At 36.3% G+C, this 72089-nt stretch overlaps 1 protein-coding gene, 1 long non-coding RNA gene and 2 other non-coding genes across 4 annotated transcripts; 3 read left to right on the top strand and 1 right to left on the bottom strand.

Moving 5' to 3' along the window:
• Nucleotides 1–2130: 2130 nt before the first annotated feature.
• Nucleotides 2131–5067, top strand: LOC140180805 (uncharacterized). Its single transcript, XR_011874778.1, has 2 exons — nt 2131–2967; nt 4872–5067. It is a non-coding gene; the product is annotated as an uncharacterized lncRNA (long non-coding RNA).
• A 21671-nt stretch (nt 5068–26738) lies between these two features.
• LOC112767489 (small nucleolar RNA R71) lies at nt 26739–26846 on the bottom strand. The gene has a single exon (XR_003184932.1). It is a non-coding gene; the product is annotated as a small nucleolar RNA R71 (small nucleolar RNA).
• A 13214-nt stretch (nt 26847–40060) lies between these two features.
• Nucleotides 40061–40168, top strand: LOC112768176 (small nucleolar RNA R71). Its single transcript, XR_003185613.1, has one exon. It is a non-coding gene; the product is annotated as a small nucleolar RNA R71 (small nucleolar RNA).
• A 20781-nt stretch (nt 40169–60949) lies between these two features.
• LOC140180615 (uncharacterized) lies at nt 60950–63568 on the top strand. Its single transcript, XM_072221867.1, has 6 exons — nt 60950–61164; nt 61387–61784; nt 61974–62563; nt 62796–62864; nt 62950–63079; nt 63381–63568. The coding sequence occupies exons 1-6, from the start codon at nt 60950–60952 to the stop codon at nt 63566–63568; spliced, it is 1590 nt and encodes a 529-aa protein (XP_072077968.1).
• The last annotated feature ends 8521 nt before the right edge of the window (nt 63569–72089 follow it).

Below are 72089 nucleotides of genomic sequence, written 5' to 3'. Positions count from 1 at the left end.
TGGAAAAAGCTATAGCAATAATACAAGTATAATGTCTAAAATTACTTTTAGTATTTAAAGTATATAACTATAAGTTCCAGAATCAATTTGGGAATAAAGAAGTTTATTACAGTGCACAATATGAGTTAAATAAACATTATTATTAGAAAACTGTCTCTTTTATATAGGATTAAAGGTTTTTTTCTTATTATCTTTGTGTAATTTCTTTTTTCTTAGTAATCTGATATTGTGAATTATGAGTATTCTTCTATTGATTTTTTAAAATTTGTTCATCATACTTTGCTTTATTTTTTTGTATTTATTTATTTTCTTTAAAATTTTAGTTCCTGTGATAAATGAATAGAGTGGTAAAGAAATCTGAACTGAAAAATCTACAGTTAGCCAATGACATAAATTACTTCAACCTAATCCAAGCTTGATAAAATATGACATGTAAAAAATGGTTACGTAAACAATAATTATAATTAATGAGATTAAAAAAGTAAGAAAACTATTGGTACATAATGACTTATAAATGAGTACCATTATTTCATGAATCTTATGTTAATATATCTTTTATTTGATTCCGAAGAATTTATTCAAAACAACTACATAAAAAGTTATATAAAAACTACTAAAATAATGAAATTATTAAGAATTATTTTTTGTTGAGTTGGGTTAAATATCAACTATTATTTTGATGGGTATTTATTTTTAATTAATTAAAATCATTTTTGTTTGTCAATATCTCTACAAAGCAAAGTATGATGAACAAAAAATAAAAAGATAAAAACTTAAAAAAATAGGGGCCTTTCTAACCAATAGGCATGCGGAAAAATACAAATAAGAAGCAATGGCTGAATTCAGATATAGCACAAGAATAAATTCACAAACTACATACATTTAGATGTCAACACTATTAATATTTCAATAATTCAATATTTATCTGATAGTATAATACCAGAAATTTCATATTGAAACAACTAAAGTAAAATTATAGCCTCTGTTAATTCAGAATTGAAATTTATTGCAAAGTTATTTTCAATTTCTTTACACAAAATGCTATTATTATAAACAAAGTAGCTAAATTTAATATATTTAAAATAATATTGAAGAAGCTAACTTTAATATATTTAAAATAATATTTTAGAATTCAAAACTTAGTCCATGAAGGTGATTTTTTTTAAAGGAAAATTTAGCTAATTTACTAACCAACCATGGTTAGTAAAGTAACCTCTTAATTACTGCTGTAATGGAAACCATCATTTCATAATTCATCTTTTAAAGTAGCCTCATTTGTTAACACAGATACTTAATCCACAGAAAATATAGTTTACAACTATCTATTGTTTTGCTACTTAGAATTCAAAACTTAGTCCATGAAGGTGATTTTTTTTAAAGGAAAATTTAGCTAATTTACTAACCAACCATGGTTAGTAAAGTAACCTCTTGATTACTACTGTAATGGAAACCATCATTTCATAATTCATCTTTTAAAGTAGCCTCATTTGTTAACACAGATACTTAATCCACAGGAAATATAGTTTACAACTATCTATTGTTTTGCTACTTAGAGTTAATAATAGTCCAAAAGAAAAAATTAATGACATTGTCAACCATTAATGTTTGTTTTCCAAGGAAACATGTAAATTGTATGGCTTCTAGATAGCAAAGTCATAGAGTTGGTATTGTCCTTGCGATTGATGTGGTTCCATCTGTAAGACCCAAATTTTTAGAAAATAAATAATGAGTTATTTATATTTATATATATGATTTTATTTTTAGAAAGATTATGAGACTTCAAGTTTTAAATTAATTTGGTTTTATATAAATTTCAATTATAATTAGATATTTTTGATTTACTGAGATTAATGGTTCTTGTTTAATTAAAATTCAAAGTTCTAGTAATTAAAGATAAAAGAGTTTTATATATAATTTAAATTACATAATTGAAGGTTTTGATTAATTTTATGAACTAAAAAAAATTTATTTATTTATCTTTAAAATTGTAAATTAGAGTATTTAATTAAAAATGATTTGTAATTTGAAAAATAAATAATAAATAAGTATTCTTAAAATTAATTATATTGAATTAAATCTTGTTTTGAATTAAAACTCTACTCAAACCCTGAATACCCAATTCCAGACCCTAATTTCACTAACCCTAACCTCTCTTACCCAACTTACATACACATGTAATCTCCCTTTCACACCTGTTTGCTACTCAATAAGCCACGTTACTAACTCCTCACCGCTACTCACTCACCATCACCATTCCTTTTTCCTTTTATCCCACCCACACCCACGCAGAAAGAAAGGAAGAAATCAGAAGGAAGAAACGAGGAGGGATTGAGAGTGAGGAACCAGAGCCGCGGGAAGAGAGGGGAGGAGAGGAAGGGTGACGCCGGAGGAGAGAGCGAGTTTGCAGAGGAGAGCCAGAGGAAAGACGCGCCGTTGCTGTGCGAAGACCATCGTCACTATCGAGCTCGCCATTCCATCGTGGAGCCGTGACGCTGTCGCATCGCCATCGTGCTTTCCCGCCGCCGCTGCCGTCGATGGAACCATTATCGTCGGAGGAGCCATTGCTGGGAGAAGCCCTAGCCATCACCATCGTGGATGAACAGGGGAGAAAGAGAAGGAGTGACGTGACGGGAGAGAAGGGGGACCTCTGCCACTGCAATGGCCGCTGGCGAGTTGCACGCCACCATGGAGTCACCATTCTTGCCACCGTTTAGCTGCTGCCACTATTTCTCGATTTGACGAACATGCTCCTTGTTCTGATTCCAGTTTTTTCGATTTCCGAAACCTTCATTGCTAATGCATCTCCGAGACAATCATAGTTGGTGCGGTTGTCGCTGTTGCTGCCTTGAAGGAGTTGAGGCTACTGCCGCTGCTCTGGCTGCATTGAGGGTTGCTGCCGCTGTTGAAAATTAAGGGATAAAGAAAGGGGATTATCGCGGTTAGTTCCTACGGGTTCGACAAATCAAGGTAGGGGGTTTGTTTTAAAAATAAAGGTTTTAAAGTATGAATGCCAATAACATTAAATGAGTAATTGCAAATAGTTTATGGCTTCTTTGTGTGAATAATTGTTGGAATTGAGTTGAATCATAGCTGTGATTGGTGATTGGTTTAATGATTTCATGTAGTAATTATAGATGATGTTGTGTGTTTTGAAGTGATACATGATGTTAGTACTTGTTGATGATGGTTTTGAGTATGGAATATTGAGATGGCTACTGGAAATTTATTTGATGAATCATAACTTGAAATATGTTGTGATAGATGAGATGCTAAAGAATGGATGCTGTGATAATATGATTACGTTGCACCTATAATGTGAAGTGGTGATATATTGAATTAAGCATTCTTGGGCAAATTTTGTTAGTTTAAAGAAAGTTAGAATTATGGTTTTAGAGGAATTTTAGGCTTGAATATAAAATATGGTATGAAGGGTTGTTAAAATTACTTAATGCAGAATTTTCTGCATAATTGGCAGCAGCTTAAAATAAAAACTGGGAGCAATCTAGAAATAATTCTTTATCCAAATTATTTTTCTGTCAAAATTCAAGAAGTCAAGATTACTCCATAAAAATTTCAGGGAATTTGGCCAAGTGGTTTGGAAGATATGAATTTTTGAAGTTTAGTGGTTGCTGCAGAATTTTCTGGTTTTCTGGTTCTGCAGTACCAACTTCCAGACGCTATAACTTTTGATTTATTTGGAATTTTGAGTTGCTTCTAAAAGGATTTTAAAGATATATCAGTCTATTTTAAGTGAGTATAAATTTCACATCCATTTCTATTTTGTAGAGTTAGTTATGTCTCATGGAAGTTGGACTGTTTGCAGGAAATTCAGAACTAATTTAAAGAAACAGGGCAGCACTTCCAACTGACTTTTAATTAACCAAACGAGATGCTATGGATCTGAAATTTATTTGTCCTAAAACTTATGAGTGTTAAGTATATCCTCACCAAAATTTAGAAGTAATGGATTAGAATTGAATTTATTACAGATTTATTAAAAACAGAACTACTTGCTGTATTTTTTTCTAAATTCCCTTTAGTGCAGCAACATATTTTATTAAGTTGGCTATCTAATTCAATTCTAATCTAAACGTGGTGAAACTTGGCTTAGACCTAAAGGATATGTCCAAATTTAGCAGAATGTATGAACTTAGTTAAACAAAGGTGTGTAAGTTATCCCTAGGAAACGTTTAAAGTTAAATGGTGATGCGGAGGTACGCCTAGTTTCATGGTGATGTGGAGGTACTTTTAGCTACTTGGTGATGCGGAGGTGTGTTTAGTTGTAAGACGATGCGGAGGCATAATGGAAAGGAAAGAAAGTAAGAAATAAATGATGGAAAGGATACTTAAAGGAAAAGAAAAAGAATGAGGAACAAGGAATGAAATAAAAGTTGAGAATTATATTGAATGGGCTTTTGTGCCAAACTGCTAATGCGAAAGGGCCCGCCTAACTGATAGCTTGAGATTGCTAATGCGGGAATGTTCGCCTAATTGATAGCATTGTTCCTTACTGTGATACACATTGAACTGTTATTATAATGAGGCCTAATTGACACGGGTAACCGTGATGCCAAGGTGTCTAATTGACACAGTAAAGGGACCATATTCGGGGTTCACTCCGAGTAACGTCGGGTTGCGGGTAGACAACCGACGCATGAGCTCATGGCCTGCGCTAGGAACAGGCATGCATCATCTTGTTTGCGCATTTACATTTGATTGCGTTTGCTTTATTGTTCATTTGTGATTGAACTGTTGTTTTTGTGATATGAACTAGCTATTTGTATTTACTCTGTTTATTGTGGCATTCACGTTCCCTACTGAGAACGTGTGGCTTTGTTCTCACCCCAAAGTTTTTAAAAAAACATTTTCAGAGGTACAGACAGGATGGCTAATTGAAAAGCTACGGACGAATAGAAGGCTTGTTTGGCTAGTTGCTTTTGGGTTTATTTCCCTCGCCCTTGATGTTGTAAAGTGTTGTATTTTTACAGAGGGGTAGGTTTGTATTTAAGTCTTGTATGAATAATTATTATGTATTAATATTAATTATGTGAGTATATGTTTATCTGATGAAGGATTACCATGTGTTCATAACACGCAGCGGAAGAAAAAAGGTAATCCTAAAGATCTATTTTGTGTTTAAACTTTATTCCAATAATATACAATATATAGATCAGATCTAAATACCTTTAGACGCTTTAGTAAAAATCACTTTCTCCTTCGATGGTACGAAGGCGCTATGCGTATCCACACCGAGACCAACCTTTGCTGTCAACTCCTTGACCAATGGACATCTGATCTAAATTGAGAAATCTCTTGCAACTCTTTGCACGCCGTTAAATTCTTCTCCAAGAATCAGGCTCACATACATTTATGTGTGTAGAGGTAAAGGAATAAAACCCTTGTGTTTTATTCTCGTCTCTTTCACATTCCTCTACTCTTGGCATACATATATATAGTATGAGATTTGTTACTGATTTTAAATTTTGATTCTCAATTCAAATTTAAATCATATCTTGTTATTTTAAACTTGAATCTTTCAAATTTATGAATCATATCATAACTCAATTTGAAACAGAATCAGTTAGGATCTCATCCAAATTTAGAATTCAAGTTTAGAAATAGAATAACTAATTATTCTCAAATCTCATATAATATTCTCAATTATCATACTATTATTATATTCTTGGTGCTAGAAAAAAATATAATAATATTCTATTTGAATTAATATAATTATTTATTTGATCAAATCAAATTAATAATTAAATAATTCTACAGCAAAGATTAGAACACTCGTTAGTGTGTGACCCCATAGGTTCAATACTAAGCGGGTAGTAAATTAGTCATACTAAATTTACTAATCAAGGTTGGCGTCTAGCAACACTCCTCAACGACCCGATAGTACGAAGTAACATATTTTTACTAAGAACCTTAGAAGAACAAAGTATAATTCCTTCCATCTTTCCAGCTCTTGGTTAACCTTTAGAGTATGGTTTAATTGTCAAACTCTAACTTGTTACCATTATTATAATGAACTGTGAATGACCTAAGAAACTCATTTCTTCATTCATTCAATCCCCTTGGCCAAGGTTTTATTCATTTCAGTCATTATAATCATAGAGCTCAAACTCTTTACCGAGAGTTGACGGATTCCTTATTGACTAATCATTAATTCTACAAGTATTTAAATCATACCCAATATCCATTCAACTAGCACCCTAGGGTATTAGGTGTCCGAAATCAAAGTATAATAAATACATTGTTAATTACTATGACAGTCGCAGGTCAAAGGAAACTCTATTACTGTGTTCATCTTGAGAATATCCTATTGACAAATATACGGTAATTATAACCATTAAGAATTCTCAAAATGAGTCAGTTCAATGGTCATATCTCTATATGCACCATCTATATATATAATTTAATAAATGAGATCTATTAATCTTCATCCAATGAAGACCATTATATATATATATATTGATCTTTCCGAATTATTAATATCCTTTTTAATAATCCTCTGACCAAGAACAATTTAGATTAAATTATAAAAGATTTATCTCTCAATATTGTGATCACTATCACAATGATAAATCTCTAAATTTAATCAAGGACGTTATTATATTAACATTTTAATATAATAATAATAACAAATTATTTGACACGTGATTGATTAGATTGTGGTCATACTACTTATTCCCAACATCTGACATAGTTGAGCTGAAGTATATACAATTTAAAAGGAATTTTTTTTTTCTTAAAATCTATCGGTCAGTTAACGTGTAGAGGCTCAATATTAAATAGCTAATAAAAGGAAACTAGAGTCGTAACGCCTTACCCTTAGTACGATCATGACGTGTTAGAAGTTAAGGTGTTACACCATCCATTCTATTAATTATACCAAGTTCTTAATAACAACATACATTTACAATAGATAACATGAATCCTAATTTAAAAACCTATTGAATAACGTTGGATTAATTTTTGGTTTGATCGCATACTCTAAACATAGACACTTTAACAATTTGACAAAAGTATCATCATTTTTTAAAAATAGAAGTCTTTTGAAAAAAAATCTCATTTGAACACCATGTTTATGAAAATCATTAACTTACTTCATTATTATTATTATTATTATTATTATTTAGATCTGTCTTATGTCCAACAATTGATATAGTATAGTAGAACAAAATTATAAAAAAAATTGCCAAAAATGTTTTTCAAAGGGACATTTGTTCGAAATTAAAATAATAATATAATCACATCATATGAAAATTATGAAAAATGATTAAAAATTCTAATTATACTTCTATTTTTTAAATATATAATAATTTAATGATTAATATTTGACTAAATTAGCTTATACCATATATTTTTTATCTTAATTCTTAGTTATCACAGCTATTTTAAGAAACATTTAAATCATTATGAAGAGTTATTTAAAAAAAAATTGTCTAATTATATATTGGAAATAATTAAATAAATAACAAAGATAAGATTAAAAAAATTTGTACAATAGTTACATTTTTTACCTTTCAATAATAGTTAAAAGTTTTTAAAATATTCATCAAGGTTTATTTTGTTTCAATTTTGTTCTAGGAGAAATTTTCACTTTCAATTAAATGTACTCTTTCTGAGTATTTTTTACACAATTTTACAATTCTTTATTTATAGTTTTGTTCTTCTATACTATATAAATTGTTGGACACAACATAGCTTTGAATAATAATAATAATAATAATGATGATGATGATGATGATGATGATGATGATGATGATGATGACGACGATGATGAAGTAAGTTAATGATTTTCATAAACATGATGTTCAAATGTTTACGAAAGGAACATTTGATTGATATAAAGATCATAATATAATCACATCATATGCAACTTATGAAAAATGATTAAAAATTTTAAATATACTCCTATTTTTTAAATATAAAATTGGTTTACATTATATAATAATTTAATGATTAATATTTGCATAAATTATCTTTTTTACAACTTTATTGTCAACGATATATTTAAGTCAAATTTAAAAATTTTTAGGATAAAATTAAAACAAAATAAAACTTAGAGTATTCCTTAAATTTTAAACAAATTTCAGAGACAAAAAATATACTTTACCCAAATTTGTAATTATCATCTACTTACGATTTTAAACTATTCTTGAGGAGTCTTGTAAAAAGAATTATGAAACTACGATTTTATTGTAAACAATTAACATAGTAAGTTGACTTTTGCTCCTTAAAAGCTCAGCTTTATTTATCCATCCTAACTCTTTCACTATTTAGTATTTTACAAGGTCATTTTGCACTATGTTAGCTAAACCATGCAAGACCTAAAACTTGTGAAATATATTGCATACTAGGAAGGTAGGTGGCTTTCAATGACCTATTAACATTCTATAAATGGAGTTCAGCAAGCATTGATCACTAGAAGGTATTGTTTGGAGTTTGTCAAATACTCCATCTTACACTTTATATTTCTCCTTTTAAATTTTTCTTACAGCTTGTGATCAAGTATGAGTGATATACCTCCCACAGAAGTAGAGATTCCATAACTCCCTGATGAGGTTATAAGTGAAATCCTCTATTTATGTGACGCTCTAACCATTGTCAGTTTCAGTGCTACTTGCCGTTATTGGAGGCAACGGATAACTTCGTTTGAATCCTCAGTCAAATCTCAAAGATAAGGAAAAGGCGTGGATGCTCATTGTTCATTCACTTTGGGTTTGCATCTCCTGTGATCATGTCAGTGGATTGGATCATGAAGATTAATGCTATTACCGGAGAAAACGGCTACCTGAACTTGCCTTTTCTTTTCACCTAACACGGTTGGTTTCAGTTCATTGGAGTCGAGGTGGGAGTCTTCTGTATCCGTTACTCCTCCCTTGGAAGAAGAAGCCACTTGGTGATTTGGAATCCTTTTATTCAAATGCCTCGGGTACTAGATGATCTTTTGCAACGTAGTTCTTGTGAGGATTCCTTTACTTATTCCTTTGCGCACTTTCCGAATAGTGTTCATTATGCAATTTTGCATGTTCTTACAGATGAACCCGAAAGCACTACTTACACTTTATCTATGTATACAAGTTTCACTAGGAACTGGCATGTTAGGATTTCTTGTCCTTCGTATGTGCAAAGGTTGGATCCTTCGTATGTTGCAGCCAGTGGTGTTGTGTATTGGCTTGCTGACCGTGAAGATGGTGATCAACCATATATTGTATCTTTCTCATTGATGACATTGACTTTTGGCCAAATTTATGTCCCTCCTGAAGCTATGTCTCGTTGTGGTTGCCTTTTGGTTAAAGATGGATGTCTATGTTTGGCATCAAATAATCACATATTCTATTCATACAATTCAGTTATATGGCAGGTAAATGACACCGATGAAGGTGTTAACTGGTCACAACTATTTACATATAATAGAATAGGTACTTTGTAGGTGCCAGCTGTTATGGTTGATCATGATATTATCCAAGTTATGGAGAGGCACCTACAACTGGTTGGGACTCAAGTCATTGCGTACTCTCAATTTTTCTTTGTTCGATATAACCACATTGAAGGCACAAGAAACAGGCTTCATCGGGTTTTTTATGATAATCATGTTAAAATTATATCTATCCATGCATATGAAGAAACTTTATTTCCCATGTGATGAATTATCTAGAAAGTTGTAATAGTGATGCTTTGCTACAAATTATGCTTGCTAGGACTTAGGATTTAAAGTTTTAGGGGTTGTGTTCTATTTAGAGTTGGTTTTAGTGGAACACTGTGTATTTGCTTATTGTGGTTTGTTTAGTGTGTATGAGTGTTACCAACAATGTCAGATATTAGTTTGACTTGCATTGCTCAAGGAAGACCATGCATGGCATTGTAGGTTTGTTTGTAGTATTTATCCTTTATTTTTAAGTTCATCTGCCTTATTTGTGCTGTAAGGGTTTTTATTTAACTTGGTGCAAAATATTTTATTCATTATGCTACGTTTTTATGGTTATATACTTCGATGGGTTTGAAAAGAAATTGTTCGATCTCTTTCTCTTAAAAAGACATAACACATAGTGGGTGTTTGCCAAATGGTTTCCAGTTGTATACCGTATTTGATGAGCAAGTTATATTTTAAATATAAAATATTAAAGCTTTGAATGACTCAGAGAGTTTGATTTTGCTATGAAACAAGTTTGGATAAATGTGAAAAAAAAGGATGGTAACACTAAACATAGCATCTGACTTCAATTTTAATGAAATTGTTTGAAAAAAAAAGGTAAAAAATAATATTATTTACATAAAATTCTCCTAGCATTTACTACCATAATAAAAAAGTTCTTTGAAGAAAGAAAATAAATGATTTTATCATACATACAATTCTAATAAGAGTAAAAAATGTTTGAAAAAACTAAAATAATATTGCTATGCATGCACCCCTAGCATTATCACAAACATTATAACACATTACATGTTAAAGTACCATTTGGTTAGTGTATTAACGAAAATAGTTACATTTAATATTTGTTTATGTCCATGCTACTTGAGTTATAATGAACTATGCTAAATGGGTCTTGACTTTCTCAAGATATTAAAGGATAGGTGTAATCATTACTTAACAATTTACTTTTACCTATATGTATATTTATTAATTTGCATCTTTTAAGACTTCACTCACTTATTATTATCAAGTGGTTCAAGATAAAAAATTAAATGAAGATGGGACATGAAATATTGCTTCAGGAGTTCAAGTTATTCCTAAAATCTTTTATAACTTATTGTGGAGTACCTCAAGACAAAGAATTAAATGTATATGAGATACAAAAGATTTTTTCCTGTCATTTCAATCTTTCTTACATTGTCTTTAGTATACTTAAAACTTAATAGATGCTAGGTCAATAATGAATAATGACTTTAATGAAAGAAAAGATGGTTTAAGCATTACAATAATATTTGTGAAGTACTAATTCATAAGTACTAACACTTTGAAATAGAATTCTTACAGTGCAATACATATAAAAAAAGACATAAGTTTGATTTAATATAGTTATGAATGAATAGTTGGAATGGAATTAATGAAATGAGCATGCTAGTTATTAATATTTTGTGACAATAAAATATTTTATTTGACAAAATGTAAAGCAAGATTACTATTAATCCTTTGTGGCATTTCAAGTTCTTTGAGTTTATCAATTGTTGCACTAAGATCATTAGTTACAAAGTATTCTTCCATATTTACGGTTGCTTTTTCTTTGTAATCTACCAAATCAGGTGGTGGTGTTGAATTTTTGTTTTCATTTGAATGCTCATATTCCTATAAAACTCATATGCACTTGAATGCTCAATTTCTTTTGCAAACTTTACCTCAGTGTTGTCATAATTTAGGTCATTAGAATCAAAAGTGCTATTTTCATCTGTATCGAGCAATCTACTCCAAGTAACTCTCCCTTGAGCACAACCTGCACAATGATAGTATTATTTTAAAATGATCCACTTGATAAGGTATATGAACAATTTAAAACATATAAGACATAATTATCATTCAAACTCTTGAAATATAATGCATCATGTTGCCAACAACTCACTACATTATTAAAATATAGTGTATAATCATATCGACTAATTAAAATAACAATTAACTTTTGATAATATGTGTCTTTTTCTTTCACACAATTGAGTTGCTTCAATAGTTCAACTAAGAATATAACCACATCAATCATTGAAAAGAAAATTAAACTAAGATTACAATGTTTCAAGTTCAACTATTTATAAGAATAACTCACCCATGAGAACATTAACCACATAAGATAAAGATCAAAATAGGCAATATAACTGAACCTCGTGGCCTTTGAGTTCAATTTCAACTTTGATTTCCTAATAATTGATCCTCATATCTTTTAAGTCAAAATTAAATGTGAGCCATGTGATCATATAAGCCAATAGAGAAATCCATCAAATAAAACAGCACCTGAACAAATAAAAGGCTTTTCATAAGGGAGGGAAGGATTATCGAGGTGATTGGTTGGTTCATCAAGCAAGAGAATATTTGTTAAATCAATTATGAGGTAGTACAAATTAGTTCATTGCTAAAACACATGCAAGAGTGCTACCCATATTTAAAAGTGTTATGCATAACAAAAATGATAAACTATGCACATTCAGCATTAACATTTGTATCTTCAGCAATAAGGTGCTGATTAAGCTACAGAATAAAATGTAAAATAAAATAAGAGCCTATATTTTGCTGCAAAAGAGCATATCTAATTTTTACCAAATTATTCTAGAAATGTATAAGGAGATTATTGATCTTTGAAATCTTAATTTGCATTCAGATAATGAACACCCAATTGATTTTCCTTGAAAAAAAGTATCGTAAAAAAATTTGATTAGTTCTATCATTATGTAAAATTCAACCAAAAGAGCATATACATGATTGATTCTGTTGGGAATAAAACACCATTCCCCCTTGAGAAAACACCTTTGACAGAGAAATAAAATAGACACAATCACAACACAAGAATTTAACGTGGAAACTCCAATTACCGGAGAAAAACCACGGCCGTTGTCAAATGACAACCAGAGAATATCACTATGTGAAAATTGTTACAACACATAGACTTCTTTCTCTCACCGGCACCCCAGTACACCCACACTCTCTCAAAGCAAATATCTAACTACACCTCACAACACTCTCTAAACAAAGAGTACATAGGAAAAGAAAAATCAGATACAAGCTTAAAGTGTTTCTGACTGGTGCGAAAACAAATGGAGAACTTAGCCTCATATTTATAGCCTAGGCCACCCACTCCATTTGCTATCCTGAGCAATGTGGGACTAATTCAACCAAATCCTAACAATCTCCACCTTGATTGAAATAGTCACACATCTTCAGCTTCCATTGTCAACACCGACAATTCTTTGCTGCCATTGTCTATACCGACAATCATAGTTCAGAGAACTATCATACTCCACCATGAAAGTATACTCACTTGGAATTAGACCACTCCAAGCATTTCACCTTGGTACAGATCGAAACCTTGCTGAAAATTCATGGTGCAACTTCCAAATTGGCTTTTCCTGGAAGTTCTTCAGCCATCGACCTAACTCCGCCACACACCTTGCATCTCAACGCCAACCAATGCCCGTGTGCAATTGTGGACCCGATTGCCACAACTCATCCTTATCCATGGCAGTGCGGTAATACCATGAGGATACTTCTTGTCTTCTAGAGAACATCATCTTCTCTCATAGAGAGAGCAACCAGAGATCTTCTCCTTCAACGCCTTGTGCAAACCTGATTGTATCAACACATCCTTGACTTGTATTTGCCACAAGCCAAAATTGATTCTTCCATCAAATTTCTCTATTTCAAGCTTCACAGCACTTGAATATCCTGACATTGTTGCAACCGTATACTGGAATAGTATAACTCAACCGTGCACTAGGAAGGGTCCCCAGGAAAGAGAGGTGGGTCACAATGGACACACTTAAATACCAAGTCTTTCCTTAGCCAGAACCTTTCCAAACTGCACTCTCACAGTATCACACTGCCTTCCAGCAACAACAACAGCAACCAAAGATCAACCTCAAGCCACAGGACAAAATTCTTTTCTGATGTGGAAGGTCAGACTAGGCTGCAACCACAGAGCATACTAAGAATAAATCCCACCGAACCGAAGCTCTGATACCACTTGTTGGGAATAAAACACCATTCCCCCTTGAGAAAACACCTTTGACAGAGAAATAAAATAGACACAATCACAACACAAGAATTTAACGTGGAAACTCCAATTACCGGAGAAAAACCACGGCCGTTGTCAAATGACAACCAGAGAATATCACTATGTGAAAATTGTTACAACACATAGACTTCTTTCTCTCACCGGCACCCCAGTACACCCACACTCTCTCAAAGCAAATATCTAACTACACCTCACAACACTCTCTAAACAAAGAGTACATAGGAAAAGAAAAATCAGATACAAGCTTAAAGTGTTTCTGACTGGTGCGAAAACAAATGGAGAACTTAGCCTCATATTTATAGCCTAGGCCACCCACTCCATTTGCTATCCTGAGCAATGTGGGACTAATTCAACCAAATCCTAACAGATTCTATATACTCTCTTAATAAATAAAGCTTTCATTTTATTTTATCTTAATCAAATTTTATCTTTTACCCTAAACCTCAAACCCTAAACCCATGAGGATACATTATGCTTGCTTTTGTTGTTATGGTTTTCATTGCCACCTGTGCCTCCTGAATTCTTCTTCTAATTTTTTGAGGCCTCCTTTTCAACTTCCATAAGGTCGACTCACTTTAAAGAATGCAAAAACATTCGTTAACATCAGTTATTTTTTTTCCTAATTGCTGTTAGTGAAACCAAAAGAAACAGATCTATTGTTTCTTTGTCTCTTCTTATTTAAGATTTATGAAAGGAAGAAAATGGACGACATTATGACACTTGGGATGAAGTATACATCTAATTACCTGAACATCATTGTTCAGATCCACCTCTTCCAAAGCATAACGGCGGCACAAAGCATAACCATGATTGATTACAGTTCATCTCCAATTATATTTTCATCTAAAGATAGTCAAGAAATACAATTAGTACTTAAAACGATTAACAGATTAATGAAATTGATTGAAGTCCAAGGAGCTACGTGATGCAACGTAAGTCTCCAAATATGAAAAAAATGGTTATGTAATCTGCCACATTTTTTATAACAGTTCAACAGTTAGGAAAAGAAAATATTAACATGTTTTAACTTGTCTAATTCACATTGTATTCAAAGCATGAAAAGTATATCCAATTGAAATTGAAACCCAAGAATGCTTTTAATGTTTATCTATTCTATTGAACATATCAAACTCATTTAGCTTTGCAATGCCATTTGTCTTTGGTTGTAGCTTTTCCAAATTTGACAGCACTGACACTATCACATGGACCAACCTATGGATAGAAGAAACTTCTTATTTAACACAACTATCCAATCTATCAATCATTTGGAAAATACATCTCTTCTAAGCTCAAAGTGTGACAAATAATTAATTGTTATTATTATAAATTTTTAGTTCATTTTCATAGTATTGTTCTACCCTTTTCTTCTTCCTTCTTTCTCAGGAAAATCCTAAAGACTGATTTAAAAATGACTCAGAGATATAATTAAAGAATAAAGATAGAAAAGTCAGCTTTAAGATTGTGTCAGTAGTGTAGTGCTAGATAATACAAGTACACCTTTGATCTTAGCTTTAAGTTGAGGGTGAATCCCTGGAGGTGAAATCAATTAGATAGATCTTGGCTCCTTCCATAAACCACCAAATTCAAATAACAAAAATCAAAGATTACCTATATATTCATTATTTTGTTCTCTATTTTGATAGGTGTGGCCAAACTTGTCGTATACATCTCTTTCTCTCTCTGTAAATTGACATGAACTATTCACATTAAATAATGAGCTACAAAGTCATTAAAGCAAGTTAGAAAATCATATTGGTATTTCAACCCAAATATAGGATAGACAGACATTTCTATCTAACCTGATTTGGGACATTTGTATCTCAAGTTGTTCCATCTCATCATTATTCCATCCACTTTGGTCTTTTACGTCCATTCTTGGTGCTTTCCAAATCCATGAAGTGTCAATGAAGGTAAGTTGATTTAGGTTTACTCTTGGTTTTTATTAGTTTGCTAACATAATTAGATCAAATCTGAGGAAGTCCTACAATTAACTACATATCCAAGATGCTTACGAAACACATGCAAGAGTCCTGCAAAAGTCAACAAAATATTAGAACTTAAAACTATTCAAAGAGAACTTCTGAAGCCATTAAAGTGCTGCCTCAATAGATATCACTTAATATTAATATAACATAGAAAAAAATAGTTACTAATTTAATGTATTAAGTAATTACAGATAGACTTAGCAACCCTTTCTTTTAAATATTCATTGTTGAAAACTTACCATATCTTCCTCAACTTAACTTACTCTTTTTGTTGCAGAAATTTTTTTATTTGAAAAAGGAATGCCTTTTTCAAATCCTAATGCAACGGATTGTTATTATACTTTTTGGTTTGCATTTACAGTTAAAAAAATCTTGGAAATGACTTAACCTCATCAACACGTTCTATCTATCCACTTATTTTTTTCATCTCTAATCTCTTCCAACACCTAAATCAACAACAACAACCTGCCCCTACTCCAATCTGTCAGTCACTCCAAACTCATTCTTATTAGCTTCTGCAATTCTTTGCCCTAAATCATCCTCCTCTATTTGTGCAACGAACCACCCGGTGTACGTTAACAACACATACCATTGCATCACATACCAAAGTCACTCACATTCTTTTTATTTTTTCCAAGAAAGAAAACCTCTACTTGAAACAAAATATAAATAAATAAATGCAGAACAAAAGGAACTTTGACCTCATTAAATCACATGAAAAAAGAAGGAAAGAAGGAATCTTTTCCTGCTTTCAGGTGCATGATGTGCAGCAGATTCCATCGCCGTTCCACTTTTCCGACAACCACTTCTCAAATCTATGTTTCTTACTGCGGCGGCACGTTCATGAAGATCTTTGTTCTTCCCTATCGTGCTTCATCCATATCTGGCTTGCCCTTGCTTCTCTGGACTTCCAAAATCTCCCTTCCCCGTTTGTGCTACTTAGAAGTACACAATGTGTGCCACCACTATAAACCACCACAACCTGTTCAGCACCACCGCCGCCCCTACCACTCCTCACCCCAGCCTGAGCAAATAACCTGGGACTTTTAGTTTTCTTTTATCTTGTTACTTTTTTATTTTTTTATACAAAATATTATAATATTATTTAACAATTGCTGTCATTTTATTAGTGTAAACTAATGGAGCATTTTGTTAATTTACAACTTTTAAAGTTTTAAACTTTTAAACTAGGTTCTAAGTAATTTGATTATATTTTTTCATATCAGTTTTCAAAATTTTAATAATTCTTTTATATGTAATTAATTTGGTACTATTTTACGGTGTGTTAGTTTTTGAGTTAATTTTTTTTAAAGAATATATTTTCAAAATTCAATAAGAATTGTAATTGGGTAGATATCTCAGGCTGCCGGATTGCGTGTTGATAGAAACGGGTAATGGGCCCGAAGCTCGCCAAAAATAAAAAGAAAACAAATGTATGGGTTCTGAGCAAAAAAGTGAAGTTAGTCTCATTCACTTCAACCTGCCCATCATCTCTCTTTGTCGATTAGAAACCCTAAATACTATCTTCTCTTTCGTGCCCTCCTCGATAGCCCTGTCAATCCCTCTTGCTGAGCAACAAAGATCACTGGTGCAGGCTTCAACAGCCTTGGTGAGAGATGGAAGGTGGATATCTCAGTCAGCAATCCTCTCCTCTAGGGATGGTCTGGATATCTGTTTTTGTTTGGTACTGCATCTTCAAACTTTTTTATTTAGGGTTTATTTTTTCTTTTGGTTGTGTTTGGTTTGGGATTTCGTATGTGTTTGATTTCTCCATGGTTTGAGATGTTCAGATTGTTTGTCTGAGAATAATTGCAGACTCTTCAATGCAAATGGTGCATCTAAGAAGGGAAAGACTCCTGATTCCTGTCACTTCGATGGAGTGGCTTCCATCTCCACCATGGATCCAAGTATGGTGCTATATGCATTTTTTTTGTTTAATTTAGCATTGATTAATTTGAAAATCTCTATAGTTTAAAAGCTCTAATAAAGTTCTTTTATTGTGCACAAATTTTCAATTAGTCTATAGCTTAAACATGGATAGTTAACTGCTTATACTGTGCATAATTTTTATGTCAAAAACAGCAATTCATCATCCAATATATTAGGAAATGTCTATTCAAATGAACTTAATTAAATAAGTGATGCATTTTTGTACGAGTGATGCATTTTTATCCACTTATTTTCAGATAGTAAATGAGGTCAACAGTTGAGAATAATATTCTTTGTTATGTTCCATGTTCGTTTCTCTCATTTTTTTTTATTTTCTTATCTGCTTGATTTTTTAGTGCAGAAATACTCATCATTTATTGAATTTTTTTTCTGTTTTCTGTTATGAATTGTTTATTTTTTCTCGAAAAATATTCTTTTCTCTCTGTCAAGAAATTTTTAACTTTAATAGAAAACCAGATATTTATTTTAGTTTCACCGATGATATCAAATAATTTTTTAATATTTTGATTACTCATGCCATGTTTCTTAATTTTGTGCTTTCTATTTATTGATTTTTAAAATATATAATTTGATGCCTTTGGAAGAATAAAATACTTTTGTTGTAAAAAGTGAGAAAACCTATAAAATTTGATATGGTTCAGTTCCAACTGCTGCCGTTCTCATTTTGTATCTTGAGAAGTCGTTACCTGTTTCTTTACTATTTTTTATTTTCGTTCTTTCTGTTTGTCCTTTTATTTTTGTCACAACCAAATTGAGTTTCAAAGTCACCTGTATGCTTTTTTTATCTTGTTCTCTTCAAAGCCAAATTTTCCTTTATTCCTTAATTATATATAACTGTACATGACTCATCACTGAGTTTTTATCCTATAATTATGTCAGCATTATTTATTCTTGTGTAGTGATCTAAGTAATTAATTAGTGTTGCTGTTCTGTCTATTTTTTCGCCATCTGATTCACATTGGAGCTATTTATCTCTTATATTTCTAATTGATGAACGATGCTCTTTTACGCATTTAATTTTGAAGAATTATTGTGTTAAAATAGTGGTAAATTCTTTCAGAATCGGTGTCATGTAATTTCACTTAGGAGGATAAAGTGAAGAGGGTGCAACAATAGGAGGTTCGTGTTAAGCGTGTTAAGGTAAGAATTATTGTATTTCTTTCACAGAGAATATATTCAGTTAAAATTTATTTATCTTTAGAAAATGAGAAGATCAACCAAGTACCCCATTGTAATGTAGATCAACTAAGTTGGAATTGTTACAGAGATCATTGAGGTGGTGAAGTAGGCAAAGGAAGTACATTAGGGAGTGGTAACTTTTCATAGATTTGGGAAAACTAGAGTCTTTCATTGTTGCCAATGGAATTAAGTAAATCAGACAGTTAGTATGATCTTCTATAAAATAATTCTTTTGTCTTCATATGTTTATATGTTATGACTTCGTTCAAGTAAATTTTATTGAGAAAAGAGTCTACTATATTTGTAAATTGGTTTCTTGAAACTTATCTTATTAGTCTTTAAAGGTATTGCATCTATCGTAGAATATTAATATTTGTTTCTCAGTATCTATTAATTGGACAAAAGCGCTTCTGTTTTTATGAATTTTTTTAGACTTTATATTTGATGGGTTGGTAGTTATTTGAGTAAGGTGTATGAAATTCTCACGAAGGCTTTTACTGGATTTTAACATTCTTTTAAGTCTAATGCATTTCTTTTGATTAAAATCTCAATTGCTGACATTTTTCTATCATTCAATAAACTTGAAAAATATATATTCCATAATTTAAAAGAATTGATAAGAACTAGATGAACATGGAGCAGTTTACTTTTTGTTTGCGGCTTAACCATATGATGCTTTGATGAGATGGTTTCATTGTGATCTTAGAGTTTGTATATTGAAAACTTTTAATTAATATGCATGCTCACTTTTGTTCAAGGTATGTAAATTTTTTATCAATTTTTCTCTAGCAGCTAATTAGCTCTTAGCCTACTCCTTTTTTACATCTCATGTAAATTTAAAGTAGATCATTATACATCTTTATATCTATTCTTAGGCAGATTTCAAATTTCTAGATGTTTTACTCTGTAATTCCAATTTTCAAATCTCTTTAAGTATTTTTTTAGTTGTACCAGGAAATTGATTGTATCATTTTACCTTTCATGAAGGTAAAAGTTCATTATTTAAAGGTAGTGATAAAAAAATCATTCACAAGTCATCGTCATAGGAGAGCTATGATGAAGATCTATCTTTTTACTATAAGGTATGTTGTGAATTTTAGCAATTGATACAATCGAATCCTCTATTTTTGGGATTAGGGATGGAATTCTAGGGCAGCTTGCTCATGATGGCTTGAGAGTCTTCATAAACTTATAAATTCTTTTGGACCTGAATCTCCATTTTAATAATCTAGATCAGTACATATCGAACTAGGATATGAGATGTTCACTATGATCAACGCAATACATGTAACACCCCAATTACCCTAAGCTTTACCTCTAGCCATAAAGCAAAGGTTAATCAGAGATTACAACAGTTATAGGGCTTATATATATATATATATATATAGGAGGAAGTAATATAGTCTAGAAGTAAGATGAAGGATTAAGCTCAAAACAGGATTACAAAAGCGCGAAACGTTCACAAGAAGCTAAAGTGCAAGAAACAAGGTATAGATGCAAGAGAATAAAACATATATAGATATAATATTATACGAGATCATAGGGAACTAGCCTAAGCTTGCGGTGTTTAAGCTGACTAGTTACAATTATATAAATACAGAGTTTTGGAATTAAAACATCTTATACAATCTATCTCTCAAGTAAGCCTCTAAGACCATAAAAATAAAATACAAAGAGATGTGACAGTAACTATGACAAAGTAAAATAAATTAAACCAAGGAGGAACCATACTCCGCTCTGTCACCGTATCGCAATCTCACCGAGGTGGACTACGACCTGTATCTAAAAAACAACAAAGTATGGAATGAGAACCGGAGGTTCTCAGTATGGTAACAGTGCCTAATAATGTAAGATGTAAGGCCCTGGGACGCCGAAGGCAATCCTAGAACTTCACACCAAACCAATATTCAAGCTTAACATGAGTAAATAAAGAAATAAAGAACTTGAACCATAACCGGGTTATCTAAACTTAGGGGATTTCTAAATAGAACTAGTCACACCGCTGTATCCCACAGCCTTCTCCACCCTAACCTCCATGCGATCCCATCGCCACCACCTACCTAACCTCCTAAGCACCAGACAAACACAATTAATTCAAGCAAGTAATACACAGGTAATATTCATATATATCAAGTAATTCAAGAAGCAAGTAGGCATATTATACAATTAGGCAAACCTAAGTAGTCAAAGCAATCAGGAAAATAAGAGATGCATATGATGAATGCCTATCCTATTGGCTCGTGATATCACTTGTCGGTCCGTAGATGCCAACCCGACACATCCTCCCAGATGTAGCCTTTTCTGCCACGCCAGGGATATAGTGCCCAACACACTCATGCAGCAGCTCTTCTGCTATGCCAGGGATATAGTGCCCTGCACACTCATGTAGTAGGGAGTCTACTACGCCGAGGATATAGGCCCCACACACTTCCTGCAGCAGAGAAGGAAATAACCACAACAAATCATGCAGCAGAACTATCTGCTACGCCGAGGATATAGGCCCCGCACACTCTCAACATCCAACAAGTAATGCGACAGAAACATCTGCCACGCCGGAAATATACGCTCTGCACACTCTCAACAACAACTGGTCATGCAGCAGAACAATCTGCTACGCCGGAGATATAGGCTCCGTACACTCTCATATAATCCAATAACTTCATCCTTAAATCATCACCAGACTTCAACATTTCTCATCTCAAATCACTTTCAACGACATCTACTCATGCAGCAGAAAAACCTGCAACGCCAGGGATATAGGCCCTGCACACTTTCCTTTCATACTCATCAAGCTCATAATAACCATCATCAATTATTAATTCCCTTCCCAAACTCGTCAGTTCATCAGTATCTCAAATTCAATGTAAGCAATCACCATATTCGCCACTCTTCCCTCTCTCTCAACCAACTCATCCTCAGTACAACAGAAACCTAAACCTCCGTTTGCTAACTTTTCAAAGGAAAACCCAACTTAAACCCCTAGGGCCTTTCCCATATTTCAATGCTCTAAAATAAGCCCAAGAGTCTTAAAATGGTGTTATAGAAGCATACAACCTTGTCGGGAAGGTGAAATAGTTGAAAACAAAGTTTAAAATTATAATACAGGGCGTGTGCGTCCGCACAGGGGTGTGCGTGCGCACGCCTAGGAATATTTTCAAAGTGTGCGTACGGACCTGGGTGTGCGTACGCACAGGTACTGATCCTTCCCGACTTGTGCGTGCGCACAGGGCTGTGCGTCCGCACAGGTCGTAATGCTTCATTGATGTGCGCGTGCACAACCTGTGCCAACGCTGCCACCAGAGCCCTTTTCCCTGCCTGTGCGTACGCACAGGTCTGTGCGCCCGCACAGAATAACATTTTTGCAAGCTTGTGCGTGCGCATGAGGCTGTGTGTCCGCACATATCAGAAATCCTGAAATTCTGCAACTCTGCAAAATTTTAGATTTCAACACCAATCTTTGAATGATCATAACTTCCTCTAAACCAATTTTAACCAATTTTGAAAACCGAGGCAAAAGTTATGATAAGACGAATTTCACAAAAAATCCATTTTTATCCAAAACATCAAAACACTCAATTATAACCAAATCTCATTCTACAACCAATTCAATCACATTTAAACCATACCAAAACAGCCCAATTTCATACCAAACACTACTTCAACCATTTCCTCAACCACACAATCTTCTAAACCATTCAACAATCTTATATCCAACCTAATTCACATCCAAATTCCTTAATACCACCATTCAAATTCTCAATAACCATAACAAATCTCAATATTCAATATCTCAATTTATCAACTCTTAAACACTCATCTCCACTTACCCACAACATTAATATTCATCATAATCATCATCCATATCAACAAACCTTTATCAACAACAATAAATCTCACATTCATCATCAACTTTTATAATAATTAAAATACCAACGATCATCATCAAATCATATAATCATTATCATTATTATTCCAATTCCTTCCACACAACACCACCTCAACATCAATCAATCCCCATCAACAACCCCAATCATCAATACTCATTAATACCAACAAATCTCATTACTCTTCATCAACCACACTAATCCCATACAACCAAAAATTAGCATCAATTCATATTTAAATATTCATATAAGATGAGCAGATAATTTATACGCTTTTTGGCATTATTTTTAGTATGTTTTTAGTATATTTTAATTAGTTTTTATTATATTTTTATTAGTTTTTAAATAAAAATCACTCTTTTAGACTTTACTATGAGTTTGTGTGTTTTTCTGTGATTTCAGGTGTTTTCTGGCTGAAATTGAGGGACCTGAGCAAAAATCTGATTCAGAGGCTGAAAAAGGACTGCAGATGTTGTTGGATTCTGACCTCCCTGCACTCGAAGTGAATTTTCTGGAGCTACAGAAGCCCAATTGGCGCGCTCTCAATTACATTGGAAAGTAGACATCCTGGGCTTTCCAGCAATATATAATAGTCCATACTTTAACCGTGATTTGATGGCCCAAACCGGCGTTCCAAGTCAGCTCAAGAATTCTGGCGTTTAACTCTAAAACTGGCACAAAAGCTGGAGTTAAACGCCCAAACTGGCACAAAAGCTGGCGTTTAACTCCAAGAAAAGTCTCTACACATGGAAGCTTCAATGCTCAGCCCATGCACACACCTAGTGGGCCCGGAAGAAGATTTCTGCATTAATTACTGATTTCTGTAAACCCTAGGCTACTAGTTCTCTATAAATAGGACCTTTTGCTATTGTATTTTCATCTTTGGATGTTTAGTCCCTAGACCCTGGAGGCTGGCCATTTGGCCATGCTTACACTATTATCACTTATGTATTTTCAACGGTGGAGTTTCTACACACCATAGATTAAGGTGTGGAGCTTTGCTGTTCTTCATGAATTAATACAAAGTACTATTGTTTTTCTATTCAACTCAAGTCTATTTCTTCTCCAAGATATTCATTCGCACCCAAGAACATGATGAATGTGATGATTATGTGACACTCATTACCATTCTCACCTATGAACGCGTGATTGACAACCACTTCCGTTCTACATGCAAACAAGCTTGAATGTATATCTCTTGGGTTTCTAATCTAAGATTGGAACCTTCGTGGTATAGGCTAGAATTACTGGCGCTCATTCTTGAGATCCGGAAATTCTAAACCTTGTCTGTGGTATTCTGAGTAGGATCTGGGAAGGGATGACTGTGATGAGCTTCAAACTCACGATTGTGGGGCGTGTGACAGATGCAAAAGGATCAATGGATCCTATTCTGACATGATCGAGAACCAACAGATGATTAGCCGTGCGGTGACAGCGCATTTGGAACGTTTTCACTGAGAGGACGGGAAGTAGCCATTAACAATGGTGATGCCCAACATAAAGCTTGTCATGGAAAGGAGTATGAATGATTGGAAGAAGGCAATAGGAAAGCAGAGGTTCAGGAGGAACAAAGCATCTTCATACGCTTATCTGAAATTCCAACCGAAGAATTACATAAGTATCTCTATCATTATTTTATGTTTTATTTATCTTTTAATTATCAATTCTCCATCACCATCTGAATCCACCTGACTGAGATTTACAAGGTGACCATAGCTTGCTTCAAGCCGACAGTCTCGTGGGATCGACCATTACTCACGTAAGGTTTATTACTTGGACGACCCAGTGCACTTGCTGGTTAGTTGTACGGAATTGTGACAAAGTGTGATTCACGTTTAAGAGCTCCAAGTCCTTTGGCGCCATTGTTGATGATCACAATTTCGTGCACCAAGTTTTTGGCGCCGTTGCCGGGGATTGTTCGAGTTTGGACAACTGACGGTTCATCTTGTTGCTTAGATTAGGTACTTTTCAGAATTTTTAAGAATGAATTCTAGAGTTTCAAGGTGATGTTCTTAGCATCACAAAAGATGATTGATTCTCATCAATTTAGCTGTTGAATGTAATGTCCTGCTGAAGCTTGGCCAAACATGTCTAATCTTTTTAGACTGAAGCTTTAGACTAATATTGCATGATTCCTGGAATTCTTATTAAATGTTTTGAATCTCTTTATTTTCTTTTCCATATAAGTTTCGAAAATCACAAAAAAATTTTTTTATAAAACCATAAAAACCAAAAATATTTTATGTTTCTTGTTTGAGTCTAGTATCAATTTTTAAGTTTGGTGTCAATTGCATGTTTTTATTCTTCTTGCATTTTTCGAATACATGCAATATGTTCTTCATTGATCTTCAAGTTGTTCTTGATGATTTCAGTGCTCTGATCTTTAAATTCTCTTGTTTTGTGTGTTTTGTTGTTTCTCATATGCATTCTCAATTTGTTAGTGTCTCTTATATGAAAATTCTTAAGTTTGGTGTCTTGCATGCATTGTTTATTTGATCTTAGTTGCATTTTTATTGTTTCTCATCATTAAAAATTCAAAAATATTTTCAAAACTATGTCTTTTCAAGTCAATAATACAGAGAATTAAAGATTCAGAACATTCAGCAGAGGAATCAAACAGAAAAAGCTGGGCGTTCAAAACGCCCAGTGAAGAAGGAAAACTGGCGTTTAAAGGCCAGTCAGGGTACCTGGCTGGGTGTTTAACGCCCAAAAAGGTAGCATTTTGGGCGTTAAACGCCAGAATGGATGCCATTCTGGGTGTTTAACGCCAGAAGGACACAAGAGGGAAGATTTTGTTTTTAATTCAAATTTTTTTCAAATCTTCATAATTTTTCAAAATCAAATCTTTTTCAAATAACATCTTTTCAATCATATCTCTTCAAAATCAATTTCTTTCCATTTTTGTTAATTTTCGAAAATCCTTGTTATAATTAAAGATTTACTTCAAAATTTTCAAGTTGTTACTTGCCTATTAAGAAAGGATCAAATTTTGAATTTTAAGAATCATATCTTCTAATTTCTTGTTAGTCAAGTAATCAACTTTAATTTTAAAACTTTCTTTTTTTATTTATTTTCAATCATATCTTCTCAATCATATCTTTTCAATCACATCTTTTTCAAAATCAACTCTCAATCATATCTTTTTGATTTCTAATTTCAAAATCTTTTTCAAAAATCACTTAATTTCTTTCCCAATCTTAATTTTCGAAAATCTCAATCAAATTTTCAAAATTTCTTTTTATTATTTCAAAATCTTCTTAATTTATTTTCGAAAATTCTTCCCCTCTTCTCACATCCTTCTATTTAAGGGACTAACATTCCTCCTCAAGGTGCAATTCGAACTCTATCCTTCTTTATATGTTCAAATTCTCTTCTATCTACCTCATCCTTCTATTCTTCTTTTCCTCTAACACCTCAAGGAATCTCTATACTGTGACATAGAGGATTCCCTACTTTCTTGTTCTCTTCTCTTTCATATGAGCAGGAATAAAGATAAAGGCATACTTATTCAAGCTGATCCTGAACATGAAAGGACCTTGAAGAGAAAACTAAGAGAAGCTAAAGAACATCTCTCTTTAGAGGGCCTAACAGAGCTTTTCAAGGAAGAAGAAACAATGGCAGCCGAAAACAACAATGCCAACAATGCAAGGAAGGTGCTTGGTGACTTTACTGCACCTACTCCCGACTTCTATGGTAGAAGCATCTCAATCCCTGCCATTGGAGCAAACAACTTTGAGCTTAAGCCTCAATTAGTTTCTCTAATGCAACAGAATTGCAAGTTTCATGGACTTCCATTGGAAGATCCTCATCAGTTCTTAGCTGAATTCTTGCAAATCTGTGACACTGTCAAGACCAATGGGGTTGACCATGAAGTCTACAGACTTATGCTTTTTTCTTTTGCTGTAAGAGACAGAGCTAGGACATGGTTGGATTCACAACCTAAAGAAAGCCTGAACTCTTGGGAAAAGCTAGTCAATGCCTTCTTGGCAAAGTTCTTTCCACCTCAAAAATTGAGCAAGCTTAGAGTGGAAGTCCAAACCTTCAGACAGAAGGAAGGTGAATCCCTCTATGAAGCTTGGGAAAGATACAAGCAATTAATCAGAAGATGTCCTTCTGACATGCTTTCTGAATGGAGCATCATAGGAATTTTCTATGATGGTCAGTCTGAACTATCCAAGATGTCATTGGATAGCTCTGCTGGAGGATCTCTTCATCTGCAGAAGACACCTGCAGAAGCTCAGAAACTCATTGAAATGGTTGCAAATAACCAATTCATGTACACTTCTGAACGGAATCCTGTGAACAATGGGACAAATCAGAAGAAAGGAGTTCTTGAGATTGATACTCTGAATGCCATATTGGCTCAGAATAAAATATTGACCCAACAAGTCAATATGATTTCTCAGAGTCTGTCTGAAATGCAAGCAGCAACAGGCAGTACTAAGGAAGCTTCCTCTGAAGAAGAAGCTTATGATCCTGAGAACCCAGCAATGGAAGAGGTGAATTACATGGGAGAACCCTATGGAAACACCTATAATCCTTCATGGAAAAATCATCCAAATCTCTCATGGAAGGATCAACAGAGACCTCAACAAGGTTTCAACAACAATAATGGTGGAAGAAACAGGTTTAGCAATAGCAAGCCTTTTCCATCATCTTCTCAGCAATAAACAGAGATTTCTAAACAGAGCCACTCTGATTTAGCAACCATTGTCTCTGATCTAATCAAAACCACTCAAAATTTCATGACTGAAACAAGATCCTCCATTAGAAATTTGGAGTCACAAGTGGGTCAGCTGAGTAAGAAAATTATTGAACTCCCTCCTAGTACTCTCCCAAGCAATACAGAAGAGAATCCAAAGAGAGAGTGCAAGGCCATAAACACGTCTCACATGGCCGAACCTGGAGAGGAGAAAGAGGCAGTAATCTCCACTGAGGAAGACCTCAATGGACGTCTACTGACCTCCAAGGAGTTCCCTAATGAGGAACCATGGAAATCTGAGGCTCAGACTGAGACCATAGAGATTCCATTGAATCTACTTCTGCCATTCATGAGCTCTGATGAGTATTCTTCCTCTGAAGAGGATGAAGATGTTACTGAAGAGCAAGTTGCTAAGTACCTTGGAGCAATCATAAAGCTAAATGCCAGGTTGTTTGGTAATGAGACTTGGGAGGATGAACCTCCATTGCTCATCAAAGAACTAGATAACTTGACTAGGCAGAAATTATCTCTGAAGAGACAAGACCCTGGAAAATTCTCAATCCCTTGTACCATAGGCACCATGATCTTTGAGAAGGCTCTGTGTGACCTAGGGTCAAGTATAAACCTCATGCCTCTCTCTGTAATGGAGAAGCTAGGGATCATTGAGGTACAAGCTGTAAGAATCTCACTGGAGATGGCAGACAATTGAAAGAAACAGGCTTATGGACTTGTAGAAGATGTCTTGGTAAAGGTTGAAAACCATTACATCCCTGCTGATTTTATAATCCTAGAAACTGGGAAGTGTATGGATGAATCCATCATCCTTGGCAGACCCTTCGTAGCCACAGCCAAAGCTGTGATTGATGTTGACAGAGGAGAATTGATCATTCAAGTGAATGAAGACTCCCTTATGTTTAAAGCTCAAGGATATCCCTCTGTCACCATGGAGAGGAAGCATGAAGAGCTTCTCTCAATACAGAGTCAAACAGAGCCCCCATAGTTAAACTCTAAGTTTGGTGTTGGGAGGTTCAAATATTGCTCTGAATATCTGTAAAGCTCCATGAGAGCCACTGTCAAGCTATTGATATTAAAGAAGCGCTTGTTGGGAGGCAACCCAATTTTTACTTATCTATATTAAATTTCTATTTTCTTTTGTTATTTTATATTTTCTATAGGTTGATGATCATGTGAAGTCACAAAAAACAATTGAAAAATAAAAAACAGAAGGAAAAACAGAATGAAAAATAGAACACCCTGGAGGAGAAACTTACTGGCGTTTAAACGCCAGTAAGGGTAGCAGAATGGGCGTTAAACGTCCAGTCTGGCACCATTCTGGGCGTTTAACGCCAGGATTGACAGCAAGGGCGTTTTGCACGCCACATGGTGCAGGGATGAGAAATCCTTGACACCTCAGGATCTGTGGACCCCACAGGATCCCCACCTACCCCACCTCTCTCTCTCTTCTTCACCCATTCACCAATCACCTCAATACCTCTTCCCCAAAAACCCCTCACCTATCAAATCCTACCCTCTTCTCCATAAACCCTTCACCAATCCACATCCATCCATCATAAAACCCCACCTACCTCACCATTCAAATTCAAACCACTTTCCCACCCAAACCCACCCATAATGGCCAAACCTTACCCCCCTCTCCACTCCTATATAGACCCATCTTCACTCCTTCATTTTCACACAACCTAAACACTACCCATCCCCCTTGGCCGAAACATAAAGCCCCCTCCATCTCCTCTATTTCTTCTTCTTCTACTCTCTTCTTTCTTTTTTTGCTCGAGGACGAGCAACCTTCTAAGTTTGGTGTGGTAAAAGCTAAAGCTTTTTTTGTTTTTCCATAACCATTAATGGCACCAAAGGCCGGAGAAACCTCTAGAAAGAGGAAAGGGAAGGCAAAAGCTTCCACCTCCGAGTCATGGGAGATGGAGAGATTCCTCTCAAGGGTGCATCAAGACCACTTCTATGAAGTTGTGGCCAAGAAGAAGGTGATCCCCGAGGTCCCTTTTAAGCTCAAAAAGGGCGAATATCCGGAGATCCGACATGAGATTCGAAGAAGAAGTTGGAAAGTTCTCACCAACCCCATTCAACAAGTCAGAATCTTAATGGTTCAAGAGTTCTATGCCAATGCATGGATCACCAAGAACCACGATCAAAGTGTGAACCCGAACCCTAAGAATTGGCATACAATGGTCCGAGGGAAATACTTAGACTTTAGTCCGGAAAATGTAAGGTTGGCATTCAACTTGCCCATGATGCAAGGAGATGCACACCCATACACTAGAAGGGTCAACTTTGATCAAAGGTTGGACCAAGTCCTCATGGACATCTGTGAAGAAGGCGCTCAATGGAAGAGAGATTCAAGAGGGAAGCCGGTTCAACTAAGAAGGCATGACCTCAAGCCGTGGCTAGAGGATGGTTGGAGTTCATCCAACGCTCAATCATTCCTACTAGCAACTGGTCTGAAGTTACTATAGACTGGGCTATCATGATTCATAGCATCATGATTAGAGAGGAAGTAGAAGTTATGAAGCTATATCCCAAGAACTCTACAAAGTGGCGGACAAGTCCTCCACTGTAGCAAGGTTAGCCTTCCCTCATCTCATTTGTCACCTCTGCAATTCAGCTGGAATTAACATAGAGGAAGACATCCTCATTAATGAGGACAAGCCCATCACTAAGAAAAGGATGGAGCAAACAAGAGATCCCACTCATGGACAAGAGCATGAGGAAACTCCTCATGAAATCCCTGAGATGCCTTAAGAGATGTATTTTCCTCCACAAAACTATTGAGAGAAAATCAACACCTCCCTAGGAGAATTAAGTTCCAACATGGGACAACTAAGGGTGGAGCACCAAGAGCATTCCATCCTCCTCTATGAAATTAGAGAAGACCAAAGAACCATGAGAGAGGAACAACAAAGGCAAGGTAGAGATATTGAGGAGCTCAAGCACTCCATAAGATCTTCAAGAGGAAGAACAAGCCGCCATCACTAAGGTGGACCTGTTCTTTAATTTCCTTGTTCTTTATTTTCTGTTTTTTCGAAAATTGTGCTTTATGTTTATTTATGTTTGTGTCTTTATTACATGATCATTAGTGTCTAAATGTCTATGCCTTAAAGCTATGAAAATAAATCCATCACCTTTCTTAAATGAAAAATGTTTTTAATTGAAAAAGAAAAAGAAGTGCATGAATTTCAAATTTTAAAACAGTTTAATTATCTTGATGTGGTGGCAATACTATTATTTTTCTGAATGAATGCTTGAACAGTGCATATTTTTCAATTTGATTCTTTATGAATGTTAAAATTGTTGGCTCTTGAAAGAATGATGGGAAAAGGAGAAATGTTATCTGATGATCTAAAAAATCATAAAATTGATTCTTGAAGCAAGAAAAAGCAGTGAAAAGCTTGCAAAAAAAAAGAAAAAAAAAAGAAAAGCAAGCAGAAAAAGCCAATACCCCTTTAAACCAAAAGGCAAGGGTGATAAAAAGGATCTAAGGCTTTGAGCATCAGTGGATAGGAGGGCCCACAGGAATAAAATCCTGGCCTAAGCGGCTAAACCAAGTTGTCCCTAACCATGTGCTTGTGGCATGAAGGTATCAAGTGAAAACTTGAGACTGAGCGGTTAAAGTCAAGGTCCAAAGCAAAAAGAAGAGTGTGCTTAAGAACCCTGGACACCTCTAATTGGGGACTCTAGCAAAGCTGAGTCACAATCTGAAAAGGTTCACCCAGTTATGTGTCTGTGCTATTTATGTATTCGGTGGTAATACTGGAAAAAAAAAGTGCTTAGGGTCATGGCCAAGACTCATAAAGTAGCTGTGTTCAAGAATCAACATACTTAACTAGGAGAATCAATAACACTATCTGGATTCTGAGTTCCTATAGAAGCCAATCATTCTGAACTTCAAAGGATAAAGTGAGATGCCAAAACTGTTCAAAAGCAAAAAGCTAAAAGCCCCGCTCATCTAATTAATACTGATCTTCACAGATGTTTTTAGAATTCATTGTATATTCTCTTATTTTTATCCTATTTGATTTTCATTTGCTTGGGGACAAGCAACAATTTAAGTTTGGTGTTGTGATGAGCGGATAATTTATACGCTTTTTGGTATTATTTTTAGTATGTTTTTAGTATATTTTAATTAGTTTTTATTATATTTTTATTAGTTTTTAAATAAAAATCACTCTTCTAGACTTTACTATGAGTTTTTGAATTTTTCTATGATTTCAGGTATTTTCTGGCTGAAATTGAGGGACCTGAGCAAAAATCTGATTCAGAGGCTGAAAAAGGACTGCAGATGCTGTTGGATTCTGACCTCCCTACACTCGAAGTGGATTGTCTGGAGCTACAGAAGCCCAATTGGCGCGCTCTTAATTGCGTTGGAAAGTAGACATCCTGGGCTTTCCAGCAATATATAATAGCTATACTTTACCCGAGATTTGATGGCCCAAACCGACGTTCCAAGTCAGCTCAAGAATTCTGGCGTTTAACTCTAAAACTGGCACAAAAGCTGAAGTTAAACGCCCAAACTGGCACAAAAGCTGGCGTTTAACTCCAAGAAAAGTCTCTATACATGGAAGCTTCAATGCTCAGCCCAAGCACACACCAAGTGGGCCCGGAAGAAGATTTCTGCATTAATTACTGATTTTTGTAAACCCTAGGCTACTAGTTCTCTATAAATAGGACCTTTTGCTATTGTATTTTCATCTTTGGACGTTTAGTCCCTAGACCTTGGAGGCTGGCCATTCGGCCATGCTTACACTATTATCACTTATGTATTTTCAACGGTGGAGTTTCTACACACCATAGATTAAGGTGTGGAGCTCTGCTGTTCTTCATGAATTAATACAAAGTACTATTGTTTTTCTATTCTACTCAAGTCTTTTTCTTCTCCAAGATATTCATTCGCACCCAAGAACATGATGAATGTGATGATTATGTGACACTCATCACCATTCTCACCTATGAACGCGTGATTGACAACCACTTCCATTCTACATGCAAACAAGCTTGAATGTATATCTCTTGGATTTCTAATCTAAGATTGGAACTTTCGTGGTATAGGCTAGAATTACTGGCGGTCATTCTTGAGATCCGGAAAGTCTAAACCTTGTCTGTGGTATTCTGAGTAGGATCTGGGAAGGGATGACTGTGACGAGCTTCAAACTCGCGATTGTGGGGCGTGTGACAGACGGAAAAGGATCAATGGATCCTATTCCGACATGATCGAAAACCGACAGATGATTAGCCGTGCGGTGACAGTGCTTTTGGAACGTTTTCACTGAGATGACGGGAAGTAGCCATTGACAATGGTGATGCCCAACATAAAGCTTGCCATGGAAAGGAGTATGAATGATTAGAAGAAGGCAATAGGAAAGCAGAGGTTCAGGAGGAACAAAGCATCTTCATACGCTTATCTGAAATTCCAACCGAAGAATTACATAAGTATCTCTATCATTATTTTATGTTTTATTTATCTTTTAATTATCAATTCTCCATCACCATCTGAATCCGCCTGACTGAGATTTACAAGGTGACCATAGCTTGCTTCAAGCTGACAGTCTCCGTGGGATCGACCCTTACTCACGTAAGGTTTATTACTTGGACGACCCAGTGCACTTGCTGGTTAGTTGTGCGGAATTGTGACAAAGTGTGATTCATGTTTAAGAGCTCCAAGTCCTTTGGCGCCATTGTTGACGATCACAATTTCGTGCACCAGTATACCAACAACATTCAATTCTATCTTAGGGTTAACTAGCCTAAGTGTCTATGAACATTACATATTACATAAAGGAAACCGAAACTATACCTTGGCCGATTCCCAAAACGTTCGAAATATCAAAACAAAGCCACCAAGCTTGCTCCAAAGCCTCAATCAACTCCAACAAACACCAAAACTCAATCTAACATCACATTTGGTGCACAAAATTGTGATCCCTGGTAATGGCTCCAAAAACTTGGTGCTCTAATCTTAATTCATAATTTGTCACAACTTCGATACAACTAACCAGCAAGTGCACTGGGTCGTCCAAGTAATAAAATCTTACGTGAGTAAGGGTCGATCCCACGGAGATTGTTGGTATGAAGCAAGCTATGGTCATCTTGTAAATCTCAGTCAGGCGGATATCAAATGGTTATGGAGTTTTCGAATAATAATAATAAATAAACAAAAAATAAAGATAGAAATACTTATGTAAATCATTGGTGAGAATTTCAGATAAGCGTATAGAGATGCTTTCGTTCCTCTGAACCTCTGCTTTCCTGCTGTCTTTATCCAATCATTCCTACTCCTTTCCATGGCAAGCTTTCTGTAAGGCATCACCGTTGTCAATGGCTACATCCCATCCTCTCTGTGAAAAAGATCCAAATGCTCTGTCACGGCACGGCTAATCATCTGGAGGTTCTCGATCATACTGTAATAGGATTCACCCTCCCTTTGCGTCTGTCACTACGCCCAGCACTCGCAAGTTTGAAGTTCGTCACAGCCATCCCTTCCCAGATCCTACTCGGAATACCATAGACAAGGTTTAGACTTTCCGGATCTCAGGAATGGCCATCCATGGGTTCTAACTTATACCACGAAGATTCTAATATCTTGGACTCGGTCCTCTGTATTAGATATCTAAGAGATACTCATTCTAGCTTGTTTGCATGTAGAACGGAAGTGTTTGTCAAGCACATGTTCATAAGTGAGAATGATGATGAGCGTCACATAATCATCACATTCATCATGTTCTTGGGTGCGAATGGATATCTTAGAAGCGGAATAAGTTGAATTGAATATAAAACAGTAGTACTTTGCATTAAATCATGAGGAATAGTAGAGCTCCACACCTTAATCTATGGAATGCAGAAACTCTACCGTTGAAAATACATAAGTGATAATGGAGTTCATTGGTCTCGGCCCCAGAGGGGAACCGGAGTAACCAAGACTTGATCAAAGGATCAAAAGATAATCCAAAGATATAAATACAATAGTAAAAAGTCATATTTATACTAGACTAGCTACTAGGGTTTACAGAAGTAAGTAATTGATGCAGAAATTCACTTCCGGGGCCCACTTGGTGTGTGCTTGGGCTGAGCATGAAGCTTTCACGTGCAGAGGCTTATTTTGGAGTTGAACGCCAAGTTGTAACGTGTTTTTGGCGTTCAACTCTGGTTCGTGACGTGTTTCTGGCGTTTAACTCTAGACTGCAGCGTAGAACTGGCGTTCAACGCCCTTTTGCATCGTCTAAACTCGGGCAAAGTATGGACTATTATATATTGCTGGAAAGCCCTAGATGTCTACTTTCCAACGCCGTTAAGAGCGCGCCTTTTAGAGTTCTGTAGCTCCAGAAAATCCACTTTGAGTGCAGGGAGGTCAGAATCCAACAACATCAGCAGTCCTTCTTCAACCTCTGAATATGATTTTTGCTCAAGTCCCTCAATTTCAGCCAGAAAATACCTGAAATCACAGAAAAATACACAAACTCATAGTAAAGTCCAGAAATGTGAATTTAACATAAAAACTAATAAAAGCATCCCTAAAAGTAACTAGATCCTACTAAAAACATACTAAAAACAATGCCAAAAAGCGTATAAATTATCCGCTCATCACAACACGAAACGTAAATTGTTGCTTGTCCCTAAGCAACTGAAAATCAAATAGGATAAAAAGAAGAGAATACTATAAATTCCAAAATATCAATGAAACATAGCTCCAATTAGATGAGCGGGACTTGTAGCTTTTTGCCTCTTGAATAGTTTTGGCATCTCACTTTATCCATTGAAGTTCAGAATGATTGGCATCTATAGAAACTCAGAGTTCACATAGTTTTATTGATTCTCCTAGTTCAGTATGTTGATTCTTGAACACAGCTACTTTATGAGTCTTGGCCGTGGCCCTAAGCACTTTGTTTTCCAGTATTACCATCGGATACATAAATGCCACAGACACATAACTGGGTGAACCTTTTCAGATTGTGACTTAGCTTTGCTAAAGTCCCCAATTAGAGGTGTCCAGGGTTCTTAAGCACACTCTTTTTTTGCTTTGGACCTTGACTTTAACCGCCCAGTCTCAAGTTTTCACTTGACACCTTCACGCCACAAGCACATGGTTAGGGACAGCTTGGTTTAGCCGCTTAGGCCAGGATTTTATTCCTTTAGGCCCTCCTATCCACTGATGCTCAAAGCCTTGGGATCCTTTTTATTTACCCTTGCCTTTTGGTTTTAAGGGTTATTGGCTTTTTGCTCTTGCCTTTTGGTTTTAAGGGTTACTGGCTTTTTGCTCTTGCCTTTTGGTTTAAAGAGCTTTTGGCTTTTTCTGCTTGCTTTTTCTTTTTCTTTCTCTTTTTTTTTCTGCAAGCTTTTGTATTCACTACTTTTTCTTGCTTCAAGAATCATTTTTATGATTTTTCAGATTATCAAATAAAATGTCTCCTTGTCATCATTCTTTTTCAAGAGCCAACATATTTAACATTCTTAAACAACAACTTCAAAAGACATATGCACTGTTCAAGCATTCATTCAGAAAACAAAAAGTATTGTCACCACATCAAAATAGTTAAACTAGTTTCAAGGATGAATTCGAAACTATGTACTTCTTGTTCTTTTGAATTAAAAACATTTTTCATTTAAGAGGGGTGATGGATTCATAGGACATTCATAACTTTAAGACAAAGTTACTAAATACTAATGATCATGTAATAAGACACTAACATAGATAAGCGCTTAACATAAAGAAAACGAAAAATAGAAAATTTGAGAACAAGGAATGAGTCCACCTTAGTGATGGTGGCATTTCCTTCTTGAGGAACCAATGATGTCCTTGAGCTCTTCTATGTCTCTTCCTTGTCTCTGTTGCTCTTCCCTCATTGCTCTTTGATCTTCTCTAATTTCATGAAGGATGATGGAGTGCTCTTGATGTTCCACCCTTAATTGTCCCATGTTAGAACTTAATTCTCCTAGGGAGGTGTTGATTTGCTCCCAAAAATTCTGTGGAGGAAAGTGCATCCCTTGAGGCATCTCAGGGATTTCTTGGTGATGAGCTTCTTCATGCGTCTCTTGAGATCCATGAATAGGCTCTCTTGTTTGCTCCATCCTTTTCTTAATGATGGACTTGTCCTCTTCAATGAGGATATCTCCCTCTATGTCAATCCCAGCCGAATTGCATAGGTGGCAAATGAGGTGAGGAAAGGCTAACCTTGCCATAGTGGAGGACTTGTCAGCTACCTTGTAGAGTTCTTGAGGTATAATCTCATGAACTTCCACCTCTTCTCCAATCATGATGCTATGGATCATGATGGCCCGGTCTATAGTAACTTCAGACCGGTTGCTAGTGGGAATGATTGAGCGTTGAATGAACTCCAACCATCCTCTAGCTACAGGCTTAAGGTCCAGTCTTCTCAGTTGAACCGGTTTACCTTTTGAGTCAATCTTCCATTGAGCTCCTTCCACACATATGTCCATGAGGACTTGGTCCAACCTTTGATCAAAGTTGACTCTCCTTGTGTAGGGGCGTGTGTTCTCTTCCATCATTGGCAAGTTGAACGCCAACCTCATATTTTCCGGACTAAAATCTAAGTATTTCCCCTGAACCATGGTGAGATAATTCTTTGGGTTCGGGTTCTTACTTTGATCATGGTTCCTAGTGATCCATGCATTAGCATAGAACTCTTGAACCATTAGAATTCCGACTTGTTAGATGGGGTTTGTTAGAACTTCCCAACCTCTTCTTTGGATCTCATGTCGGATCTCTGGATACTCATTTTTCTTGAGTTTGAAAGGGACCTCGGGGATCACCTTCTTCTTGGCCACAACATCATAAAAGTGGTCTTGATAGACTTTGGAGATGAATCTTTCCATCTCCCATGACTCGGAGGTGGAAGATTTTGTCTTCCCTTTCCCTTTTCTAGAGGATTCTTTGGTCTTAGGTGCCATCAATGGTAATGGAAAAATAAAAAGCTTATGCTTTTACCATACCAAACTTAGAATATTGCTCGCCCTCGAGCAATAGAAGAAAGAAAAGAAGAAGAAGAAGAAGATATGGAAGAGAGGGAGAGAGGGTTGTGTTTCGGCCAAGAAGGGGATGAAAGGGTTGTGTTGTGTGAGAATAAGGAAGAATGGAGAGGTTTATATAGTGGAGGGAGAGGGGTTAAGGTTCGGCCATATGGGGTGGGTTTGGGTGGGAAAGTAATTTTGAATTTTGAAGGTAGGTGGGGTTTATAAGGTAGGTTTATGGGGAAGAGTGGATGGATGTGAGCGGTGAATGGGTAATAGGGAAGAGAGAGATTGAGGTGATTGGTGAAGGGTTTTGGGGAAAGGTGGTTATTGGGAAGAGAGGATGAATGAGAAGAGGGGAGAGTATGAGTGGAGGTAGGTAGGGATCCTGTGGGGTCCACAGATGCTGAGATGATCCTGTGGGTCCACAGATCCTGAGGTGTCAAAGAATTGCATCCCTGCACCAATTAGGCATGTAAAACACCTTTGCATGCAATTCTGGCATTTAAACGCCAAATTGATGCTTGTTCTAGGCGTTCAACGCCCAGATGCAGCATGTTTCTGGCGTTGAACGCCAGTTCTATGGTTGTTTTTGGCGTTCAGTGCCAGCTTTCCTCAGGGTGCATTCCTGGCGTCTGAACGCCAGGATGTTGCTTGTTTCTGGCGTTCAACGCCAGATTCATGCTCTGTTCTGGCGTTGAACGCCAGCCAGATGCTCCTTACTAGCGTTTAAACGCCAGTAAGCTCTTCCTCCAGGTTGTGATTTTTCTTCTGCTGTTTTTGATTCTGTTTTTTATTTTTCTATTTATTTTATGACTCCACATGATCATGAACCTAATAAAACATGAAAGAACAATAAGAATAAAAATGAAAATAAAATTAGAATTTGGGTTGCCTCCCAACAAGCGCTTCTTTAATGTCAATAGCTTGACAGTGAGCTCCCATGGAGCCTTACAGATGTTCAGAGCATTTTTGAGACTTCCCAACACCAAACTTAGAGTTTGGATATGAGAATTCAACACCAAACTTAGAGTTTGGTTGTGGCCTCCCAACACCAAACTTAGAGTTTGACTGTGGGGGCTCTGGTTGACTCTGCAGTGAGAGAAGCTTATCGTGCCTCTTTTCCATGTTTTCAGGATGATAACCTTGTGCTTTAAACATAAGGGAGTCCCCATTCAATTGAAGGACTAATTCACCTCTGTTAACATCTATCACAGCTCCTGCTGTGGCTAGGAAAGTTCTTCCAAGGATGATGCACTCATCCTCATCCTTCCTAGTATCTAGGATTATGAAATCAGCAGGGATGTAAAGGCCTGCAACCTTTACTAGCATGTCCTCTACTTGTCCATAAGCCTCTTTTCTTGAGTTGTCTGCCATCTCTAATGAGATTCTAGCAGCTTGCACCTCAAAGATTCCAAGTTTCTCCATTACAGAGAGTGGCATGAGGTTTATTCCTGACCCAAGGTCACATAGAGCCTTCTTAAAGGTTATGGTGCCTATGGTGCAGGGTATTAGGAACTTTCCAGGATCCTGTTTCTTCTGAGGCAATCTCAGTTGATCCAATGCATTCAGTTCATTGGTGAACAGGGAAGGTTCATCTCCCCAAGTCTCATTACCAAATAAATTGGCATTCAGCTTCATGATTGCACCAAGGAACTTGGCAACTTGCTCTTCAGTAACATCCTCATTCTCTTCAGAAGAGGAATACTCATCAGAGCTTATGAAGGGCATAAGGAGGTTCAATGGAATCTCTATGGTCTCTAGATGAGCCTCAGATTCCTTTGGTTCCTCAAAGGAAAACTCCTTGTTGATCACTGGACGTCCCAAGAGGTCTTCCTCACTGGGATTCACGTCCTCTTCCTCCCTTGTAGGTTCGGCCATATTGGTTATATCAATGGCCTTGGACTCTCTCTTTGGATTCTCTTCTGTATTGCTTGGGAGAGTACTAGGAGGGATTTTAGTGATCTTCTTACTCAGCTGGCCCACTTGTGCCTCCAAATTTCTAATGGATGACCTTGTTTCATTCATGAAACTCAGAGTGGCCTTAGATAGATCAGAGACTAAATTTGCTAAGTTAGATGGATTCTACTCAGAATTCTCTGTCTGTTGCTGAGTGGATGATGGAAAAGGTTTACTATTGTTAAACCTGTTTCTTCCACCATTAGTAAAACCTTGTTGAGGCTTTTGTTGATCCTTCCATGAGAAATTTGGGTGATTTCTCCATGAGGGGTTATAGGTGTTCCCATAAGGTTCACCCATATAATTTACCTCTACTATTGCAGGGTTCTCAGGATCATAAGCTTCTTCTTCAAAAGATGCCTCTTGAGTACTGTTGGGTGTAGCTTGCATTCCATTCAAACTCTGAGAAATCATTTTGACTTGCTGAGTCAATATTTTATTCTGAGCCAATATGGCATTCAGAGTATCAATTTCAAGAACTCCCTTTTTCTGAGGCGTCCCATTACTCACAGGATTCCTCTCAGAAGTGTACATGAACTGGTTATTAGCAACCATGTAAATAAGTTTTTGAGCTTCTGCAGGCGTTTTCTTTAGGTGAATGGATCCACCTGCAGAAGTATCCAATGACATCTTAGCTAATTCAGACAGACCATCATAGAATATATCCAGGATGGTCCATTCTGAAAGCATGTCAGAAGGACACTTTTTGGTCAGTTGCTTATATCTCTCCCAGGCTTCATAGAGGGATTCACCCTCTTTCTGTCTGAAGGTTTGAACATCCACTCTAAGCTTACTGAGCTTTTGAGGAGGAAAGAACTTGGCTAAGAAAGCCTTGACCAGCTTATCCCAAGAGTTCAGGCTATCCTTAGGTTGAAAGTCCAACCATATTCTAGCTCTGTCTCTTACAGCAAAAGGGAAAAGCATGAGCCTGTAGACTTCAGGATCTACTCCATTAGTCTTAACAGTATCACATATCTGCAAGAATTCAGTTAAGAACTGAAAAGGATCTTCAGATGGAAGTCCATAAAACTTGCAGTTCTGTTGCATCAGAGAAACTAATTGAGGTTTCAGCTCAAAATTGTTTGCTCCAATGGTAGGGATGGAGATGCTTCTTCCATGTAAATTGGAATTTAGTGCAGTAAAGTCACCAAGCATCTTCCTTGCATTGTTATTACTTTCGGCTGCCATCTCCTCTTCCTTTTCAAAAATTTCTGTAAGGTTGTCTCTGGATTGTTGTATTTTTGCTTCTCTCAGTTTCCTCTTCAGAGTTCTTTCAGGTTCAGGGTCTGCTTCAACAAGAATGTTCTTGTCCTTGCTCCTGGTCATGTGAAAAAAAAGAGGACTATAGATACCGGGGATCCTCTTTACCATAGTATAGAGGTTCCCTTTGTGTGAATAGAAGAAAAGAAGAATAAGAATGAAGAATAGAAGAATTCGAACTCAGAAGAGAAGAAATGGTTTGAATTTTTGGGTGAGGAAAAGTGTTAGTAGATGAATAAATAAATAGAAGGAGATAAGGGAGAGGGAATTTCGAAAATTAATTTTTTTGAAAAGAAGTTGATGATTTTCAAAAATTAAAGGAGAATTAAAATTAAAATTAGAATTTAAACAATTAATTAACTAAAAAGAATTTTTGAAAAAGAGGGAGGTATTTTCGAAAATTAGAGAGGGATAGTTAGTTAGGTAGTTTTGAAAGAGATAAGAAACAAACAAAAAGTTAATTAGTTAGTTGAAACAAATTTTGAAAATTAATTTTTAAAAGATAAGAAGATAAGAAGTTAGAAAAGATATTTTAAAATCAAATTTTTGAAAAAGGTATGATATGAAAAGATATGATTAGAAAGATATGATTTTGAAAAAGATAAGATAAGAAGATATTTTTGAAAAGATATGATTGAAATTAGTTTTGAAAAAGATTTGATTTTTAAAATCACAATTAATGACTTGATTCACAAGAAATCACAAGATATGATTCTAGAACTTAAAGTTTGAATCTTTCTTAACAAGCAAGTAACAAACTTGAAATTTTTGAATCAAAACATTAATTGTTGATAATATTTTCGAAAATTATGAGATAAAATTAAGAAAAAGATTTTTGAAAAAGATTTTTAAAATTTCCGAAAATAAAAAATGAAAAAGATTTAATTTTTGAAAAAGATTTTGAAAAAGATAGGATTTTCAATTTGAAAATTTGATTTGACTATAAGAAACAACTAGATTTTAAAAATTTTGAAAAAGTCAACTCAAATTTTCAAAAATTTATGAGAGAAAAAGGGAAAGATATTTTTTGATTTTTGAATTTTTAATGAAGAAAGAGAAAAACATGAAAAAGACTCAATGCATGAGACTTTTTAGATCAAAACAATGAATGCATGCAAGAACACTATGAATATCAAGATGAACACCAAGAACCCTTTGAAGATCAAGATGAACATCAAGACTTATTTTTGAAAATTTTTAATGAAAGAAAAACATGTAAGACACCAAACTTAGAAATTTTCAAACTTTAGGAACTAACAAATTAAAAATGCATATGAAAAACAAGAAAAGACACAAAATAAGAAAACATCAAGATCAAACAAGAAGACTTACCAAGAACAACTTGAACATCATGAAGAACACTATGAATGCATGAATTTTCGAAAAATGCATAAATTTTTAGAAAAAATGCAATTGACACCAAACTTAAAAATTGACTCAAGACTCAAACAAACAACATAAAATATTTTTGATTTTTATGATTTTATTAATTTTTTTTTGGATTTTTGTATATTTTTATTTTTTTTTGAAAACCTATAGGGAAAAGGAAGCAATGAATTCAAAGTCCTCAATCAAGATTCCAGGAATCATACCAGGTTAGTCTAAAGCTTGATGGCCAGCCAAACTTCAGCATACCATTTTGAAACTTTAAAATTCATTCTTAAAAATTTTAAAAGAATTTTCGAAAACAAAAGGAAAAGAAAATTTTTTTTGAAAGATTTTTGAAGAAATTTTTTTTTTTTGAAAAATAAAACGAAAAAGAAAATTACCTAATCTGAGCAACAAGATGAACCGTCAGTTGTCCAAACTCGAACAATCCCCGTCACTTGGTGCACGAAATTGTGATCCCTGGTAATGGCTCCAAAAACTTGGTGCTCTAATCTTAATTCATAATTTGTCACAAGTTCGATACAACTAACCTGCAAGTGCACTGGGTCGTCCAAGTAATAAAACCTTACGTGAGTAAGGGTCGATCCCACAGAGATTGTTGGTATGAAGCAAGCTATGGTCATCTTGTAAATCTCAGTCAGGCGGATATCAAATGGTTATGGAGTTTTCGAATAATAATAATAAATAAACAGAAAATAAAGATAGAAATACTTATGTAAATCATTGGTGAGAATTTCAGATAAGCGTATAGAGATGCTTTCGTTCCTCTGAACCTCTGCTTTCCTGCTATCTTCATCCAATCATTCCTACTCCTTTCCATGGCAAGCTTTCTGTAAGGCATCACCGTTGTCAATGGCTACATCCCATCCTCTCTGTGAAAAAGGTCCAAATGCTCTATCATGGCACGGCTAATCATCTGGAGGTTCTCGATCATACTGGAATAGGATTCACCCTCCTTTTGCGTCTGTCACTACGCCCAGCACTCGCGAGTTTGAAGTTCGTCATAGCCATCCCTTTCCAGATCCTACTCGGAATACCACAGACAAGGTTTATACTTTCCGGATCTCAGGAATGGCCATCCATGGGTTCTAACTTATACCACAAAGATTCTAATATCTTGGACTCGGTCCTCTGTATTAGATATCTAAGAGATACTCATTCTAGCTTGTTTGCATGTAGAACGGAAGTGTTTGTCAAGCACATGTTCATAAGTGAGAATGATGATGAGAGTTACATAATCATCACATTCATCATGTTCTTGGGTGCGAATGGATATCTTAGAAGCGGAATAAGTTGAATTGAATATAAAACAGTAGTACTTTGCATTAAATCATGAGGAACAGTAGAGCTCCACACCTTAATCTATGGAGTGCAGAAACTCTACCGTTGAAAATACATAAGTGATAATGGAGTTCATTGGTCTCGTCCCCAGAGGGGAACCAGAGTAACCAACACTTGATCAAAGGATCAAAAGATAATCCAAAGATGTAAATACAATAGTAAAATGTCCTATTTATACTAGACTAGCTACTAGGATTTACAGAAGTAAGTAATTGATGCAGAAATTCACTTTCGGGGCCCACTTGGTGTGTGCTTGGGCTGAGCATGAAGCTTTCACGTGCAGAGGCTTCTTTTGGAGTTGAACGCCAAGTTGTAACGTGTTTTTGGCGTTCAACTCTGGTTCGTGACGTGTTTCTGGCGTTTAACTCCAGACTGCAGCGTAGAACTGGCGTTCAACACCCTTTTGCATCGTCTAAACTCGGGCAAAGTATGAGCTATTATATATTGCTGGAAAGCCTTAGATGTCTATGTTCCAACGCCATTGAGAGCGCGCCATTTGAAGTTCTATAGATCCAGAAAATCCACTTTGAGTGCAGGGAGGTCAGAATCCAACAGCATCGGCAGTCCTTCCTCAACCTCTGAATCTGATTTTTGCTCAAGTCCCTCAATTTCAGCCAGAAAATACTTGAAATCACAAAAAAATGCACAAACTCAGAGTAAAGTCCAGAAATATGAATTTAACATAAAAACTAATAAAAACATCCCTAAAAGTAACTAGATCCTACTAAAAACATACTAAAAATAATGCCAAAAAGCGTATAAATTATCCGCTCATCACATATACATACCAACATCAAAATCTAAGATACACAAAATAAATAAACACAAGGATTTAGTGAAACCTTACCTTACCCAATGTGATTAGGGGGTAAAATCCAACATTTACCCACTACTAGAGATCACCTAAGCAAGCAAAACCACAAAACTTGTTCAAAATCTAAACCCAAAACGCGCAGATAACTAGGGCTGGAAACCGGTACATGAAGAGAGATAATTTAACAGATTTTCTTAGATAGAAACGTAGAGTGCGATGAGAGCTTTGCGTGGCCACAAACGGCTCGTCAATCGGAGCTCCGGATCAAAAGTTATGGCTCCCGGAAGGTGGAGGTAAAAAGTGTCATCCCTCTTCTCCTCTCCCCTCTCAAAACCGCGGCCTCCTCCCCTTTAGGGCTGGAAAATGAGCTCAAAGCTCATTAAATGAGCTTATATATGTTGAGCATTGAGCCCGGTTTGGGCCCGGTCCAACCCGTTAGCATTTTTGGTCCGTTTGGCCCACTTTGGGCCAAAACCTTTAAGATTAGTGTCCGGTTTTCGATTCTAAATTATTTTTCTCCTTTCAAAACAATAAATAAATTTTCAAAATATTATTTTCCAAAATACGTGGTACTGTACAGTCTAGGGCCGGTACTGCCAGCTTAATCGCCAGTACGCATTTTTACAAAAATTGTCCGAAAGAAATACATTTTCCAACTCAGAAAAATTAACTGAAACCAAATTTCTCATTTATATTTTCAAATTAAAACTTCTAAATTTTGAATCTATTCCGGACACTAAAATTATTATATTAAAACGGTTTTACGTGAAAACGCAGGTTCTTACATCCTCCCCTCCTTAAAAAGATTTTCGCCCTCGAAAATCCGAATCATGCGATGAGATATATATATACATATATTCCCTACGGAGCATCCTACTTTCAACGTTACTAATCCAACAAGTTGCCAAGGCACCTCGTCCACCATCATCCTACCGTGTCGACTTTTCCTTTCGCCTTCAGCTGCGTCACTTTGATTATCGTCATTAAGCATCCGAAATTTTCCTTAAAACAAATACCGATTTTTGTAACATGTTTCCAAAACCTTAAAAACAAGTTTATTCTAAACTATCTCATTGTTAAAACTTTCTCAAAAGAGTCAAAAATTCAGTTATTCAGAAGTCAAATACTTGAAATCACGTTTTCTTTACATAAAAACTTTCAATTTTAGATCCCTTTTGGACAAAATAAATTTGAAACCAAGTTCACAAATGAACATAATCGGAGAACTCACTTTTCTTTTTAAACAATATTCTCCAAACCAAGAATTTCGGACGTAGTTTTCAAAACCAAAGACTGATTTGTAACATATCGCAAAGCTGTGAAAACAAGTCCAATCTAAACCAATTCATTATGGAAGCTTCTTTTCAAAAGTCTCAAAAATTCATTTATTCTTAAATCAAAACCTTTCAATTTGAATCCCGTTTTTATAAGATAAATTATAAACCAAAATCACAAATCAAGAAAATCGTAAAACTCACTTTTTCTGTAAACCATATTATTCAAACCAAGAGTTTCGATTTAATTTCAAAAGCAAAACATTTAAACCAAAAGTTTCAAACCAAATTTGAAAATCATGTTAATCCTTTAAACCCTTTTCAACGTGGTTCAAGACCATATTAGTTAGAAACTGAAAATCATAAGTAAAAATTGCAAAAGAAACAGTCGGCACTTCTCTTGCCACCAGTGTTGAGCCTTACCCATCAACTGATATGTCGCAACACCACGAACAGACTTTTCCGGAACATGCTGAGCTCGTCATGCATAAGGAAGGTTAGCCATCCTCACTACCTCTCCATTAACGTGATCGACCTCATCCGCGAGTTACCTATCAGGTTTTCTTTCCACACCAAACAATCGATATCAAGGTGATCAGTCTCAATATCAAGAGTTTAGTGCTTCAATTATCCCAAAAGGCACTCACAAACAAGCATGCTATGATATATCAAGTAGATAACCTAAATAGCATGAAAGAAAAATGACCTAGAGTATGCAATGAAGCACAATCGGTCCATCTCTCAGGCTCACGAGGACGAACCGCTCTGATACCACTAAATGTAACACCCCAATCACCCTAAGCTTTACCTCTAGCCGTAAAGCAAAGGTTAATCAGAGATTACGACAGTTATAGGGCTTATACATATTTATATATATATAGGAGGAAGTAATATAGTCTAGAAGCATGATGAAGGATTAAGCTCAAAACAGGATTACGAAAGCGCGAAATGTTCACACGAAGCCAAAGAGCAAGAAACAAGGTATAGATGCAAGAGAATAAAACATATATAGATATAATATTATACTAGATCATAGGGAACTAGCCTAAGCTTGCGGAGTTTAAGCTGACTAGTTACAATTAGATAAATACAGAGTTTTGGAATTAAAACAGCTTATACAACCTATCTCTCAAGTAAGCCTCTAAGACCATAAAAATAAAATACAAAGAGATGTGAGAGTAACTATGACAAAGTAAAATAAATTAAACCACCGTATTCGCAATCTCACCGAGGTGGACTACGACCTGTATCTGAAAAATAACAACAAAGTATGGAATGAGAACCGGAGGTTCTCAGTATGGTAACAGTGCCCAATAATGTAAGATGTAAGGCCCCGGGACGCCGAAGGCAATCCTAGAACTTCACACCAAACTGATATTCAAGCTTAACATGAGTAAATAAAGAAATAAAGAACTTGAACCATAACCGGGTTATCTAAACTTTGGGTATTTCTAAATAGAACTAGTCATACCGTTGTATCCCACAGCCTTCTCCACCCTAACCTCCATGCGATCCCATCGCCACCACCTACCTAACCTCCTAAGCACCAGACAAACACAATTAATTCAAGCAAGTAATACACAGGTAATATTCATATATATCAAGTAATTCAAGAAGCAAGTAGGCATATTATACAATTAGGAAAACCCAAGTAGTCAAAGCAATCAGGCAAATAAGAGATGCATATGATGAATGCCTATCCTATTGGCTCGTGATATCACTGGTCGGTCCGTAAATACCAACCCAACACATCTTCCCGGATGTAGCCTTTTCTGCCACGCCAGGGATATAGTGCCCTGCACACTCAGGCAGCAGCTCTTCTGCTACGCCAGGGATATAGTGCCCTGCACACTCATGTAGTAGGGAGTCTACTACGCCGGGGATATAGGCCCTGCACACTTCCTGCAGCAGAGAAGGAAATTACCACAACAAATCATACAGCAGAACTATCTGCTACGCCGACGATATAGGCCCCGCACACTCTCAACATCCAACAAGTAATGCGACAAAAACATTTGCCACGCTGGAGATATAGGCTCCACACGCTCTCAACAATAACTGGTCATACAGCAGAACAATCTGCTACGCCGGAGATATAGTCTCCGCACATTCTCATATAATCCAATAACTTCATCCTCAAATCATCACTAGACTTCACCATTTCTCATCTCAAATCACTTTCAACGACATCTACTCATGCAGCAGAGAAACCTGTTATGCCAGGGATACAGGCCCTGCACACTTTCCATACTCATCAAGTTCATAATAACCATCAGCAATTATTAATTCCCTTCCCAAACTCATCAGTTCATCAGTATCTCAAATTCACTGTTAGTAATCACCATATTCACCACTCTTCCTTCTCTCTCAACCAACTCATGCTCAGTACAACAGAAACCTAAACCTCCGTTTGCTAACTTTTCAAAGGAAAACCCAACTTAAACCCCTAGGGCCTTTCCCATATTTCAACGCTCTAAAATAAGCACAAGAGTCTTAAAATGGTGTTATAGAAGCTTACAACCTTGTCGAGAGGGTGAAATAGTTGAAAACAAAGTTTAAAATTAAGAAACAGGGCGTGTGCGTCCGCACAGGGGTGTGCGTGCACACGCCCAGAAAGATTTTCAAAGTGTGCGTACACACCTGGGTGTGCGTACGCACAGGTACTGATCCTTCCCGACTTGTGCATACGCGCAGGGCTGTGCATCCGCACAGGTCGTAATGCTTCATTGATGTGCGCGCGCACAACCTGTGCCAGCGCTGCCACCAGAGCCCTTTTCCCTGCCTGTGCGTACACACAAATCTGTGTGCCCGCACAGAATAACATTTTCACAGGGTTGTGTGTGTGCACAAGGCTGTGCGTCAGCACATATCAGAAATCCTGAAATTCTGCAACTCTGCAGAATTTCAGATTTCAACACCAATCTTTGAATGATCATAACTTCCTCTACAAAAATCCAAATTTCACATGCTTTATACCGATTTAAAGGGTTTTCAAAGATCTTTGATTCTAAACCAATTTCAACCAATTTTGAAAACCGAATCAAAAGTTATGAGCAAACGAATTTCACCAAAGATCCATTTTTACCCAAAACATCAAAACACTCAATTTTAACCAAATCTCATTCCACAACCAATTCAATCACATTTCAACCATACCAAAACAGCCCAATTTCATACCAAGCACTACGTTAACCATTTCCTCAATCACACAACCTTCTAAACCATTCGACAATCTTATATCCAACCTAATTCACATCCAAATTCCTTAATACCACCATTCAAATTCTCAATAACCATAACAAATCTCAACATTTAATATCTCAATTTATCAACTCTTAAACACTCATCTCCACTTACCCACATCATTAATATTCATCATAATCATCAACCATATCAACAAACCCTCATCAACAACAATAAATCTCACATTCATCATCAACTTTCATAATAATTAAAATACCAACGATCATCATCAAATCATATAATCTTTATCATTATTATTCCAATTCCTTCCACACAACACCACCTCAACATCAATCAATCCCCATCAACAACTCCAATCATCAATACTCATTAATACCAACAAATCTCATTACTCTTCATCAACCACACTAATTCCATACAACCAATAATTAACATCAATTCACATTTAAATATTCATATACCAACATCATTCAATCCTATCTTAGGGTTAACTAGCCTAAGTGTCCATGAACATTACATATTACATAAAGGAAACCGAAACCATACCTTGACCGATTCCCAAAATGTTCCAAACATCAAAACAAAGCCACCAAGCTTGCTCCAAAGCCTCAATCAACTCCAACAAACACCAAAACTAAATCTAAAATCACATATATATACCAACATCAAAACCTAAGATACACAAAATAACTAAACACAAAGGTTTAGTAAAACCTTACCTTACCCAAAGTTATTAGGGGTGAAATTCAACATTTATCTACTACTAGAGATCACCTAAGCAAGAAAAACCATAAAACTTGTTCAAAATCTAAACCCAAAATGTGAAGATAACTAGGGCTGGAAACTGGGACATGAAGAGAGAGATTTTAACAGATTTTCTTAGATAGAAATGTAGAGTGCGATGAGAGCTTTGCGTGCCTGGAAATGGCTCGTCAATCGGAGCTCCGGATCAAAAGTTATGGCTCCCGGAAGCTGGAGGTGAAAAGTGTCATCCCTCTTCTCCTCTCCCCTATCAAAACCGCGGCCTCCTCCCCTTTATGGCTGAAAAATGAGCTCAAAGCTCATTAAATGAGCTTATATATGTTGGGCATTGGGCCCGGTTTGGGCCCGTTCCAATCCGTTAGCATTTTTTGTCCGTTTTGCCCACTTTGGGCCAAAACCTTTAAGATTAGTGTCTGGTTTTCGATTCTAAATTATTTTTCTCCTTTCAAAACAATAAATAAATTTCAAAATATTATTTTCCAAAATACGTGGTACTGTACAGTCTAGGGCCGGTACTTCCAGCTTAATCGCCAGTACGCATTTTTACAAAAACTGTCCGAAAGAAATACATTTTCCAACTCAGAAAAATTAACTGAAACCAAATTTCTCATTTATATTTTCAAATTAAAACATCTAAATTTTGAATCTATTCCGGACACTAAAATTATTATATTAAAACGGTTTTACGTGAAAACACAGGTTTTTGCAATGCATCTATCTCTGATATATCACCATTTTTGGTATTAATGTGCCTGCCAAAATGATTTCATTCCTGCGTTTATTATTTGTCTTTTAATTTTCTAAAACTTTCCTTTATAAATTTTGGAAGTAGATGACATCCAGGTTGTGTCTGTTGAAGAAGATAGAATGGGAGTGAGTAGAAGATATGAAGAAATCTTTAGATTGATTAATCGAAAGTCATTTTGGAATCACATCCAGCCTTTAAAAGCAAATACATACGCAAGGTAAAATGTAAAAGTAGGCATTCTATTTCCTTAACTGGTCCTACATTTTGGTGTTCCTATGAAGTATTTATCAAGTAATTTTCGATGAAAATTTGTTTTGCCCACTAAAACAAGAAAATTTGTATTTGAACAATAGCTATTATTAGGATTTTGAAGAAATTTGGTGCAATTTTCCAACTAAATGTGCCACAAACTCCAATGGTTTTGAAGAAACACTAGTTTTCCTGGAAAAAATTTTTGTGACATTTCCATTAAGAAAAGACTAATTTGTTTAGGGTTGACTTTGAACACACTTTAATTAACACCCTATTCTTTGTCTTTCTCAAATATTTCTTTTGGTTAGATATCTACCTTATGTCATATTATTATCAAGGTGCTTGCTTACATAGTGTTGATGATCATTGTTCTTTCTGTTTTCGTACTCTTTTTTTATATATATTTTCATATGTATATTTTTTTACTCAATTATAAAAATTATAAAGTGAATGTTATTTTCAAGTTGAGAATGGACTTCAAGAGTGTGATATATCTCCATTATACCGTAAAGATATTAGCTTATTGTCCAAAATTATGTATAGATGGTCCTTTTGGTTCTGCTTCACAATACCATGAGAAGTATGACATTGTGGTACTGACTACTAATTGGCTTTGATGTTGGACCCACAACTTGCATTAGCATCCATAAATATGTAGCTACTATACATTGATCATGTTGGGTCTTTTATATTTTTAGTTTTGATGTTATAGTGCATAATACTAAAATTCAATTTGAAGACCATCTTTTTCATTAAGTAAACACCCAAATTTTGATATTTGTAATAAAGTAGTTTTCAGGTGATGCAGTAATTTAACAAAAGATCCACTTGAAGTATATATTTGATCATTATAGTGTGCAAAATTTTTATGTCAAAAACAGCGATTCCTCATCCAATATATAGGGACCTGATTAGGAAATGTCTATTCAAATGAACTTGATTAAATGAGTGATGCATTTTTATCCACTCATTTTCAGATAGTAAATGAGGTCAACAGTTGAGAATAATATTCTTTGTTATGTTTTGTGTCTGTTTCTCTCATTTTCAGATAGTAAATGAGGTCAACAGTTGAGAACAATATTCTTTGTTATGTTCTGTGTTTGTTTCTCTCATTTTTTATTTTCTTATCTGCTTGATTTTTTAGTGCAGAGATACTCATCATTTATTGAAGCTTTTTTTCTGTTTTTGGTTATGAATTGTTTATTTTTTCTCGAAAAATATTCTTTTCTCTCTGTCAAGAAATTTTTAACTTTAATATAAAACCATATATTTATTTTAGTTTCACCAATGATATCAAATAATTTCTTAATATTTTGATTACTCATGCCATGTTTCTTAATTTTGTGCTTTCTATTTCTCAATTTTTAAAATATATAATTTGATGCCTTTGGAAAAATAAATTACTTTTGTTGTAAAAAGTGAGAAAACCTATAAAATTTGATATGGTTCAATTTCAACTGCTGCTATCCTCATTTTATATCTTGAGAAGTCGTTGATGCTAGGGCATTTTGGCCAGTTTCACTGACCTTTTTCTACTATTTTTGTGTAGTTTCATGCATTTTCTTAGTAAATAAGCAAGTTTTGGGTGAATATACACTTACATCTTGATTCAAGCAAACATTGTGAACTTTACATGATTTTATGAGAATTATGCATGAATTGAATGATAAAATGGATGATGCATGATTTCATGACTTGAAACAAAACTTTGATGTACCTTGCTTGTTTGATTTCAGGACAAAGGAAGCAAAGAAGAGCCACATTAGCAGTCACGTTAGATTCACTAACGTGGAATGGGAGCAAGCTTGCAACGTTAATGTAAAAGTTACCACCAATAACGCCTTCGAAAGCCATCATAACCTACATTAGTTGCCACGTTAGTTACACTAATGTGGGAACTAACGTGGAAGAAAAGAGAAGCTCCAACGTTAGTGGTAAAGGTAAACACCACTAACGTTCCAAAAGGCCACACATAGCCACGTTAAGAGTCACGTTAACCCAATTAACGTGAACTCTAACGTGGAGTAAGAAGAGATCACCAACGATAGTGATACTCACCTTTGTCACTAACGCTGGATCAGGCCAAGATTGCCTATGTTAGTGGTCACGTTAAGACCACTAACATGAAGGGTAACGTGGAGCAAGGAATGATGTGCCAACGTTAGTAACACTAACCTTTGTCACTAACGTTAGAGATGGCAAGTACACCCACGTTAGTGGTCACGTTAATGCCATTAATGTGAAGCACTAACGTGGAAGGAAGGGGCATTTTGAAGCGTTAGTGACAAAGGTAAGTGTCACTAACGCTCTCGAGTCTTGGCATGCCCACGTTAAGAGCCACGTTAGTTACACTAACGTGGATCATTAACGTGGAAGAGAGGGACAATGAGCAATGTTATTGGTAAAAGTGAGTGCCAATAACGCTTGCCAAGGGCTAAGAGGCTACGTTAGTGGTTACGTTAGTACCACTAACGTTGAAGTTAACGTGGATCAACTAGTTTGGAACGTTAGTGACAAAGTTATCATCACTAACGCTTTCGAACCCAAGTTTACACTTAACGTTAATGCCACTAACGTCCTAACTAACTTCCCATCATGCCTAACTCACATTCTTTCTGCAAGCAAAGCTGAGCCCACTAAAGACTGTAACTGCTTCAACTAAAGATCAAGGGCCCATATCCAAGACTTGAAGTGCTAACTAGAAGATCAGAAGAGTAGTATATATAGGGAGATTTTGAATTAAAAAGGGATCTGGAACTTGAGAACTACACTTTGTATATTTTACTTTCTCTACAATTTCTAGTTTAAAATTTCAGAATGCACTCTCTCTATCATCTTCCATTTCCAAAGCTATGAATAACTAAACCCCTTTTCATTGGGTTAGGGAGCTCTGTTGTAATTTGATGCATCAATAATAGTTTTCATTATTCTTCTTCTTTCTTTTCTCTTGATTTTACTAGAAAGCTTTCAATATTCACCCAATTGGGTAGTTGTCTTGGAAAAGAGGCTATTCATACTTGGATCTCCTCGGAACCATGGAAGAGGAATGAGAAGATCATGCTAGAAATGCTTTCTCATGTTGGACTGAATTGGGGTTTGGATGGATATAGTGACATATAATCCTACCAACACTTTGATTTGGAAATACATGTGGTATAATCAGTGACCATACTTCATCTCTTCCCATGAGCAATTAAATCAAGAAATTGGGCAATTGTTCAAGCTTAGAGAGATTGGGTTGCCAAGGAATTGGGATCCAATCATTTAAGATTTCCAAGGAGATCAACGAATGCATTGATTGAGGAAGAGATGAGAATGAATTTGATCCGGAGAATGCAACATCTCCTAAGCCCAATGAATCCCCCATTTCTGATCTTACCCATTCTCTTTATCTTCTGCCATTTACTTTTATGCTCACCTCCCCAAATCCCCATTTAAAATTCTGCAATTTACTTTCTGTAATTTACATTCCGTCATTTATTTCCAGCATTTACATTTTCTGTTATTTACTTTTCCGCCATTTAAGTTTCTGCAATTTTCCAACTCAATTTCTGCTTAGCTCAACTAGAACATTCTTCTAATTAAAGTTGCTTGACCAATCAATTCATGTGGGATTCGACCTCACTCTATTGTGAGTTTTTACTTGACGACAATTTGGTATACTTGCCGAAGGGAAATTTGTTGAGAGACAAGTTTCCGTGCATCAGTCGTTACCTCTTTTCTTTCTATTTTTTATTTTCATTATTTCTATTTGTCCTTTTATTTTTGTCACAACCAAATTGAGTTTCAAAGTCACCTGTGTGCTTTTTTTTATCTTGTTCTCTTCAAAGTGAATAAAGTTGTATGGAACCTTCTATTAATTGTTATAGTTACAATGATGGTCTTCCTTAACTTCAAACAACACTAATGAGAAAGGTAAACAATTAAAAATAATTCTCCTTCCTTATTTATACGTTATTTTTTATTCTTTTTTCGTGTGCTTAAAAATAATTACAATATTTTTCTTAGGAAAATCTGTTGGTATATTTTGTTTTATTTTTTTATGAGTGATACATTTTTATCCCCTTACTTTCATAAAGAAACTATGGTGAATAGTTGAAAATGCTATGTAAATTGAGCTGGTTCACATTATCTCCTTAAGTTTCTCTAATTTCTGTGAGAAATATTTTATCCCACTTTATAGAGACCAATCTCAGGTTCTTGATTTATTGAGTTGTATTTTTAAAAGTTGTTTAGAAGTTTTGTTACTATTCTTTGTTTTGTTCTCTGTCTGTTTCTCTCTTTTTTATGTTTTTATTTGCTTTGTTTTTTATTTTGGAGATACTCATCAAATTTTATTTTAGTTTCATTTGTGATATTAAATCACTTGTGGTATTTATTTTAGTTTTACTTTCATAGAAAACCATAAATTTATTTTAGTTTCACAACCAAATTGAGTGTCAAATTTACATTTGTGCCTTTTTTTTTCTCTGTTGAAAGTCAAAATTACCTGGGCATTATTTATGTACAAGTGTACACCAATTGATTTTTATTGGTAAGCTATTTAAAATACTTTTTTTTTTATTTTGTATCCTTCATCTTGAACTATCAAGGGTCCGTTTGCTAGGAAAAACGAGCTGCTTGATGAAGTTAATAGATATTTCTCTTTGCATATGTTTACTTAAATTAAATTTTTATTTTCTATTTAGCTATCGAGCTTATGTTGAAACTTTTTCTGAAAAGTTTGAGTGTTTGATTTTGTTCTCTTATTTTTTTAAATAAAATTAGTAAAAAAGGTATTCTTATTTGTTACTCTCTTTTGTTTATATCTTCATTCCTTGATTGTATATATTTTTTTTCTTTTGAGCAAATTTTTGAACTTTATTGATGGCCACTTTGTTTTTTGCTATTTAATTACATTGATAGATAATTATCTTGTGTGTATCTTTATTGGGAATATGATATATTTTCCATTGGAAATATAATTATATAGGAAGCCTAATCAAATAATGATGTCTCTACTAAAGGTGTCCTCATCTAAGTTTACCACACCTAAATCTATGCATAGGTTTTCTTTTTATTTTTAGTTCTTGCTTTTCTCTAGGTGTTACCTCATGTTGTCTTTGTTATCTGTCTCATCTCTCTCATCCTCTTCTCATCCCATCATCTCTCTTCCTATTAACTTACAATTTATATAGAAGATAACTTAGGATTAATATAGCTTACCATTTATACACCTTATTTGTGTATCAATTGTTGTTAACTTAGGACCTATATATAGGATTATTTAGTGGGGCCTGCAAATATCTTTCGATTGATATCTAAGGTCAATCAATATCAATATCTTTCAAATCTCTATCTTGCTTCTTTTTTTCCCTCATAAAATAAGGGTTCTATGGATTTCGAAATTCAAATTACTCAATTGATTTGTGTTTATAAATAAAGGCAGAACCCATTGATCATGGAAAATTTTTCTCACATTCATGTTGCTGTTGTATGTGTTTCTAAGTTGCTGTTTTATTGACTGAAATCTATTTTCTCTTTCACCCCTTTAATTGCATTTCAATATGACAACTGCCATGGATATGGTTAATAAGATTAATCCTAAGAAGGAAACATAGAACCTCAAAGTTAGGGTGATTAGGCTTTGGACTGTTCCTACTTTCACTGGTCAGCTTGTCCCAAATTCCATGGAGATGATTTTGGTTGATGAATCTGTGAGTTATAGTGGTCTAAATCTATTAAAAATTTTTGGCTATTTATTTTTTGTATTTAGATGTGTTTCTCCATACCTTTTTTATATCGAGGTCTGAAATTTTGTTTCATTTAATTTTTTTTTCTCTTTATTCGATTTGTCATTTATCATATTTTTAGTATAATTTATGTTGATTGGTAGGGGTGCAAGATACAAGCTACTGTTCAGAAGACTATGATTTACAGGTTCAAACAACTTCTGAGGGTCGAGTATATGTCATGAAGCTCTTCTCTGTTGTGCCAAACCAAGGATCTTATAGGGCCACTAGGCATCAGTTTAAGTTGATTTTCCAATTCAGGACCACTGTCAGGGATGCTATCTGCGATTTTATTCCAAAATCTGCTCTTACAATCTCTCCATTCACTGAACTTTTGGAAACCAAAGAGGATTCCGATTTCTTAGTTGTTATGTTGTGCTATTTGCTCCTACTTTTTGTTTGGAATGATTGCAGTCTTATTTCTTTGTGATTTGTAGAATGTTGCTTTGTTGTCATTATTTCCTAATAGTTTTTTTTCATATTTATTTCAGATGTGGTAGGTCTGTTGGTCTCTGTGTCGGAAGAGAAAGAATATGATAAAGATGGAAAGAAGATGAAGATGGCTGTGATGGAACTTGCTGAAAATGAGTTAGCTTTCTTTAATTTCTACCTCTTTCTCTTATTGAGATTCTTTTTTGTTTTCAGTGTGTTTATGTAGTCATGTTTCTAATAGTGTAGGTGATTTTGTTGGTTGTTTTCAGTTATAGGATTCGGTGTGCCTTATTTGGTGAATATGTTGATGAACTTAATCGATTTCTGTCTTCTGGGTATCCTGAATAGCCAGAGTGGTTTTACAACTTGCCAAAGTTAAGGTTTTTAGGGGTTATATCATGTAAATTTCATTTTAGGTGTGTCAGTTATCCAAGTTCACTTGGTTTTACCACTATATTCCTGTAACCAATGTATCTATTTTTTATTTTCAGGTAGAGTTGGACTTCAAAATGTTATGTTTGCATCAAAGCTTGGATTTAATCTTGACATCCCCGAGGTGGCAGCTTTTCAGAAAAGGTATATCTGTACATGTAGTTTCTGTAGTGTTTTTTGTTGTTGTTGCTATCATTTTTTACTTATTTAAGTTGGTGCTATATTTGTTAACAGTTCTATTCCATATGGAGTTAGTGCATCCCAACCCATTAGTTTGTATTGCAACTATCTTTAGTTATAATGTCTTAACATTTATAGACATGGTCTTATATTTTTAGGCTGGAACTTTTGTTGTACTAGCAAAGATAGCTGAAATAGTTGAGGATGGTATTTGGTGGTACTCTTCTTGTGTGTGTGGCAGAGGTGTTCAGGCAGAATCTAGGATTTATTTTTGTCAATTTTGCAACATCCATGTTATAAATGTGACTCCTAGGTATAAATATTTTACAATGCTTCCTTTGTGCTTTGTTAAATTGTGAATTATTTATGCGTAGTTGTTATTCTTAGGCCAGTATTTATGTGCATCTTAAAAAAATCTAGGTTTAGAGTGAATGTGTTGGTTGAGGACTCCACTGGTGTTTCTATTTTTGTCCTCTTTGATCGTGAGGCAAGTTTCCTACTGAATAAGACTTGTGCCCAACTGTTTGAACAACATGTTAAGGATGTTGATGTAAGTCAATCGAATGTTATATTCTTTCTGTGCTGAGTTTATTATTAAAGAGTTTTCTTATCCTTTGGTTTCTACCAATTCATTTTTTCTGTTGTGTATGTTTTATATTGTTCGTAGGTTGTGTTTGGCACACAGTCTCCTCCTATATTCCAAGAAATTGTTGGAAAAACTATGCTGTTCAAGGTCCTTTGTAGGCCTGTTGGGATGGATAAATTCAAAGGGACTTATCCAGTGAGGCGTGTTTGTGATGATGCTGCAATAGTTGGAATGTCTGAGCTCTCTAGTTCAGATTTGAGTCCTGAAAAGGTATAAAACGAAATTCAAACCTATTGTTTCATTTTAATAAAATCTTTCTTAAATTTTTCATCTTTTGGTTGTTCAACCTTTATTCATGTCTTATATTGGATGAGCTTTATATTATTCAAGGCTGAGTTTGTACCAAAAGGAGAAGGATCATTTGGGGAACCTTCTAAGGTTACCAAATCACCGAATTTGGGATTGACTCCTTCCAGCTTCTCTAAACTCTTTGTTGGTTCACCTCAATGTACCCAAAAGGAATCAACTGTTGTTGACATGGGAACTGATGAAGATGCTAAGGTTCCATGCTTCCAGTTTCTTCTATCATTTTTTCTATATTATTTTTCACCCTTTTTTGAGTTATGTTTAAATTGAACCTAATATGTTGGGTCATTTAATAGTGTCCTCTCCTCAACAGAATGTCTATTGATGCTGTCATGGATAAGTTAAATGAAGTGGATAATTCTAAAAATTCATGTGATGAAGTTGATGAAAGTGAAGAGGTGAGTAGTGGTGTAGTTTTTTTTTTTGGACAGGCTGCTTAATTTTATGATCAAGTTCTTTTGACTAGAACTCATTAATTATCCCTCTAATTAGGTTTCTATTTTCATGCAATTTTTTACACTAGGAGTATGTGGTTGGCCTTAATCGAGGCTCTCTTGATGCTGAGAAAGATGTGAAGCCTTCGTTGAAGAGGTTGAGAAGATCCTTGAGGCTGCAATTTGATGAAGCTGATGAGTCTCGTGGCTCGGGGAATGATGGCTCCTCTGGACAGGGGGTTAATTGAGGTGGCTGCCCATGGTAGTTTGGTTGTGCCCATGTAATAGCATTTGATGCATTGGATTGTAGTAGATGAGAATACGTGTGTATTTTCATGTTTTGTATAAGTTGTTTGGATTGTTTTTTGGGCATCTTTCTCATGTAATATATTAAGTGCTAGGGTTTGGACACTATATCATTAGCCACTAGGCAAATTAGCTATTTAGCCCTTTATGTTTGTACTTATTTCTTTGAAATTCAATAAAATGCAGTAGCTCTTTTATGATATAAAAATCTCTCATTCCACAATTTAGTTTATTCCTTTACTTATGTGGATTTGCCAAGTGAATGCTTTATGGTATTTAGATGACTGAATATTCATGTGTTGTTGAATTGATTTGTACTTTCTTGATATATCTATATTGAACAAGTTGAAAGTGATCTTTTGGCCATTTCTTTTGTTTGATGGATTTTTTAGCTGCATTTTGCCTAGAATGGTTAATGTAGCTTAGGTATTAAAAAAGTTCATTCTTTTTTATCCATCACAAGTTGGAAGTGATCTTTTGGTTATTTCTTTTATTTGATGGATTTCATAGGTGCATTTTGCCTAGAATGGTTAATGTAGCTTAGGTATTAAAAAGGTACATTCCTTTTTATCCATCACATCTCATGCTCCTAAAGTAGGAATTTTTTTTTAATTAAAATTGGTAGACTATAATTGTTATTAGGCAAAGAGGTCTACTTGCTAAAATGTCCTATTCAACTAGGGTAGTCTATTTTTCTTTCATATAAAACCAAAGGTTGTTCTTTTTTTGTTTGGTTTGGACATTCCATTTAGTTATTGTTCCTTGTGTTATCATTCTTTACCAAACAAAACTATGAGTGAATCATCTGTAGATGCTAAAAAGAGAAGAAAATTGGCAATGAAGAGGAAAAAAGATAAGACATTTGGAATAAGAAATGGTTAGTTGATTCTTTTGTCAATTATTGTTTATTTAACAAATGATGTATTACTTAGCTAGGGTATCTCACAAATTTTTTTTTCTTTCTATATTTTTCTTATATAGCTCAACCGCCTTTTTTTATCTCAGAGTATGCTAACTTGTGTTGGATCAATATATACTAATGGAGGTATATACATATGTGTAAGCAAGTATTTTCACTATGTTCTTATAAATAGTTGTTTATAATAAATGAGTATTGATATTATTTTATTCTTTAAGCTATTTTTTTTATGACTACATAAATGTTCTTTGTTAGATGAAGGTGTTATGCATGAATATCTTCGATGATGTATTCACAAGCTTTGTTGATATTAATGACCATGTATTGTTTGCATTAAGTGAGACGAAAGGTTTGTGTTTGGTCTTAGTAAATAATGCCAATACTTTTTCTTTCTTCTCTGTGTTAATTGGTAAACTTTTTTTGCTTCAACATATAATAGAACATTGATGTTCATTATTTTATAAATAGGATACTTGGACCATGGTGATTGTAATTACACTTACACATGGTGTGGTGCGGGCTTTTGGTATGCTGAACATGTTATCAGAGAATCTAAAGTTAGTCAACCAGTATTTTCAATGTGTTGCCTTAAAGGGAAAGTGCAATTACTATTGTTGAAGGAGCCACCTGAATTGTTGGTTTTGCTTCTGAGTGGAAATGATCCAAGGAGTAAACATTTTTTTAAGAATATTTAGGCATATAATAATTTGTTTTGCTTTACTTCTATTGGTGGAAGGGTTGACACGTCTCTTAGTAATGGATCAGGTCCGTCGCAATTTATTCTCTGTGGCCAGAATTACCATAGAATTGGTAGTTTACTTTCCGTGCCTGGGCAGCAACCGAAATTTGCTCAGTTGTATATTTTTGACACTGAGAATGAGCTGGCAAATAGAGAGGGAGTTTTTGGTATGGTTTGCGTATGGTTGATGAAATCCGAATTGTTGTATTTTCATATTTGTTTTCCATTTGTTTTTATATGTTTGTACTTGACAATTATTTTTATATGTAGCTTTAGCAGTCGTACGGGTTCTTTGGATTCAATATTAATTGAAGATTTATTAAAGATGCTTAATGAGAATAATATAGTTGCAAAATCTACTTGAATGGCCAAAGAGTTCTATCAGCAATGTCCTACTGAGGTTTTTTCCATTCGTTTGTTTAGACATCGAGCAGCAGACCCTCGAGTGTATAATGAGCCAACAGTTTCTGAAATTGCTGGTCTTATTGTTGGGGATTTTGATGGATTGGATACTGCACATGATATTATTGTTCAGTGGAGGAATGAAGACTTAAAACGCATTCATGAGACACATACATTGTACTGGCCGTTGTAATATCCTTTGCTATTCCCGTATGGTGAAGATGGATACCAGGAAGATATACCATACCGTTGGGTTAGAAGTAGAGAAATATACCAAAAAGACAAAGAGTTTCTCTACGGAAATTTGTTTTTTTTTCGAATCCAAGAACGAGAAAATGAGTTTGGGATGATACTCAAGTCTAGAAGGTTATTTCAAAAATTTATTGTTGATTCGTTTAGTATGGTTGAATCACAGCGTCTTATGTATATTAGATTTGACCAGAAGAATATAAGATCTCATATCTTGCAAGGGGTTGAAGAAGCCATGGAACGAGGAGATGTTGATGCGTGTTCCATTGGAACCAGGATTGTGTTACCGTCTTCTTTTACTGGGGGCAGAAGATACATGTTTAATAATTGTCAAGATGCTATGTTTATTTGCAAACAATATGGTTATCCTGATTTATTTATTACTATAACTTGCAACCCGAGTTGGCTGGAGTTTCAAAGATACACTGAACAGTCTCATATTGCTATATCTGATCGACTTGATCTTGCATGCAGGTTGTTTGAGTTGAAAATTCAATCTTTGATGACTGATTTGAAGGATGCAGTCTTCTTTGGACCTGTGAATGCGGGTAAGTTTTATGTGGTTATTTCTGCTTATTTAATAATGAGTTATATATGCAAAATTAAATTTTTCTTTTGTTTAGGGATGTATACAATTGAATTTCAAAAAAGGGGTTTGCCACATGCACATATTTTGGTTTGGCTTCAAAATGTGGGTAGGTTACAAACAACTTAAATCATGGATGAGGTTATATCAGCTGAGTTATCGGATCCAGTTAGATTTCCAAAGTTGTATAGTGTTGTTACCAAATATATGATTCATGGTCCTTGTGGTAAATTAAGACCTTCTTCTCCTTGCATGAGAAATGGTGGCTGTTCTAAATTCTATCTCAAGAAATTTGTTGACGCGACAGGTTTTGATAAAGATGGTTATCCAATATATAGAAGGCGAAATATGGGGATTACTTATAAAATAAAAGGTGTGGATGTGGATAATCAATTTGTTGTTCCTTATAATCCTGTGATCCTTATGAAATATCGAGCTCATATCAATTTGGAGTTTTGTAACAAGTCAAATGTCATTAAGTATTTGTTTAAATATATAAACAAGGGGCTAGACCACGTCACTGCGTCAATTAGAAATGTAAAAACTCAGGAACACGGTGGTCAAGATGTTGATGAGATTAAGCAATTCTATGATTGTCGCTATCTAGCGCCTTGTGAATCTGCTTGGAGACTATTTGCATTTGATATTCATCATAAGTGGCCATCTGTTCAGCGGTTGATATTCCATTTGCCTGGAAAGCAGAATCTATTATTCACTGATCATGATAAGATTCTTGAAATTGTTTGAGAAGAACAAGTATAAGGATACAATGTTTACTGCGTGGATGCGAGCTAATCTTAAGTTCCCGCATGGTAATCAATTATTATATTCTAAATTTCCAAACCATTCTATTTACTTGCGTGATTCTCAAGAATGGGTTCCAAGGCAGAGAGGGTTCTCAATTGGAAGGCTAACTTTTATCCATGTTGGTTCGGGTGAGATATTTTATCTGTGTTTGCTACTGAATGTTCAGAGGGGTTGTAAAAGTTTTGAAAGCACCCACACTGTTGATGGTGTTGTATATGATTCTTTTCAAGGCTGCGTGCAATGCTCTTGGTTTATTGAGTGATGATCAGGAGTTCATTGATGCTATTAAAGAAACTGCATAATTGTCATTTGGTTTTCAGTTGCGTCAGTTGTTTTTTACACTGTTAGCATCTAATTCAATGAACAAACCTGAGTTGGTTTGGAGAGACACTTGGAGATTGTTAGCTGATGACATTTTATATTATAGAAGACGGGAGTTGCAATTGCAAGGTATTTTTTCAAAGTACTATTCTATTTATTATTATTGAGTAAGTTTATTTGTAGATGGTTATATCATGATAAGTTTACCTTTTATTTGTAATTCATGTGCCTTTTTTTTTCTTCACTTACAGCGTAGAGCTCGTGATGACAGAAGAGGAACTTGAAGTTCTTTGTTTGATTAAAGTTAAAAAATTATTGCAAATGAATCACAGAAGCTTGAAAGATTTTTCCCAAATGCCTTTTCCTAATCAGGATTTGGTTTCCCATTTTTCAAATTCTATGATTATGAATGAGATGAATTATGATGTAGATCAACTTCGGGAGGAACATGATGTAAATTTGGACAAATTGACAGATGAGCAAAAACTGATCTATGAAAGAATAATTGATACAGTTGCAAATAATTCTTTTTTGTGTATGGATTTGGTGGAACTGGAAAAACATTTCTGTGGAGATTGTTGTCTTCCCGTCTTCGATCAGAACAGAGAATTGTTTTAAATGTTGCTTCTAGTGGTATTGCATCTTTATTGCTCCCTAATGGGAGGACTGCGCACTCATTGTTTTACATCCCCATTGAGCTGAATGAGGAATCTGTTTGTAGTATTAAGAAGGATAGTCAACAAGCAGAACTCATCTGTTGTGCTTCTCTAATAATATGGGATGAGGCGCTGACAAACCCCAACTTGAGGGTTTATCTTGTGCTAATTTCAGGGGTTTTATCAATGATTCCACACACTTTCTATATGAAAATACAAGATTTTGCATTCCTTTCCTAGTTTCGCCTCATGAATGAAAACATGCTTATTTTGCACTAAAATAGATACATTTCCAATCTTCTCTTGATGCCATTCGATGCCGTGACTTGTGTGTTAAGTGGTTTCAGGATATAGAGTAGGAATGGACCGAAAAAGAGAAGGAAGACGGGTACAAAGGAAGGAAGCATGAGGATTAAGCTTTGGAGATTTCCACATGGGCGCGTGCGCGCACCTTGCGCGCCCGCGCGGATAGGGCAACGTGGAGCCGAAGCCAAGAGCCGGCTTGAGAAGCGGCTAAGCCAGGATCTTCATGGGCGCACACGCGTACATCACGCCTCCGCGCACATTACAAGACGTCTCAACGGCGCGTGCGCGTGCCTTGCGCGTGCGCGCCGATTTGCGAATATGATTTTTTAAGAAGTCACGTGACTTAGGCGTGGAGGCAGTTAAGGATTCCACTCTTGGAGAAACACCTTGGCGGGAAAAGCTTAAGAAGACCAAAGGAACAAGGGTTAAGGACACTTTTAGTTCATTTCTTCTAGATCTAGATATTTTCCTTTTTTTGGAGAGGAGAGAGAGTTAGTTACACTTTTTTGGGAGGAGAAGAGGGAGATTCCAAGCTTCACTAGGGTTCATCCTCTTCTAATTTCTGAATTTTCAATGACTTTTTGGTGAGATCCATTACAATTCTCACTCTACTTTGTTCATGTCATAGATTTCCTTCTCCAATTTCAAGTAGTAGATACAATTGATCAATTCTCATAGATCTAGAATTCAACTTTGTAATTTTGGATTTCATCTCTATTTTGGATTTTCATTGCTACTCTTTGAGACTTGTTGTTAGCTCTTTGTGTTGCAATACTTTCAATTTGACTTTTCTTCTCATTTTACTATGACTTTCCTTCTTGCTCACTACATGTTTGATAAAATGACAGCACTAGCTATGGAGTAGAATTTTCACACTTGGCATAGGGTTTGGTCCTTGGAAGAAGTTGAATAGTTGTATCAATAGTTGATTTAGAATTAGGGATTGCTAGTTGGCTTGGAGTGCACTAAAGCTAGATTCCCATAAGGTGAAGCTAGGACTTGTGACTCAAGTTGATTACTTTCATTTGACCTTCCTCTATGCCTAGGGGATAACTAAATGGAGCAAGGCCTAATTGTTGTCAACATTGAATGGACTATAAGGATAGGATTTCAATTGCCAACCCTAAGCCAAGTCTTTTGATAATTGATTGTTTGTTTCTCATTGCTTTGCTAAAACCTTCAAAGAATTCCAACAAAGCTTACTAAATCAATAAGATGCACACTTTGGCAATTCCAAGGGAGAACGACTCGGGAGACTAGTACTCTCGGATATAGATTGTAGATTTGTTTGATGAAGGATTTTGCGTCGGTTTAGACTATACTACGATTGATCATTTGATAATTTCTATACCGGCAAAAATCTATTTGTCAAAATGGCGCCGTTGCCGGGGAATTTGCTTAGTGTGCCATGTTATTGTTTTGGATTAAGTATGTATATATGTACATAGTTGCACTTCATTGTAAATTGCTCAATTGACTAACTCCTCATCGTTACAATGAATTCCATTTCCCCTTCATTGCATGACGCGTTCACAACCGAATCCGAGCTTAGCCCCTTTTGATCCGGAAATAGAACGAACTTTGTTTCATATTAGACAAGCTCGAAGGCGGCTAAGATTTGGAAAGGGTGAAGAGGTTTTCACCACCTCAACCACCTTACTACAAGTGAACATTGAACCGTCACTCAAAGAAGGCATTAATCATACTCCCACCAATCTCACTAACAACTCTTCTTTTGTTTTAGGTACTAATACCATGGATGCTCCAAGGAGAGTCACTATCAAGGAAGCGGGTGCACCGGATTATGTCCTTCAACCCCTTCATGTGACTCACCCCAATTTGAATGCGAACTTTGAATTGAAGACCGCTTTGATCAATCTCCTACCCAAGTTTCACGGACTTCCCGCACAAGACCCTATTCGACATCTCAAGGACTTCCACCGCATATGCTCGACCACTAGACGGGAAGGTTCCGATGAAGTTGCTATATGGTTGTTTGCTTTCCCTTTCTCTCTTGAGGACAAGGCCAAAGAATGGTTCTACACTCTCTCTAGTGAAGTTACCTCCGATTGGGACCTACTTAGAAGGGGATTCTTGGATAAATTCTTGCCCCCGGAAAAGATGGATAGGCTAAGGAAAGAAATGTCTTGTATTGTGCAAGGTGAGACGGAACCACTATATGAGTATTGGGAACGGTTTCGCAAACTACTAGATGCGTGCCCTAATCACATGCTCGACACTCAAGTATTGCTTGGATACATATGTCAAGGGATGCGAGAGCAAGATAGAACCCTCTTGGACACTTCTAGCAATGGTTCTTTGTCCAAATATAAAACCGCGGAGGAGGCATGGCAACTTATTATTGACTTAGCCGAATCCAATCAACATATGAGGCGAAGAGTCAACCGTCCAAGGACCGTGAACGAGGTATCAACTAGTAGTGAAGCCACCGCTCTAACTCAATCCTTGAATGAGATGACATCCGTCTTGAGGCAACTCCAATTGAATCAACAACAACCACAACAACCTCAATCATATCAACAACACCCTCCATCATCTCAACAACACAACCAACAACAATTGGTCCCTCAAAGAGTATGTGGCATTTGCTCTTGCTACTCTCACTACACGGATGAGTGCCCAAACCTTCAAGAAGACAACACTTTGGCGGCCACCCATAATTTCTATGACCGCCCCAATCAAGGGTACTACCAAGGAGGTAATCCTAACCAAGGGCACCCTTATCAAGGAGGAGGCTACAACCAAGGAAGTGGACACAATAATCAAAATTGGAAAGACAATCATCAACAAGGGAATAGGGATAACAACAACAATGGAGGAGGTCAAAGATGGAACAACAACTCGCAAAATTTCTCACAAAACCGACCATACAACTTACAAAATCAACCATACAATCAACAAAACCCACAAAGAAACTACCAAGCATATCAACCACCACATCAAAGACCACCACCCAATCAATCACAAGCTCCTCAACTCACATATGCAACCACCCCCTCCAACCAAGACGAAACACTCCGGACCATTATCCAAGGCCAAAAGGAATTACAAAACACACTTGCTTCCGGCCTTACCGGCCTCACCTCTACATTACAAGCTCTTCTTGCACGTATGGACACACCATCGACCCCCACTCCTCAACCCCCAATCCAAAGTGCCATTCCCTCTCAACCTCAACCAAATCCAAAAGGGGGCATCAATGCCATCACCCTTAGATCTGGTACACAACTAAAAGAGAAGGAAGCAAAGGACCCAAGTCCTATCACAACCACCCAAGGGGAAGAGAGAATAGATATAGAAGAGGTAGTGGAAGAGGAGACACCACAAGCCACAGTTGAAGATGAAACCCAACCAACAAGGGAGACAACCAAGGCCAAAAGAACCTTGGAAGAAGAAATTGCTCAACCACTTCCATTTCCAACACTTGCAAAGAAAGCAAAAAAGCGCATAGAACTCGACCCCAAAATGGTAGAAATGTTCAAGAAAGTTGAGGTAACCATCCCCCTCTTTGATGCCATCCATCAAGTTCCTAGATATGCTAAATTCCTCAAAGATTTATGCATAAACAAGGATAGAATTCTTGAATTGGAAACCATCCCATTGGGGAGTTCTATTTCCGCTTTGATGGGAACATTACTGGAGAAGTGTGATGACCCGGGCCCTTGTATGGTCACTTGCACCGTCAATGGAGTTCAATTTAGAGATTGTATGTGTGACCTCGGAGCATGTGTTAGCATCTTGCCGCTCTCCGTTTATCGGGTATTGAACTTGCCCCCACTAAAAAGGTCGACGGCAAGATTTGTCCTAGCGGATAAAAGCATAATAACCGTAGCGCGTGTTGCGGAAGATGTATTGGTGAATATAAAGGGGTTGGTGTTTCCGATTGACTTCTATGTCCTTGAAATGCCGTCAAGCGAAACCGAGAGAGCATCCTCTATCCTACTTGGAAGGCCCTTCTTGAGAACCTCTAGATTTAAGCTTGATGCTTATTCGGGGAACTACTCATTTGAAATTGATGGAAGAATTGTAAGCTTTAGCCTAGAGGAAGCAATGAAGCATCCACCGGAGAACCATTCTCTATTTCGGTGTGACCCAATCGATAACATAGTAGCCGAAGTGCATCTTGCAAGATTAGATGAGAAGTACATGGTCAAAGAGGCAAATGAAGAGTCAAGCGAACTAAATACCACACATCATACAAGCCATCCGGAGACTCAAACTTCAAGGAATGACAAGAAGATGGAATTGAAGCCACTACCACCTCACTTAAGGTATTCATACCTTGATGAAGCCCAAAAGCTACCCGTGATAATTGCACAAGAGTTAACTCCTCAACAAGAAGAAAAATTGCTGAATGTATTGAGGAAAAACAAAAGGGCAATTGGGTGGAGTTTGGCGGATCTAGTGGGAATAAGCCCCCAAGTATGCGAGCACCGCATATTTCTTGAAGAAGGAGCAAGACCGGTCCGACAACCTCAAAGGAGACTCAACCCAACTATTCTTGAGGTGGTAAAGAAAGAAGTCACTAAGCTACTTGAGGCGGACATCATCTATCCTATCTCGGATAGTGAATGGGTAAGCCCGGTCCAAGTAGTGCCCAAGAAGTCCGGAGTGACAACAATCAAAAACGAAAGTGGTAAACTTATAGCAACAAGAGTGCAGAATTCTTGGAGAGTATGCATAGACTACCGAAGATTGAATGCGGCCACAAGAAAAGACCACTTTCCACTACCATTTATCGATCAAATGCTTGATCGGTTAGCCGGTAAATCATACTATTGTTTTCTTGATGGCTACTCTGGATACTTCCAAATTCATATTGCTCTAGAAGACCAAGAAAAAACCACATTTACTTGCCCCTTTGAAACGTATGCTTACAAGCGTATGCCATTTGGCCTATGCAATGCACCGGCAACGTTTCAAAGATGCATGATGAGCTTATTTGCGGACTTTCTAGAGCAATCGATGGAAGTTTTCATGGATGATTTTAGTGTGTATGGTGAGTCATTTGAGCATTGCTTAGGTAACCTTGAAAAAGTCTTAGAAAGATGCACCAAAACAAACCTTGTCTTAAATTTTGAGAAATGTCATTTCATGGTCAAACAAGGCATTGTTTTGGGACACATAGTATCAAAGGAAGGCATCTCCGTAGATCCGGCAAAGATAAATGTCATATCTAGTTTACCTTACCCCTCCTCCGAGAGGGAAGTCCGTTCTTTTCTTGGACATGCAGGATTCTACCGGAGATTCATCAAGGACTTTAGCAAGGTGGCCCTACCTCTTTCTCGATTACTACAAAAAGACACCGAATTTGAGATGAGCAAGGAATGTATGGAAGCATATGACAAACTCAAGGTAGCATTGACACAAGCCCCTATTGTACGAGGACCCAATTGGACTCAACCCTTTGAAATCATGTGTGATGCTTCGAATTATGCGATAGGAGCCGCGTTAGCACAACGCGAAGGTAAGATTCCCTATGTCATAGCTTATGTTTCCAAAACATTAGACGGAGCCCAATCCAACTACACCACTACCGAAAAGGAACTTCTAGCTATTGTTTTTGCCTTGGACAAGTTCCGAGCCTATCTTCTTGGTTCCAAGGTAGTAGTGTACTCGGATCACGCGGCACTAAAGTACTTGTTGGCAAAAAAGGGATCCAAACCGAGATTAATTCGTTGGGTACTCTTATTACAAGAATTTGATTTGGAAATCAAAGATAGGAGCGGTGCCCAAAACCTAGTGGCGGACCATTTAAGTCGCCTCGAACACACAAAAGGCGACACCACTCCTATCAATAATTCCTTTCCTTTAGATGCTTTGCATGCAATCTCGGAAGTGGTTCCTTGGTATGCCCCAATAGCAAACTATTTGGTTTCACGCACTTTCCCTCCCAATCTCAACAAACACCAAAAGGATAAGCTGAAAAGCGAATCCAAATACTATATTTGGGATGATCCCTATTTGTGGAGGTGTGGAGCGGACCAAATAGTGCGACGGTGCATACCTCAAACCGAATTCCAAGCAATCTTGGACGCTTGCCATGCTTCCGAAGGAGGTGGTCACTATGGGCCCCAAAGAACGGCAAGAAAAATCCTTGATTGCGGATTTTGGTGGCCAACTCTTCTCAAAGATGCTTCTCTCTATTGCAAATCTTGTCCCCAATGTATTAGGTTTGGAGATATTTCCAAGAAGGACGAAATTCCCCAACAAAATATGCTTTTTTGCGAAATCTTTGACGTATGGGGAATCGACTTCATGGGACCATTTCCAAACTCCAATGGTTTTCTCTACATCTTGTTAGCCGTCGATTATGTGTCAAAATGGGTTGAGGCAATCCCCACCCGAACGGATGACGCTAATGTTGTGTATTCTTTTGTGAGGAACAACATCATTTGTCGCTTTGGCGCCCCAAGAGCAATCATAAGTGACCAAGGATCCCACTTTTGCAACAAAAGAATAGACGGCCTCATGAGAAAATATGGCATCATCCACAAAGTCGCCACGGCTTACCACCCTCAGACAAACGGCCAAGCCGAAGTCTCTAACCGGAAAATCAAGCATGTGTTAGAAAGGATTGTAAAGCCGAATAGGAAAGATTGGAGCATCAAACTCCCCGATGCACTGTGGGCCTATCGAACGGCTTACAAGACACCCATTGGCATGAGCCCCTTCCGGCTTGTATATGGCAAAGCATGTCACCTACCGGTAGAGATTGAACATAAAGCTTATTGGGCCGTAAAGGAGTGTAATATGAGCTTGGGTGGGGCCGGAGTAGAGAGAAAGCTTCAATTGGCTGAATTAGAATGTATGAGATTGGAAGCTTACGACAACTCCAGACTTTATAAGAAAAAGTTGAAAGGCATCCATGACAAGAACATTAGGAGAAAAGAATTCCAACCCGGTGACCTATTCCTTCTCTACAATTCAAGGTTGAGATTACTACCCGGAAAGCTTAGATCAAGGTGGGATGGGCCCTACCAAGTGGAGAAAGTAGAACCTTATGGAGTCTATCACTTGCGCCACCCATCAAGCCCGGACATCTTCAAGGTAAACGGGCACCGTCTCAAATTGTATCATGGTGAGCAAAGAAAGAACGCCAAGGAATTTGAAGTGTTCCTCTTGAGGGATGCAACTCTTGAATAAACACTATAAGCTGCTGAAAGTCCAACTTAAGGACATTAAACAAAAGTGCTAGGTGGGAGACACCCCACCATGGTAAGATCTTCCTTTGAGACTTGTACATAGACACTTGACTTCATGTTTATTAGCTAGATTTTAATGACAACTCCCCTCCATTTGTTGACTTCATTAGCTATAGTGCTTAAGTGGCTGTATGGAAAGGGGGGTTTGAAATGTTGAAAATGGTGTAACCACTTGCAAATTTAGAAAAACCCACCCCTCTGCGCGTGCGTGCACATGGCGCGTCCGCGCACATGAGCAAACTCCGCCAATCGACGCGCAAGCGCATGGCGTGCGTCCGCGCCGATCGCTTTGCTGCCCCCCTAGTACATTCTACAGAGAGTTAAGCCTCTCTCAAGCCTACACTAAGCCACCAGCCCAACACCCTTGCCGCGTGCGCGCACCTGGCGCGCACGCGTCCATCCAAAGCAAGCACGGAATGCGCGCGCGCGCCACAGCCGCGCACGCGCCCTTTCACTCTGTACTCCTCTCTGGGCCATTTCACAGAGAGTTGAGCCCCCTCCAGGCCCCTCTCATGCCTGGGGCACAACCACGAGGACGCGCGCGCGCACTGTGCGCGCGCGCGCCAAAACGCGCTGCAGCCATCTCTGGTACTTCTTCCAGAGAGTTAGGCCACCCCTATGCCTCTCCTGTGCCCCCAGCCCAAGCGCATGGGCGCGCACGCGACCTGCACGCGCGCGTGCCCCTAGCCCACCTCGCTCCCTGCGCGAGCGCGCACCGCGCGCGCACGCGCCGGTGATCGACGCCTTAAAAAATAAAAGGGACACACTCACCCCTTCATTCTCATTCCACCTCTCTTCTTTTTCCATATCTTTCTACATCTCACAAGGTATTATACTAGGCCCCCTCTTAGTCCATTAATCTGTCATTTAATTGCACCATCTTTTAGGTAGCTTCCTTCTTCTTTTTCTTCTCTCCTCCCTCTTTCTCTAGTTCCTCCCTTGGGATGTCTT

The sequence above is a fragment of the Arachis hypogaea genome, chromosome 17 (genome assembly GCF_003086295.3).
Source record: "Arachis hypogaea cultivar Tifrunner chromosome 17, arahy.Tifrunner.gnm2.J5K5, whole genome shotgun sequence".
NCBI classification, from domain to species: Eukaryota; Viridiplantae; Streptophyta; class Magnoliopsida; order Fabales; family Fabaceae; genus Arachis; species Arachis hypogaea.
This window is presented reverse-complemented; position numbering and strand designations above follow the sequence as displayed.

What these genes read in the sequence shown, in the direction of transcription:
- LOC140180615 (XM_072221867.1), top strand. Translation starts at nt 60,950, where the DNA reads ATGGCCAAAGAGTTCTATCAGCAATGTCCTACTGAGGTTTTTTCCATT. An exon ending in CTTTGGACCTGTGAATGCGG is followed by an intron (nt 61,785 to 61,973) that starts GTAAGTTTTATG and finishes AGGTTATATCAG; the next exon opens with CTGAGTTATCGGATCCAGTT. An exon ending in ACGGGAGTTGCAATTGCAAG is followed by an intron (nt 63,080 to 63,380) that starts GTATTTTTTCAA and finishes ATTATGATGTAG; the next exon opens with ATCAACTTCGGGAGGAACAT.